This window comes from Polyodon spathula, unplaced genomic scaffold, assembly GCF_017654505.1.
Source record: "Polyodon spathula isolate WHYD16114869_AA unplaced genomic scaffold, ASM1765450v1 scaffolds_829, whole genome shotgun sequence".
Lineage (NCBI taxonomy): Eukaryota > Metazoa > Chordata > Actinopteri > Acipenseriformes > Polyodontidae > Polyodon > Polyodon spathula.
In genome coordinates this window covers 56,126-126,638 of record NW_024472316.1, presented here as the reverse complement: position 1 = coordinate 126,638, position 70,513 = coordinate 56,126, and the positions used below count along the sequence as shown (strand labels likewise).

Here is a 70,513-nt window from a genome sequence, read left to right as displayed (position 1 = left end):
ACTGTCATTAACCAATCAGCTGCTCCTCGTATTGCCTGAGAGGAAACGACCCAGGAAGTGTAACAAACCTCCTGAGAATAAGGCATGGAAACTGAGACATTCCTAATCTACTGCAGTACCAGACATCCTGTTTGTGTAGCTAATGGAATTGGAACACAGGAAAGATTTATGGAATTATGTTGTCACTTTAAGCTTCCCTGGCACAGAAACGTGGCAGCTGCATCAGAACTGCAGTGTGTCTTGGCTTTAGCTTGTGGTATATTCTTCATAAGTCTTACCAGCGCTCATGTACAGGGTCGTTGCTATACAAGATTGTCAGGGCTTGATGAACAAGTATCCTCTAATGCTAAGAGCTGAGTGCCACTAAAGCAGCTTTTTGCTTTTCCCGTTTCAGTTTCCTGTTAGTCAAACACGAGGCTACGACATTAATGTCAGACTCCTGGAGGATAACTGCAACCTTCTAAATAACAGCCCCCCTCTCTCTCACTGGATTTTCCAACAGCAAGTGCTGCATCTCATATATCTGGAGCCACTTATCCCCTTGTCAGGAATCTTGGGATGAACATGTGCCTGTGTTTCTGTGTGGGCAGGTATTACTGTCAATGTGGGGACAAGAGTTAAGAAAATGTCCCCACAAAGATAGCAACTCCTGAAAAAACGACGAGGGGACACCCCCACTTTGTAAAACACCTTTTTAAGAAGGAAATATGCCTTTTAAAAAAAAAAAAAAAAAAAAAGGCCAGAATATTTAGTTTGTTGTCGACTTTCACCCAGTGTGGAGTTTTGTCTGACTGGAGTTAGAAATAGTAAATAAAAATACAGTGAGAGTCAATGAGATAGGTAAATACAAGTATAGGAATACAAAATCTGCGTGTGTCCGTGAGTGGGTGTGTGTCTATCTCGCTGAGTGAGAGTGTGGGGATTGGTGTAAATATTCATGTTTGACCCCCAAAGTGACACAAGGTCAGATCAAAGTTCAGGAGACCCCCCCCCCTGGCAATGACTGCTGAGAGAGTCAGAGGAGTCATCGTCATCAAGGACACAAATCAACTTCATTTAAAAAAGACACCTAGCGATTATCATACCCTATACTCTACTGTGTAATCAGGGAGGCTGTAGTATGTTTAGCATCACTCAGAGGTCCCAGTTAAAGTTACAGTCTCAGATTTGAATTCATGCAAGATTCCAAAAATGAGATCTGGTCAGAAAAATACATTAAAAAAAAAAAAAATCCCTTCTGGAATATGAAAGCTATTCAATGCCAGATCTCTAACCAAGATATTTAGCAAGCAAAAGGTCAAACGGCCAACGACAGTGAACTGTTTGTTTTTACAATAGTTTCTTTAGTGTGTGGGTGGATCAGTCTGGATTATTATCAATACGCTCCAGCTCCTTTTTCAAATAATATAACGTATAAAGATAACGTTTTTACATACACGGTTTAAACGATCTCCAAAATAAGGCCATAATCGCCAAAATCAAAGCCCTGCCTTTATAAAAGTTTACCACAGTAAATCTGACGTATGGTAAACGGCCTAATAGATACGTATCAAATGGGACCAGACGTTATAAAAAGTTGTACGAATGGTACGGAGAGACACAGTGTTACGACTACGCAATGGTACTGAGAGACATAGTGTTACCTATGCTTTACCATGCCTCTCTGTGCTTCACAATGCTGATGCTTTACCATGCCTCTCTGTGCTTCACAATGCTGATGCTTTACCATGCCTCTCTGTGCTTCACAATGCTGATGCTTTTCCTCTATGCTTTACCATGCCTCTCTGTGCTTCACAATGCTGATGCACCATGCCTCTCTGTGCTTCACAATGCTTTACCATGCCTCTCTGTGCTTCACAATGCTTTACCATGCCTCTCTGTGCTTCACTCTATGCTTTACCATGCCTCTCTGTGCTTCACAATGCTGATGCTTTACCATGCCTCTCTGTGCTTCACAATGCTGATGCTTTACCATGCCTCTCTGTGCTTCACAATGCTGATGCTTTACCATGCCTCTCTGTGCTTCACAATGCTGATGCTTTACCATGCCTCTCTGTGCTTCACAATGCTGATGCTTTACCATGCCTCTCTGTGCTTCACAATGCTGATGCTTTACCATGCCTCTCTGTGCTTCACAATGCTGATGCTTTACCATGCCTCTCTGTGCTTCACTTCATGCTTTACCATGCCTCTCTGTGCTTCACAATGCTGATGCTTTACCATGCCTCTCTGTGCTTCACAATGCATGCACCATGCCTCTCTGTGCTTCACAATGCTTTACCATGCCTCTCTGTGCTTCACAATGCTGCTTTACCATGCTGCTTCACAATGCATGCTTTACCATGCCTCTCTGTGCTTCACAATGCTGATGCTTTACCATGCCTCTCTGTGCTTCACAATGCTGATGCTTTACCATGCCTCTCAATGCTTCCCTATGCTTTACCATGCCTCTCTGTGCATGCTTTACCATGCCTCTCTGTGCTTCACAATGCTTTACCATGCCTCTCTGTGCTTCACAATGCTGATGCTTTACCATGCCTCTCTGTGCTTCACAATGCTGATGCTTTACCATGCCTCTCTGTGCTTCACAATGCTGATGCTTTACCATGCCTCTCTGTGCTTCACCTAATGCTTTACCATGCCTCTCTGTGCTTCACAATGCAATGCTTTACCATGCCTCTCTGTGCTTCACAATGCTAATGCTTCACCATGCCTCTCTGTGCTTCACAATGCTGATGCTTTACCATGCCTCTCTGTGCTTCACAATGCTGATGCTTTACCATGCCTCTCTGTGCTTCACAATGCTGATGCTTTACCATGCCTCTCTGTGCTTCACAATGCTGCTTCACTATGCTTTACCATGCTTTACCTCTCTGTGCTTCACAATGCTGCTTCACAATGCTGCCTGTGCTTTACCATGCCTCTCTGTGCTTCACTCTGTGCTTCACAATGCTGATGCTTTACCATGCCTCTCTGTGCTTCACAATGCTGATGCTTTACCATGCCTCTCTGTGCTTCACAATGCTGATGCTTTACCATGCCTCTCTGTGCTTCACAATGCTGATGCTTTACCGTGCCTCTCTGTGCTTCACAATGCTAATGCTTGGCTGTGCTTTCACTGTGCTTCATGCTGCCTTGCTCTATAGTTTTATAATGGCAAGTTGTTTGATGCTCCTATACTGCCTCCCAATGGGATCGGCGACACTGATATACTACTTTGTGAACTGAGCTGAACTTCAGGCAGACCCACCCCCGGCCTCATTAGTGATTTTGTATTATGGTGTTAAAACCCCCCAATTAGCAGGAGGCTGTGAGAATCCGATTAAGGACAAGGGAGAACAGAGTCCTATTCATACCCCTTCCCCTCCCGAAATCCCGAAATAATGTATTTGCAGCAGACCCCCCATAACAGAGAGAACCAGGGGGAAGCCCCGAGATGGAGCTGGGGGGTGTGAATGAATCAAACTTAATAGAGGGGAAACCTTCATTCAGACCCTGAAGTAGTTAATTATATGAGTTAAACCCGGAGTGGAATGGCCCCTTCAGGACTGTGATTAAACAGCCCTGCTGTGTTCAGTATGTTTAACGTGATTCATGTCATATGTGTAAGCCAGTGTGTTAGCTGGAGCTAGTATCACTGAAATGCGTCTGTTTTGTGTGCAAGTGTGAGTTTCTTGTGGGGGTGTTGCTGAGATTGCCGCAGGGAGGAGGGAAGCTGTCTCTTTCCCACACAGACAATGAAATCATTATTATCTCGGCCTCAGCCGAACCGCTGTGATCCGGAGCGGCCCATGCCTCTTGGGTCGACGCCAGAAAAGCGAACGGGCCGCCCCTGCTCCTTCGCTTGAGCGCGGTATTAAACTACCCATCAGTTTACTAACGTGCAAAGTTAAAATAAATACACACATTCCTCAACAAAACAACAAAAACTAACCTCAAGAAACAACAAAGGTTTGTCTCTCGTTGTCGGGGTGTTTCTCAGTCACGTTGTTGTGTGTAATGCGAACCGGCCGGGGCAGACCTCGCCTCCCCCAGCCCTCCCCCAGCCCTCCCCCAGCCGGCAGGAACAGATGGTCTCTCTGGGCGATGATCAAACCTTTTCAGCCGCTGGTAACGGAGAGCAGAAAAGCTTTTTTTGAGTTTGAGCACCGAAGCCGCTGGTTTCCCCCGGGGCGCACATTCAGACTTCACGCAGGCACGTCGTGAGACGGCAGTTTGTCGGGCAATTCAAAATACAATAGGGTGCCGTTTATTGGGATTTTTTTAAACTCTCCTTCAAGTTGTTTTGTTCGCTTTGTTTCCCCACAACTTTCTAGTATCTGTAACGTTTCCATGCAGGCAACTCGAGTGCCCACCGCCTCTAAAAAGCAAAAAGCTTGTGATTGAGAAGATTGTAAAGAAAATTTGAATTTTTTATTTTTTTTTTAAACCGGCACATTTGAGAGAAATGAACTCGATCACTGACGGGGACATTTCCTGAGAAAACTTTTGGATTTCCTTTGGGAAACATCTGAAAATAATTTAAAACGGTGAGTTTTTAAACTATATATATATAGTAATCGATTCTACGGTGGAGCGTTGTTGCAAAACTATTCTCGATTTAAAATGTATGTATATACCGTACAGACAATGTGTGTGGCAGTGTTTTATTGTGGAAAAGTAACAGATTCTTATTATTTTAATATAAATACGGGATGTTACACAAATACAGCACTGTTATGGACATTGCATTAGCGATGTTTGTGTTAACTTTTTTTTTTTGTAGAGAACGTTATGTATTGTTTCATGTCGCGTCTTATGTTTAAATACAAATATGATTTAATAATGAACAAAAAAAACAAAAAAACACTCCTGTTAAACTGAACGCGTGAACTCTGTGTGTGTGTTTGTGTGAAGCGGCTTGTTAGAAGTGACAGGCGTCAGTCAGGCAGACGGATCATTCCTCTGTCATTGTTCCTACGCGACAGTGTTTCTTTTCGTCGATGGAGTGGAGCTGGTCTAGTGTGCAGTTTACACAGAGTGCTTCTTATGGAGCCGGAGAACGGGGCTATGGCGTGTATTTACACACGAAACTGTGTCTGTTTATCGTAGAATTACTTGATTTTTAAAGAACTCCAACAGACAGTGAAAATAAGTGAGTTTTCTAATACAGTTTGCCAGATTGCGCATATGGGTTATAGTTGTCGTATTTAATGGTTTCCATACTCGCCCTAGACAATTCTTCCAGGAAATATCAGGTTGTGGTGACCTCAACCCTTTAATCTTCGCTCAGCTGGCTAGGGATGTTTATCTTATAAGGAGACTAATAATAATCTATTGTCACCATATGATGCATATCATGTTACACAAGTCAGAGTACTAGACCGTGAGAACACATGTCTTCCTGATGCCTCCACTTCTCTATAGCACTATGCTTGCTGTGCAATAGCATTATGGTCGTTCTAGAAAGGCTGTTTGGTTTTAATTGAGTTTGAATATAATCAATGGCCTTCTAGTCTTTCAGATCTGTCTTGGTTATGCAGCAGGAAGATGCAGCTTTTAAATCTTATTGGGTTCTGTTCTGAAATGTAATTCCTTAGCGTTGTGTGCTGAAAAGAAAGATATGAGACGCTAGACTAGCTCTAGCTGCTGAATTGACCCACTGTACTGCATAGTGAAGCAATCTACCCTGCCTGGCCACTATATTAGGACTGGTGTCTAATGAAATGCTGGGTCACTGTTTGCCCTGATCACAGCCTTGACATGGAGGGTCATGCATTAATACATGCGTTTCAGTTGGTGCAGAGGATTGGAATAACAGATTGTTCAAGTTCATCCCATACATGCTCAACTGGATTGAGATGCGGGAAGATGCCTGAAGTCTCTCCTTGAACCATTTGAGCACAATTCCAGCGCGGCGGACGGGTGTGTTGTCATCGCTATGATACAGCATTGCTTAAGTAAACTACAGCATTCAGGTATACCAGGAGAACACGCCCCACACCAGGGTAGACCAGGAGAACACGCCCCACACCAGGGTATACCAGGAGAACACGCCCCACACCAGGGTATACCAGGAGAACACGCCCCACACCAGGGTATACCAGGAGAACACGCCCCACACCAGGGTATACCAGGAGAACACGCCCCACACCAGGGTATACCAGGAGAACACGCCCCACACCAGGGTATACCAGGAGAACACGCCCCACACCAGGGTATACCAGGAGAACACGCCCCACACCAGGGTATACCAGGAGAACACGCCCCACACCAGGGTACACCAGGAGAACACGCCCCACACCAGGGTATACCAGGAGAACACGCCCCGCACCAGGGTATACCAGGAGAACACGCCCCACACCAGGGTACACCAGGAGAACACGCCCCACACCAGGGTACACCAGGAGAACACGCCCCACACCAGGGTATACCAGGAGAACACGCCCCACACCAGGGTATACCAGGAGAACACGCCCCACACCAGGGTATACCAGGAGAACACGCCCCACACCAGGGTATACCAGGAGAACACGCCCCACACCAGGGTACACCAGGAGAACACGCCCCACACCAGGGTACACCAGGAGAACACGCCCCACACCAGGGCAATGCCAAACCCAGTTGGATAGATGGGTCCTAATAAAGTGGCCAGGTAGTGTATATGAATTTCTGCTTTTGAACTCTTGAGTATTAGTCCTAATCCTCATCAGCATGCAAGTGCTTTCACTCTGATTTAAGATTGAACAATGCAGCCATTGAAATATCCCTCAAATATCTAGCATTCTTCTGGATATATTTTCTCCCAGTTTCAGTTTTTGCATAAGCCTTCGCCATCCGTGCTGACGTAACACGCAGCGGCACCAAGCTGCTCAGCGAGTCTCCCATCCAGTACTGCAGCCTTTACATCACACTCTGCACAGGCGCGACTGTCGTTCCTGCCAGCAGATGCTTTGAAATGTAGCTGCGAATCATTGCAATAGTAATGTACTTGCGTACGCACGCAGTCTTCACTAACTTCCCCAAATAAAGACCTTACTGTAGCCCTCTGGATGAAATCGTCAGCACTCTTATTTACATTTAGATCTTGGATTCAGCCTTGTCCGAGTGGGATCCTAAAACATGACTCGATTTATAAATCTCTGCTCATTGAAGTCATGTGCATGAAGCTCCATTGCTTGCTTGCTTGCCTGTCAGCTCTGGCAGATTGTACTATGCTTTCTGAAGCAGTTTCAGCGCTGTACCGGTATGGACTGTTTTTAACACGGGAGATCGTTTATCACATAAAACAAGCGCTTCTCTCAAACCGAAACGAATAGCTTTTAAAACGAATGTTTAAAAATGCAAAATGCACTGCCTGGCCTTTTTATGAGGAGCAGATTGGCTCTTCCTTCTAAGAGCAGTTTTAAAAGCGAAGTGAAATCATGGTAAAGCATAGGTAAGAACTGTAAAGCCTGGAGAGATAGGACAAAGCTCTTATTAAAAACCTGGCAAGCTATGGTAAATGCATGTATACTTAGGCTGACAATGATGCACCAATCCACTGAGCCTCATTATTCTAACCACTTCAACTGTATGGTGATAACAGAGTCACTGCAGGGAATCTACAGCTTCAAGGAACAATAAGTCCTCTCTTCATGAAGCACGGTATAAAAAATGGATTCGATCCCAAGGTTTTAAGACACGTCTGATAAATGCACTAGCCTTGGCCTTGCTTTGTGTAAAATCTGACAGATTTCCTGTGTGAACATAACGGTAAATTTAAGAGAGAGTAAAAAAAGAGTAAAAAAAAAAAACAAGGCTTGAAAACATTAACATTGTGACCTATTCACACGAAAATAATTCGATCTCTTATTTATTTATTTTTTTAAATTTGCTGTTGGTTACAGTTTATGAGTTGGCTGAACTCTGCTGGATTCCACTGTGTTGCCTTGGCTAATCCAGACAATTGATCCCATTACCAGCAGCCTTGACCTGCCCTGATGGAAAAGTCTTTCTATTTTGTGACTCGTAATCGCCAGGCTGGGCGTATTGTGGATAGATTAAAATATATGCAAGGAAAGGAGGTTTACTGTATGTGAGAGCTAATCATATGCTACCAGCTGCATTCCCATATACTGCTGTAGTAATGGACAAGGTCTATAAGATGGGAATGATGCTAGAAGTGATGACAAATCCATATGGAAATTTTCAGGTTTTAAAGGATCTACCATAGGGGGTTGGCAAAATTCATATCTTATAGACCCTTAGTAATGAGGGAGGTGAATGCATTTAAAAATTAATAAAACCACACATGTAACACAACATTGCTGTTTGAACAGAAAAGAGTCTAAGCAATGAAATTGGGATCACATGATCTGATTGCAGCCATTGGAGTGATATTGACCTGCAGCACAGGAAGGGGTTAGGGTCTGTTTAATCTACAGTGTTATTTACAATGTCTCTGAATTAGTCAGTTAAGTCACTGGCAATTATTCTGCAGCAACATAAGTGCATTATTGTTCATTGATTATTATGTGATGACTCCATAATGTAGACTGTGCAGTGCGTGTGACTGTGTGTGTGTGTGTGATTTACCAGGGTCACAGTACATGTCTTAGGCTAAAGTTGATGGTTTACGGGATTAGAAGAAACAAAGAGACTTTTGTCAGGACGATTTCTTCCGAAAAGAGAACAGGGAGTGGATTTCAATGACTTCCGATCATGATAAAATCATCTTCGTGCCGCTTCAAAGCCTTTCGAAGCGAGTTCACATTGTGAACCGATAGGATAATAGAATGAACTAGCATTGGTATTGTAAGGATTTAAATGAAGTGCAGTGACCTGAATTATTAATTAGCCCTGGAGCACACTGGGATATGCATTAATTAAAAGCCACTTCTTTAATTGGACACACTGTCGTAACTCTTAACTACAACTCCAGCTGTACAGCAAACAAAATAACCCCAGAAGCCTTTTTTGCACCTCATTAGCTGCACACTGTAGGTCTCAAATGTGCAGTTTTGAAAGAAACACGTTTCGGCTCACGTTCATTTTGGAACATGATATCTGGCACTGCGTTAGTGTAGCTTGAAGCATTTGTCAAATATGTTATTTGTAGCTTTGTCATGTGTGCAAGCTGTTCTAATTTCCCTGTCTGAGAGTTCAAAATGAAATGAATTGCATCATGTTTTAAAAGTTTGAACTTGAACTAATTTCTAATGTTGACTTTTTTTTTCCACTTTTGCTACATTTTGTCAAAAGATTTACTCCTTCTATATTCTCAAGAGTTTAGGTGGGTTCTGCATTACGACATACATTAGTAATGCTTGTAAAGGTTCTTGTTTCGTGCATGAATTTCTCCCAAGCTTGTCTAAGGGTTTGTAGTTTACAGCACGTTGGGTTTCCCTTGATGGGAACCGTTTCTCCAGTTGTCATGACACTTGGTATTAACACTGTTTAGCACAAGTTCCTGAGATTATCCGATTCTGAAGATATCCTGGGGTGTCTGTCTGTCCGTTTGTCACACTTGCAGTTCTGCAGCACAGCTTATCCAAGTGCTGTGAAACTTGCTATCAACATTGCTTATCTGCTGGAGTACCAGATCCAGGTGTCTGTGTGTCACTCTTACACTGTAGCAAATATCTGGAGAGCCGCCTATCACCTTGTGATTGAACATTTCAATTCTGTAATACTGTTGACACATGCCATGGTCATCAGCTGTGTCATATGCATGGCTGTGCTTGTGAATTTGCAGCTGTGTCCTCATATGCATGGCTGTGCTTGTGAGTTTGCAGCTGTGTCCTCATATGCATGGCTGTGCTTGTGAGTTTGCAGCTCTGTCCTCATATGCATGGCTGTGCTTGTGAGTTTGCAGCTCTGTCCTAAGATGCATGGCTGTGCTTGTGAGTTTGCAGCTGTGGCTCTGGAGGTGGATGTATTTGACATGGTAGTTTTGTATTGTCAGCAGTGGCAGGGTATATACTGCATGCTGCTGGCACGCTAGTTTAACATAAAGGTACAATTGAACATGCTTGTGGGGCGGCTGGCAGCCCTGCACTGCAGTTCACAGTGGATCAGTGAGCCGGAGTGTGAGCTGGAGCAGAGGAAGGGTTTCCACGGAGTGACAGGGAAGGGGGGAGCTTGTTCAGCACTGGATCCAATTGCACGGCATCTGTGGAAAAACTGAATAAGCAAGGATGAGACTTTCAAATTCCTGAAAAGAGGGTGCGACGAGAGTCTGGGTGTAGCAGACAACATACTGATCCCTCCCTTCTGCATTCCCAGCTGGGTTGGTTTTAGTTTTCTTCCCTCTAATCTGATGGTGTGGTTTTGCTTTATATATATATATATATATATATATATATATATATATATATATATATATAGGGAAACGTCAGGACTGTTTGTAGTATTTTGTAACTAGGACAGGAGTGTTATTCATGCTCCTGTGCCCTGACATGGCCAGCCAGCGATTTTTTTTTTTCATTATTTTTATTTTCGGTTCCTGGTTCACCTCCCTCCTGACACCGTTTCCTGCAGGGGTCAAGCAAGCACGAACTGGAAGTGATCTCGGCTGCAGAGTTTCCTGTTTGCCGAGGTCAGGTGTCGCACAGCCCTCTGGGATTGCTAACGAGAGTTATCCGTTTGGTTCTGTGGTGTTCTCTGTTGGAGGGCCCCAGGTCTGCACAGAAGTCTTCAGTGCCTCGATTCTTGATGTTTTACAGCACGCTGGTGTTGTTATAGAGGTCATTTATTAGAATTCATTTTTCCTATAATCTATGCCTTTCAATAGCTGTAATTGTCCCTCTGGGGGTGGTATTATATGTGGTAGTATGTTACACTTCACATTTTGGCATGCAAATCAGAGTGATCTGCAGTTCAATTTCATCACCATGCCAGTTTCTTTTATATAGCGTCCTTCGTGTACAAGCCTGCCCGGGCACGTTACAAAAATACACAGCCAACCAAAAGAGCTCCAAACGTAGTGAAAGGCCAAGTCACAGAGATGCGCTTGGAGTTTAGATTTAAAAATACAGACTGGCTCCACATTCTGGATAAAACCTGGAAGGGAGTTCCAAAGGGAAGGAGCTCGAGAACTAAAAGCCTTCGCTCCATAGGATTTGAATGGAGTTCTTGGAATGACAAAGACGTCGCCACTGGCAGATCTGACAGTGCGAGCCGGTTTGTAGGGAGCAAGCGAAGGGGCCCTGCACACCGCGGCAGCTCCACGGAGGCACATTGTGTTTCATAACAGTAGGCAAAATACTCGAGTCCAGTAAACGCTGCGCTTCAATTTAAACACCAATTCAGCACCTATGGAAAATAAAAATCAAGTGTTTTAAAAACTATTTTAAAAGCTGTGCTTCAGTTCAATGGCAGTCATTTCAGCATCTTTAAATTATAAAATGGTTTGACTGTACTGCTCTGGCATGTGGAGCATCCTCTTGAAAACATTGAAAGAGACTTTAATTCTTCTTCTTTGAGTATTTCTATAGTCTCCAGAACACCATACCGTCCCATGCCCCTGAGAGCGGCATTGGAATGGGGCAGCAACCCAGCCCCTCTGATCAGCGGGCACGCAGCAGGGCAATACCAGCCTCACCTAGCTGCATGAGATGGCATGGTGTGGGCGTGAGAGACCAGGGAGCAACCAGACAGCTGCAATCTAATTCTACACTTCAGCTGCTGCTGGGCTGCTTCACACTGGCAGTGATGCACGCAGTCAGCCTGGCTGGAGCATTGCCTTCTGCAGTTTAACAGCATGATCCCTTTGAGTAGGCACGCAACATTCCTAATAAAGAGACCTCGGGACGTCCCACGGCGAGGGTGTGTAGGGTCAGGGAGTGGAAGGAATTCTCGTGTCAATAAGGACATAATGAAACATGGATTGATCAATCTGCTTGGAGCTTGGAAATGGATGCTTGGTTTCCGAATGTGTTAGAGGTAGCAGCGAATGATCTAGAAAAGTAACATTATGTTTTAACTTTAATAGTTTTAAAATAAAAATCACAGCAGTTTTAAAATGTAGTGCACAAACATTTGTGAAACAGTGCGTTCACCAATATAGGATCGATTTTGTTTTTTGCAAGCCCGATTCGACTGTCAGACTCTGTCAGATTAGTAATGCTTCTACCCCTGTGTACAGTCTAGCAGTTTTTAATTTGTCAAAGAAAGGTACTGTAGAACAAGATCTAATTTACAGCTCTGAATGGTTACTTTAACTGTTTAAAACACAAGACGGTTCTCTCTGAGGGCACGCTACCAATTTATTGATTTCATGAAAAATGATTTCAAATAGAAAAAGAAATTAGGGTCTGCGAGGTCTCCCGTGGTGAAGGCAGGAGCGTGCGGGGTGCAGGGGGAGTCTCGCAGGGGAGCGCTGGTTCCTGGCCCTGCCGCGTTGGCTCCTCCACTCAGACGGGTTCGAGAAACAGAATTGCAAACACTGATCTCTACCGGTTAGAAATGCATGTACAAACCTTTAGAAGCACTATTATTGCATGTCGAAATGATCAATGCAGAAATGCTTGATCTTTTGCCAAAATGTAGGAAAAAAATGAAAAAAGTACTTTAGCGGTTAGATTTTTTTGTATTTATTCTTTATTTACCAACATTAGAAATGAGTTCAAGTTCAAACTTTTAAACGGGTTTATTCTTAGAAACGAAACCGAATCAACACCCCTAATGATATCACATTCCACGTCATGTGATTGATATTCTATATGGAATGCCATCATTACTGTACGTGCTTGAGACATCTGACCCAGCGCATCGTGCTCCTCTTTCTGTCACTATTTCAAAGAGAGACACAGAGGCGGTGAGACAGCAACACAGAGGGACAGGGCGACACCCACAGAGGGGGAGTGAGCCCCTCTACAAGTGCATTCCAGCACTCTCCTTTCAAACAGGGGGGAAGCGCCCCCCTCTGTGCAGCGGCAGTACCCAGCATGCACCTCCTCACGCCAATGGGGCTGCTGCCAGCCTCTCTCCGGCTTTGTTCCTTGATAATGACTCCATTCTCGCTGTCTAGAGCTAGGAACACTAATACCCATTGTCTGTGTTCTCAGTCTCTCCACTCCAAGAGGAGGGGAGAGGGGGGGCTTTATTTAGCCCTCTTAACTCTCGCAGGGCAGAGCAGTCCACAGACTAGCATCAACTTCCGCACAGAGCTCACCGCACTACCCAACAGCAGCCTTTACTATCCAGGCACCTGGGGATGGAATCCTCTCTCTGGAGTGCTTCTGTTGCTGGATATTGTGCACTGTCACTTGAAGCAGTGTGTGTAACAGGCAGCTTCAAACACACAGAACTCAATGTTAGGGAGCCAGTTCCATCTAACATTTTAATAGCCAGGGTTTGGTTAGATAGTTATATAGTTTGGTTGGCAGCTCCCTTGGTAAAGGCCTGAGCGTGCGGTGTTCAGAGTCAGTCAGTGGAGCGCAGGGAATGTAAACAAACTGTACCATCAAGCACATCTTTTAGATAGTGCTCAGAAGGCTGAGGGCAGGTCTAGCTTAGACTAAATTGTGTCTAATTGGAAAGGCTTCACTGCAGCTTTAATGAATTAAGGAAAGTGAAGCCAAGGATGAGAGACTCCAAGAATACAGAATAGTTTCCAAACTGACTGTATCCACACGTCATCCTCAGAGAGACTAACAACCAAATCATTTCTATTCTTTCCAGTGGTGGTCGTGTGCCAAACTTTCCCATAGTCAAGAGAGAGAGAGAGAGTAAGAAAAAAAAGCAAGGCTTGTGTGTGAAACAGGCATATTGTTCTTCACTGAGGCACAAGAGGAATTCTTTTTACTTTCAATTAAAACAGGGAAATGTGTTCAAACAGAACAAGGGTAGGGAGACTTGATCCAGCCCTGCCTGTTCCATTCACTTATTATTCAATTCCGTCAATCTCACATGTTATATCTTCCTAACAGTGTTTCCTTACATCTGTAAAGTGTCCTTATTAGTAAGCAGCGTCGCCATCTAGTGCACAGCAGCGTACTGCCAGCAAAACAAAAGGAAACTTGATCCAGTGTCAGATCACAGGTTTTAAGATGTGCTTGATTAGCCCCAGTGTCTAAGTAACAAACTCAGGTGTGTCTTACTAAACTCCTGGTAAACCCAGGACTGGATCAAACTGCTATGCAGCGGGAGTCTTATTCCCATCTCTGGATTGGGCTGATCTCGCTGTAGAGCAGGGATGAATCTATTACAACACCAGTGCAACATGAATCTGTCGCAGCCAGGTCTTTCTCGTGGTGAGCCTCATAGAGTTCTACACACCCATTTTGTATTTGTATCTTACATATTTGTGACTGACTTCAATTCAATTTGCCATGCGATTTGTGCTTGATTTTAAAATCTTTTTGCATTGCCGATGCAACACGATTATCAGTTCCGTGATCAAATGTTTATGAGCATTCCACTGTCTCAATACTTGGTGTTGTTGTTTGGGGACAGATAACAGGGTTTAAACTTTAGCAAAGTTTAGAATTTAGCCAGAATTCTCAGCTGCATTCTTGCAGTTATTTATAAAAAGCCATGGAGGGTTTCTTGTGATTGGCTACAATGTTTTAAACGTGTTTAATCCTGAAGTTTAAACAGTTGGGTAATTGAACATAAACTTAACACCCCTGTATTGTATAGGCTGTGTGTTCCTCACTATTGCAGTCTTAATCACTGCAAACAGATGTGTAGCTGTAATGAAGTTCAGTGAAGCTTTGCCTTTAATCTTGAGTTCTGCAGTGAGAATGCAGTTGTGGATTGTGTTGCAATGATGATGCCGTTGTGCAGTGTGTTTGTGAGGATGGTGTTGCAGTGATGATGCAGTTGTGCAGTGTGTTTCAGTGTGGATTGTGTTTCAGTGTGGATGGTGTTGCAGTGATGATGCAGTTGTTCAGTGTGTTTCAGTGTGGATTGTGTTTCAGTGTGGATGGTGTTGCAGTGATGATGCAGTTGTGCAGTGTGTTTCAGTGTGGATTGTGTTTCAGTGTGGATGGTGTTGCAGTGATGATGCAGTTGTTCAGTGTGTTTCAGTGTGGATTGTGTTTCAGTGTGGATGGTGTTGCAGTGATGATGCAGTTGTGCAGTGTGTCTCAGTGAGGATGTTGTTTGTCAGGATTGTGTTTCAGTAACAGGATCCCGGTCAGTGTTCTGTGCAGGTGTTTTGTACATTAAGTGTACACACTGTAGACCAAGCCACACAGACTGTGTGAATCTCACAGCAATGATACAGACCTCACAGCCCGCTGTGAAAGGGGAGAGAGTGCATGGAACTAGCAAAATAAGTCTTACCGACATGTATAGCAATGACATCATTTGTTAGACTTCTCAAATACTTCCCATGCACTGTATTCCAGGCAACTTTATTGGGATCTGTCTGCCCCATGATGATGCAGTTGTTCAGTCTCAGTGAGGATTGTGCCCTGGTGATGGGGCGTGTTCTCCTGGTTTCATGGATGGTGTTGCCCTGTGTGTTCTGTGGGGCTGTGTTCTCCTGATACAGACCTCACAGCCCGGTGCATGGGGCGTGTTCTCCTGGTATACCCTGGTGTGGGGCGTGTTCTCCTGGTCTACCCTGGTGCGGGGCGTGTTCTCCTGGTATACCCTGGTGCGGGGCGTGTTCTCCTGGTATACCCTGGTGTGGGGCGTGTTCTCCTGGTATACCCTGGTGTGGGGCGTGTTCTCCTGGTATACCCTGGTGTGGGGCGTGTTCTCCTGGTATACCCTGGTGTGGGGCGTGTTCTCCTGGTATACCCTGGTGTGGGGCGTGTTCTCCTGGTATACCCTGGTGTGGGGCGTGTTCTCCTGGTATACCCTGGTGTGGGGCGTGTTCTCCTGGTATACCCTGGTGTGGGGCGTGTTCTCCTGGTCTACCCTGGTGTGGGGCGTGTTCTCCTGGTCTACCCTGGTGTGGGGCGTGTTCTCCTGGTCTACCCTGGTGTGGGGCGTGTTCTCCTGGTCTACCCTGGTGTGGGGAGTGTTCTCCTGGTCTACCCTGGCTCCCTTGGTTACTCTGGAGGGCCACACCATTAGTTTAGTTGAGCATCAAGTCCACCCAACGATGCTGAGCCCTGGTGGTGATGGCGAGAGATGCAGATGCATGTGCTTGAGTAGCGTGACTTCAGACGTCTTCCACGGCCTCCACAGTCCCCTGCTATCAACCCTGTTTGTGTTGGATGAACTTGAACCCTGTCATTCCAATCCTCTGCTTCCAGTTCCTTGTGATCCAGGCAAATTGTGGCCCAACCTGAGATTGGGTACACCTCCTGATAGTCACCAGGCAGTGTGTGTGTATATGATGTCTATTAAAAGTAATTGTAGCCAAAAAAAAAAAAAAATCCTCAAATCTTCCATTAGTTCCCAAATGTTTAGTTATTGAAGAAACCCAGGTTACAGAGACCCTGTATCTTCATTTGAAACAGACACCTGCTACTGCATGGGGTAAAGAACAGTGCAGTCACCCTCCAGGAAGTCTTCCAGACATCATGTATGCTAAAACAAGCAGGATTCTGGAGACCTATATAGTGAATGGATGCGCATGGCAGAGGAAATGTATGGAAGGTTTTTGTTGGCTGCAATTAATTTAAAATACCCCCCTCTTTGCATCCCCCAGGTCAGTGCTGTCCAGGATGATGAGGAGAGTGCTCTGATCTCCCCCCCCCCCCTGCTTGACCAGCGACCCCTCCAGCCATGACCTCAGAGCCCCTGCAGATTGACCTGGGGGTCGCGGGCGAGGGGGTGACAGAGCTGGACGTGTGTGCGCTGGAGATCCAGAGGGACTATGAGGTTATCCCTGCCATCATCTACACCATGTGCTGCCTCTTCGGAGTCATCTACTGCTTCTTCGGTGAGCTACCCGCTGCTCTTAGACACATTCCCCTAGTGAAAGCATGGGTAAGCATTGTAAAGCACAGAGAGGTAGGGTTATCACCCCTTACTCCTCATCACACTGCACTCCCACCCCAGAGTCAATACACAAGCCCTCCTCCCCTCTGCCGTTTCCCATCTCAACTTGCAAAGCTTCCCCTAGTAAAAGCTCAGCAAAGTCTAATGCAACACAGTCAAAGTGTAGGTAAGCACTGTCAAGGCTTAGGGCTTGCTTGTTATCACCTCAATTTATCTGACGAACGGGGTGTAGGATTTAAGTCTGCTAAAAGGCTGCCAAAACAAAAACGCAGCGTGTTTGACATCTCCAAAAAAATGTGAAGGGAAAACGGAAAGCGTAACCCGTTGATGTAGTTTTCACACGTCCACAGTTTAATATTGACAGCACTTCAAATAAAACTGCATACTAGGGTATCTCCACAAGCCTTTGAAGCAGTCTGTTGATCTCGTGTAGCAAATGTAGATTTCCATGAAATTCATTATATCATGGAGGTGGAGATGAGTGGGAGTGCAAGGTGCAGCTCTGTATTGGGGATGATGAGTGGGAGTGCAAGGTGCAGCTCTGTATTGGATGGTGAGTGGGAGTGCAAGGTGCAGCTCTGTATTGGATGATGAGTGGGAGTGCAAGGTGCAGCTCTGTATTGGATGATGAGTGGGAGTGCAAGGTGCAGCTCTGTATTGCAAGGTGGATGATGAGTGGGAGTGCAAGGTGCAGCTCTGTATTGGATGATGAGTGGGAGTGCAAGGTGCAGCTCTGTATTGGATGATGAGTGGGAGTGCAAGGTGCAGCTCTGTATTGGATGTGAGTGGGAGTGCAAGGTGCAGCTCTGAGTGGGAGTGCAAGGTGCAGCTCTGTATTGGATGATGAGTGGGAGTGCAAGGTGCAGCTCTGTATTGGATGATGAGTGGGAGTGCAAGGTGCAGCTCTGTATTGGATGTTGAGTGGGAGTGCAAGGTGCAGCTCTGTATTGGATGTTGAGTGGGAGTGCAAGGTGCAGCTCTGTATTGGATGTTGAGTGGGAGTGCAAGGTGCAGCTCTGTATTGGATGATGAGTGGGAGTGCAAGGTGCAGCTCTGTATTGGATGATGAGTGGGAGTGCAAGGTGCAGCTCTGTATTGGATGATGAGTGGGAGTGCAAGGTGCAGCTCTGTATTGGATGATGAGTGGGAGTGCAAGGTGCAGCTCTGTATTGGATGTGCAAGGTGAGTGGGAGTGCAAGGTGCAGCTCTGTATTGGATGTTGAGTGGGAGTGCAAGGTGCAGCTCTGAGTGGGAGTGCAAGGTGCAGCTCTGTATTGGATGATGAGTGGGAGTGCAAGGTGCAGCTCTGTATTGGATGATGAGTGGGAGTGCAAGGTGCAGCTCTGTATTGGATGGTGAGTGGGAGTGCAAGGTGCAGCTCTGTATTGGATGGTGAGTGGGAGTGCAAGGTGCAGCTCTGTATTGGATGGTGAGTGGGAGTGGAAGGTGCAGCTCTGTATTGGATGTTGAGTGGGAGTGGAAGGTGCAGCTCTGTATTGGATGATGAGTGGGAGTGCAAGGTGCAGCTCTGTATTGGGGATGCTTAGTTACCATCAAGACTTGCAGAGGTTTGTGGCGTGGTCCAGTGTGGCTAACAGAAACGAGGAAGCCAGCACGGCCTGGCGGTCTAAAGCACTGCAGGCAACTGTTAGATTCTTGGCTGCTTTGTTTTACTGCAGCATGAGCAGCATGCTTATAGTGGAGCCCCAGTCTGTTATTACAACCCGTCCCCTTTTATAGAAATCCCATCTTTACACGGCTGAGCCCTTGACTGTTATTCTACATATAAAGTGTTTTTGCTCAGATTTATTTAGACTAGAGCCACAAGAACATAGTGATTAGGACATTCTTTACAACTTTATCAGATACAATTTCTACCCCCGGGATGATTCTCCTCTTGATAATGTCAATAGTTTTTTTTTAATAATCATATCCTGCTGCTTTGGGGAGAGCGAGTTTCAGCATGTGTCTGCCAGAACCCTTTCCAGCTGTGCTGTTGAAACACAAGCGTGATTCTGCTTGCTGTAGGTCTCTGCTGCCATCTAGTGGACAATGGGTCTTCCTGCAGCATGAGCTGAATTGGCTGAAGAAGCAGGGTTTCAATATCATGTAACTGTAAGGAGTAATATACATTTACAAAGACTTCTTGTCGAAATGTTTGACAGAGAATTTTACTATTTAAATATAAATGCATTATTTTTAATGATTAAGGCAATTGCAGTGGTACCCGGTTTTGTAGGAATGAGAAATGACAGGGGGCGGGACATTTACCCACCGTCAACTCTGAGCTCAGACCCCGAGTTCATTAACTACTGACTTTACTGAAGGGGTTTTTGTGGACTGCCAGGACAGGCTTCACATTGGCTGCAAAATCCAATGGGTACTGCAGGGGATGATTCAATACTAAAGCACACACTTTACAGAATTATTATTTGTTTCATTAGCAGACGTCTTTATCCATTTACAGAGACTAGGGTGTGTGAGCTATAGGCTGCAGAGTCACTTACAGCAACATCTCACCCGAAAGACAGGGCACAAGGAGGTTCAGTGACTTGCTCAGGGTCACACAGTGAGTCAGTGGCTGAGCTGGGATTTGAACCGGGGGCCTCCTGGTTGCAAGCCATTTTCTTTAACCACTGGACCACACAAGTGCCATTAGACTAAGCAAATGTGTATGTGTTTTTAATTTACACATTTCATTTTGTCCTGGTAAAATCACGTCTTAAACCTAATTTATTTCAACACAAACCCATGACATTAAACGCACGGCTAAGTCTCTCTCTCTCTCTCTCTCTCTCTCTCTCTCTCTCTCTCTCTCTCTCTCTCTCTCTCTCTCTCTCTCTCCCTCCCTCCACAGGGTACCGCTGCTTCAAAGCCATCATGTTCCTATCGGGTCTCCTGTTCGGCTCCATCATCATCTTCCTGCTGTGCCACAAGGAGCGGGTTCTGGACACGGAGCTGAGCGTGGAGGTCAGCGCTGGCATCGGCCTGGCCATCGGGCTGCTGTGCGGCCTGGTCACCATGCTGGTGCGCAGCGTGGGGCTCTTCATGACCGGCCTGCTGCTGGGGTTGCTGCTCGCCGCTGCCGCCCTGGTGGCCATGGAGCAGGTGTACAGCCCTGGCACGGTGTGGGTGCCGGTGGGCATGCTGATGGGAGCGGGCATGCTGTTCGCAGTGCTCACCCTGCAGTGGCAGAAACTCTTCACGGTGCTCTCCACCTCTGTGTTCGGAGCTGCCATCATGGCGGTGTGCGTGGATTACTTCGTCGAGATGCTGGTGCTCGTGCAGTTTGTGTATGATCGCGTGCGCCTCGCCCCCTCCCCGCCGCTCTGCTGGTACAGCTGGGTCATCATGGCAGTGTGGCCAGCGCTCAGCATTCTGGGAATCGTAGTTCAGTGGAAGCTGACGGCTGAAGGATTCTCCCATACTGAAGGTACTCGTTTTAGTAGTTTTTTTCTTCTCTTTTTCTCAATTTTCTACTCTTGTGTTTTTGCTTGGGTTAATGCAGAATGAGGTTTCTAGAGTTGGATAATTGTGTTTGCATTAATATAATTGGTGATTTTGTTCTCTACGATCGGCCCCTGTTGTTGTCCAATGGTACACACTGTATTAGCGCAGACATGAGCTGACATCAGTGTTACATGCAGAATAACTCCAAGATACCTGATCTCTTCCTGTGCTGTAGGTCACCCCAGTGTTCTATCTCCAGTCAGCACAGGAAGTGATCAGGTTTGTTGCTGATGCACTGTGTGTGGGATTCTCTCTCTCTGTCTCAGTGATCATCTCCCGTCGTCAGAAGAGAATTCAGCTCATGAGGATCCGACAGAAAGATGCCAAGAAGCACCAGCTGGGCCCTGTGCCGGAGGCGACCTACCGCAGGAAATCCTACCCAGTGAAGAGATACACTGGGGACGTGCTGGCCCCTGTGAGTGACCACACCCCAAACCTAACCCTGACCACACACACTGACCCTGACCCTAACACATACCCCTAACCACACACACTGACCCTAACACCTACCCCTAAACACACACTGACCCTAACAACTACCCCTAACCACACACACTGACCCTGACCCTAACCACGCACACTGACCCTAACACCTACCCCTAACCACACACACTGACCCTGAACCTAACACATACCCCTGACCACACATACTGACCCTACCACACACCAAAACCTACCCCTAACCACACACACTGACCCTGACCTTAACCCTAACCACACACACTGACCCTACCACACACCAAACCTACCCCTAACCACACTGTCTCTCAGACTCTGTGTCTCTCAGACTGTCTCCTGTGTTGCAGAGTTACCTCCAGAGCCTGAGGGATCGGCAGATGGGCACGGGCACCTCCCTGAGCAGCCTGAGCACCCACACCCACACCATGGTGGACCTGGACTACGACTGCGGCTCCACCGTGCCTCTCACTGCCACCACGCCCGCGGTGCGGGTCTGAGCCCAGCTGCCAGCCTGCCGCACGCCACGCCATCAACAGACACAAAGCTCCATGCACAATCCTCCGCTAATCTCCCCGATAAACCACAAACCCGACGAGCCCCCTCTCTGGAAACGCCTTCTCTGTCATTCTTTTATTGTGTGTTCTCAGCCCTCCACCCCAGTGCAGCAGCAGCAGCGTCTGCCCCTCACATCGCTGTGCAGCTGTGAGGCTGGCAGGATCAGCTAGCTCGGCTGTCTTTCCTTGGGTTCTGCCTGGAGAATCTGTTACTTGAACTCGAGGGGTATCGAAACAGAAAGAGGCAGTTCAGCCAGTCAAGCTCAAGCCTCGATTGCTTAACCCCAGGGCTGTTTTCAGCTGGGAAACTACACCACTTCTGTATTCCTCTCCATATAAATGTGCCACCTCGTTAGCATGCTGAACAGCTGGGATTACTCTCCACTCTAGTCATCCGTTCTAGCTGATCAGGAGGTCAAGGTCCGATTGGAATCCCTTTGGATTGCTCCTGTCTGCTCTAGTTTCGAGCGGTCTTATTCAGCTCCTCTTAATTAACAAATGACTGCCCTTCTGCAGAGAACTGCTCCCCCTTGTGGAAACAAAGTAGATTGCACTCAAAATAAGAACCAGCAATCCTGGGCAATAAACTGGCAGGAGACAGTTATTTGACGACATTTTGGCGTACAAGTTTCAAATGCATTTAATTTAATTGTCAATGTAGACAACAGGTGGCGGCTGAAGCTTGCAAAGACGTTGATGACTGTGATCGTTGAGTAGACCAGCATGTTGTCATGGTAACTGGTTAAGTGGTTGTTAAGATTTACAATGAGTTTTGCCTTCATCAAGAACATTTTCTAAAACAAGATCAAGTGGATAAGAGTGAACACTCCAAGGACAACGAAGAGACTGTTTCAACTTTTTTTTTTTGTAATTTTAAATGAACTAATAAATAGTTTAAACTATTCTGAGGCCTGGGCCTAGCTTGATACCTAGCAACAATTCCTACAGTGACTGCCAACTGTCCTGGCTTTTGCCACACACAGTCGCAATTACAGCTTGTCTCCACGGCAACATGGCTTAGTCTGGTTGCCATAGGAATGTTTGTTTTAGACAAACTTGGCCTCGCAGTGACCATCTTGTTCCAGAGAATCTACTGTGTGATTGTGTCCAGGAATCTGGTTGCCATATGGACAGCAGGTTTGCCTTGTGCTTTCCTCGAACAAACGTTTTGTTTTTGTTTTGTTTTGTTTTTTTTTCTCGTCTCCTGAGTGGCCTTGTTGACCTGCTGTTGAAGCCGAAGAAGGAAGGGTTTTAGAAACCTCACCATGGAAACACAGTCAGTGCCTTAGCAACAGTTAAAAACCACTGCTTGGTGATGTCAGTCAGTGGCGTCATGCTACTTCAGAGAGTCTTCAGGGATTTGAATCATTTTTCAGACTTGACAAACTGTGTGCCATTCCAAGGACTCCCCTCCAGGTCTTATAATTGTGGGCTTACATTAAGAACAGTACAAGAGCTCCACTCCCCCCAGTTCTACCAGTTATATATAGCATTGCCTGAACAGCAGCCCTGTTGCAGGGGAAGGTCTGCATTAAGACCCAGCCTTGTCTTGTGGTTAGTTTAGCACAGCATGCTGGGATAGCTGAAGAGGCGCTTTGTAAAACAGGAGTTAGTGCTGAGCTGAGGGGACTAAAACCTTTATCACTAGAGGCGTCATGGTACACTAATGTCGCGATACGCATCACGACACGCGCGGGCTACTTGTGTGATGCATGGTGTCATGAAATTATTAAATAATGGACCATTTTGTTAAGACAAAAATGAAATGAGATAGGGCCGGCTATGAAACCCACTTCTTCTTCATTGATAAGCCCCTTGATGCTCTGCAGTGAGCTGTGTTGTGTTTGCAGTCCATTTCACAGCACGCAGAGTCACCCCAGCCTCTCGGAGGGTTATTTGCATCCCTGGTGTTTACAACTGAAGCACTTTAGTTTGGGGTCGGTTTTGTTTTTGGTGCGGAAGCCAGCGATGTTTAAAGTGTCAGGTGTTTGAAGCTCACCCCACAAAGAGCGCCTTCCGAAGCAGTGAGTCCAGGGTTGTGATTCCCCAGTCAGTGATGTCAGTAACGCTTTGCAATGTAGTTTAGATTGGTTTGTCTGGGCCCCATTTGGCAGAGGTCCTGCAATGATGTCATTGAATTGGCTCACCCTGCACCCGGGCAGTCTGCCTTAGACCTGTTACTGAAAGAGTCAGTTCAGAGACCTGTTACCCCAATCCGCTCCGTGCTGAATAAGGAGACAGTGTCTCGGGTCAGACCTGTTCTCCCCGCTGTGAGAGGGATCAGTGGAGGCACTTGCACGTACAGATTTCTCCCTGTATCTGATAGCCAGCTTGGTATTAACATCATCTTAAGATTGTGAGGATACGGGGTGGGGGGGGTCTGTCTGTCACACTTGCCTGTTTGTATCTGGTGAAGCGCTTATCCGATCATGAGGTGTGGTGACAGTGATTCCAGACTGCGCTGTGCTTGCTGCTTTTCAGCATCCTGATGGCTTTGATTTTGAATAGACAGCCGAGGCGGAGGATGGATGTTTCTGACATGCTTGTTATGTAACATACAAACATAGCCATGGCACCTTGAAATACAAACATCCATTCCCAAGAAGACACAACCCTTGGCCTGTGTTTGTCTAATGAATGAAAGGACACAGACCAAAGGTAGATTCTGATACCCTGAAGAACTGGGTAGTGCCTCCCAAGCTTCATCACAATCAGAAAAGCAGCTCTCAATATGAAAAATGTAACCGAGTAGATCAGTCTCTGTAAAGGACTTGGGCAAACAGGTGAATCAGCTTGGGAGACAGAGGGCAGCATAACTCGGTGCCCCCTCTGCTGGTCACAAAGAGAAGCACACTCTTGTCAAGTGCCTGTCCTGGAACGTCAGAGCAGCTGGTTCCTGTCTCCGCTGCTCTGATTTCAGTAGAAAGACTTGCTGTTTTATTATTATTAGATCTGCTGAAATCTCAGAGGCTGCTGCAAAGCATCAGTGATTTACACAGGAGCCTCAATGCTGTGATGTCTTTTGTACTCTTGTTACGCGCTTGATCACACCCAGCTACCATTTAAGAGTTAAATGATAAGAGTTGATTAGTTAAGTACATTTGATAGTTTCCTTCTGAGTTGTTTTTTCCTGTAAATGTAAGGTAATAGGACTCCTAGTGCTTAGCAGTGTGAGCCATTCCAGGTTTCCCTGTGATCTTAAAGATTAAAATGTAATAATTGTTTTTTTTTTTTTTTTTCGAGTGGTTGTAGACTCTAGACCCGGTATTGCGTTCTGATCGTTTTCCAGATCTGTCTCTGAGCTTGCCTGGAAAACTGCCCAGCTTTGAACAGGCTTCCTCTTTCCATGCAGATGATGAGACTGAATGCCCTTTCACCTTGACCTGCTGGCGCTCTGCAGAGTTAGCTGGTCCAGCTGAGTTGAAAGGTCACCTGAAGTAAGTGGAATGTCTGCTCAGTGCCAGGCCGAGTTAAAGACAGATGTAGAGAAAAATGAGAACTGAATACTGGGGAACCCAGAGCCAGTCAGAGTGATAGCAAAACATTTTCCATTTGTAACAGAAGGAAATGATTCACTGGATTATGTGAGAGTGGAAGGCTGCTGTTTTCCTACGTTGAAAAAGCACCAGGAATAGATTATTTGAGCCGCTTTGTTTAACTCTCAGCTAAAAAGCAGTGGCAGTCTTATAACATGAAGTGTTTGTCCTCTTAAATCTGTGAATACTCTAATCCAGTCTGAACTAACTGCACTTTTAAAGAAATGATTACACTTCCAGAAATGTGTTTTTCTTTACAAGATAAAGTTGTATAAATGTATATCCTTGTGTGTAAAACAAAACCCCTTCATTCTAACCGGACACTCTCTCCATTACTCTAACTTAGTTATTTGTGTAAAAAAAGAAAATGAATGGTTTGCCTTGTTATTAAAACTGTATAAAATAGTTTATGCCATGTTTTGACTGGCTGCAGTCAACTAGACTCGAGTGTCCTTATCGGTATGTTTATAAGAAAATAAATTATATGGAACTGTAACGGCCTCACTGGTGTTTTCATGTGAATGTGGCTTGTGTGTTTGAATCCATGCTATACATGTGTACATAACCGGTATTAAACTATTAGATAGATACATCCAGACAGACAGATACAATAGACAGTTACAGTAGATAGACAGACAGATACATTGGATAGATTTAGACATACAGTAGATGGATGGATAGACAGATGGATAGATACAGTAGATATATACACATAGACAGAGATAGATACAGTAGATAGACAGACAGACAGACAGACATACAGTAGATAGATAGGCAGGCAGACAGGTAGATAGATACAGTAGATACACACAGATAGATAGACAGACAGAGATACAGTAGAGATAGATACAGACAGATAGGATAGATACAGTAAACAGATAGACAGACAGATAGATACAGACAGATACAGTAGATAGGCAGGCAGACAGATACAGTAGATACACACAGATAGAGACAGACAGATACAGTAGAGATAGATACAGACAGATAGGATAGATACAGTAAACAGATAGACAGACAGACAGATACAGTAGATAGATAGATAGATAATATTGTAGAGAGTGCTGTATGGTGCATGCTGTCATTCACTCTTTGGCTTAATGGCCACCAGTGAAAACCAGCTTGTATCTCACAAATCACACTCTATTAGAATATATCGTTTATCAGCCAATTTCAAAGTGACATCATTTCTGTCTGGTAGACAGTTACAGATGGCTGCAGCGCCATCTATCTGCGGGTTATCTTTGTGTGGTAATTGCTATAACTACTGTTCATTCGCCTTCTCTTCAGAATAATCTCCCACACTCAAACTTTTTTTTTTTTTTTAATATATATATTTTTTATTTGTTATCAAAAATCTATAACTCCAGCCTTCCCAAAACGTTTATTTAAAAAAAATAACTGCATGGTTAACCAGTAACCATCACTCTCGCACGTCTGTGTTTGCTATTTATTTACAGGCTGTGGAAAAACAGAAACCAAAAAAATTGTATACATATAAAAAAAAAAAAAAAACTGACAAGAGAACTGCATGGATCCCAGTCTGTCGAGATCAGAGCACAGCTTCTCGTTTGAATTGATTTTAATTTAAAACCCCGAGTGGTCCTAGTAAGAAGTAGCTTGATCATTACTGTATAAAACTCCTGTACCTGTGCAGAGGAAATACAGAGAGCCATATTCCCCGAGTCTGCATCACTGTAGCATACAGTGGATTCAATGATAAACAGTTCCACTGGAAGTCTGTCTCGGTGTCTTCTGTGACCATTCACAAATGCTAAAAAACATTCTAGTGTCGGAAAACATTAGAAACGAGATTAGTCTTGTGGATTACTTTGAATACGTTTTCAAAACAGGTGAACAAAGCTATTGTTGTTTCTGTCCAATTAGTCCAACCCCCACAGCCCATCTCTACTGAACCAGTTCTGCTCATTACAAAGTAATGGGTCGAGGGGGGTACCAAAGAGAAACTCTGTGAGATGACAGTGAGAAAGGCTTCTAGTGGAAACGTCCTATTTCTAAGGCAGCCCTGTTGGGTGTTTTGAGTCGTGGACGGTTCTACTTGTGGCACTGCATCCAGCGCTCCGCCTTGCTCAGGGGGTAGCCTCGTTCCACCATCAGCTGCTTGTTGAGCCTCCAGTACTGGTCTCCCTTGAAGAAGTACACCTTGCCGTTGGTCCAGGTGAGTGCTGCGTCCAGCCCGGCGGGCGCCCTGGTGAACAGGCTGGAGATGGGCTTGGGGTACACGCTCAGGTCATTGTAGCTCATCTCGTCCCACTGCCAGTAACCATCGTCCTGCAGGGAGAGGAGTGGGTTAGGGCTTGCGGGAGCAGCCGTGCGTTTGTACAATTGGCAACTTTGGAAACGTGGACCTGTATCTCACTGTTGACCGCACTCATGGTGAACTTGGGAACTGCTTTTAATCTCAAGACCATCAGTATTCGTGTGTTTGAAATCCCCACTTATCCCAAATTGTTACAGGTGCTAATAAGAGTTAAGTAAATGGATTGTAAAGAAGTCTTTGTCAGCACTCCTTTAAAGGGGTGGCAGTGACAATGGCACTGTGGCTAATAGATTTTAACATCTTGATTAGCGCTCATTTAAAGGGGAGCTGTGGATAATGTTGCTAGAGCTAATAAGAAGTGAGCCCTGGTTAGCACTTCTTTCATGAGGCAAGCGATGATGGTTACCAGTGGTAACGAGTAAGAAAAGATAATGACTTGCACTGTAAAACTCGTTAGATCACAGAAAACTGGTCCCCATCAAAACTTGAATCTTAAGCAATAAAAAACCACCGGCCTCACCTTGAAGAAGAAGATCTTGTTGTTGCCCTGCCAGTAGAAGGCAGCGTCGATGTTGGCTGGGATTCGGGTCAGTTGTTTGGGATAGCCACTGTCCAGCTGGAAATCAGTGTAGCGCCACACCTTGTCACCTGCAAGAGACACACACACTGGAGTGAGCATCACAGTTGGCCGATTTGCGTCTTGATAATAAACTCTGATTGTGAGTGAGCCAGCTGGGCAAGCAAGGGCTTGCCCCAGAACACAGCTTGGTAGCAAACCAGTTCAACACAGGACAAGTATGAGAGTCCCTATGGCTCTAACTGTGCCAAACCCCTATTCAGCTCAGAAGGCAGGAGGCACTGAGGGAGTGAGTGGTGGGTGTACAGTTCTGGGGTGCAGGAGTGTGCTGATTCAGTGAGACCCCTCAGTGTGGCTGTAGTTCTGGGGTGCAGGAGTGTGCTGATTCAGTGAGACCCCTCAGTGTGGCTGTAGTTCTGGGGTGCAGGAGTGTGCTGATTCAGTGAGACCCCTCAGTGTGGCTGTAGTTCTGGGGTGCAGGAGTGTGCTGATTCAGTGAGACCCCTCAGTGTGGCTGTAGTTCTGGGGTGCAGGAGTGTGCTGATTCAGTGAGACCCCTCAGTGTGGCTGTAGTTCTGGGGTGCAGGAGTGTGCTGATTCAGTGAGACCCCTCAGTGTGGCTGTAGTTCTGGGGTGCAGGAGTGTGCTGATTCAGTGAGACCCCTCAGTGTGGCTGTAGTTCTGGGGTGCAGGAGTGTGCTGTGGCTGGTGCGCCCCTGCTCTTACCCTTCAGGAAGTAGGTCTTGTCGGTTTTCTGGGAGTGCACGGCTGCGTTGAGGTTTCCTGGCAGGCTCTTCCACAGCATGCTAATCTTGATGGGAGGGTTATACCCCGAGTCAGTCACTGTCCACACATAGTGACCCTTGAAGGCGTAGGTCTTTCCAAAGGGACCTGAGACAGGCAGGGAGACAGCTCTGTTAGACTGGCACTGTAGTGGTACAGTGGAGTCGGTAAACCTCGAATTGTACTGGTGATCAGGGCAGCATGCAGGAGGGTGCAGTGTACAGGGGGCTTACCCAGCATGATGGCGTCCAGGTCTGCAATGCAGGGGTCAGGCTTGTCTCCCTGCTGCTCTGGGACTACCACAGGGGGCGCGGTAGAGGCACTGGGGGGCTTTATTGGGATTCTGGGAGCTGTGGAGACCCCCTTACCTGTAACCGAGAGACACAGGAGGGGGTTAATACAAGAGAGAGAGAGAGAGACAGGGGCTCAATACAAGAGAGAGAGAGAGAGAGAGAGAGAGACACAGGGGCTCAATACAATAGAGAGAGACACAGGGGCTCAATACAAGATAGAGACACAGGGGCTCAATACAAGAGAGAATGAGACACAGGGGCTCAATACAATAGAGAGAGACACAGGGGCTCAATACAAGAGAGAATGAGACACAGGGGCTCAATACAAGAGAGAGAGACACAGGGGCTCAATACAAGAGAGAGAGAGACACAGGGGCTGAATACAAGAGAGAGAGAGACAGAGAGACTAAGGTTTGCAGTCACAGAACCACGCACACTCTTACATCATCTCCTTAAGACTGATAAAGACATACAAACATGTTACCCATAACTATAGCTGACAGGAATCAATACAAAGAATAACAGGCAATAGACAAGCTCATGTCTGAAAATGCAGCCTATTAGTAGTTCACTAAAGGTGAAACAACTTATATATAAAGGAAATATGAACTTCAACAATGAATATGAACGTCTACAGGGAATATGTCATTTTTGTCATTTGGTGAACTAACCTTTATAAAAGCGTCCTGCAGTAAAGACATAGCAAAGTGTAATAAAGCACAGTGAAGGCATGGTAAAGCACAGAGGAACACTGTAAAGGTACTCCCAGGAAATGTTGGGAAATGCAGAGCATAACTACAAGTAAATGGCACGGTAAATTGTATACAGCTAGACTGCTTCTCTTAGAGCTGTGGTGTATCCTGGGCTTGCTGCACTCACCGTACAAAGCCTGGATGCCCCGGATGTCATCGCTGTGCAGTCTGAAGCTGGGCTTGTAGCCGGTGTACACGGGGGCCATCAGAGCGCTGGCATACTGAGAGTGTCCCAGCCCCAGGGCGTGGCCGATCTCGTGGGCCGCGATGATGCGTAGGTTGACCCCGCTGCTCACCCCCTCTGTCCAATACTCGTCCTCGTCGAAGTGGACCGTCCCTGACTCGGGGATGTCGGCGTGGGCGAGGACACGGCCTGCGGAGACGCAGAGACGCTGAAACACCTTCTCCACGAGCGCAGCGCTGTCCCATCAGCAAGCGGGGCCGTTCCGCAAAGGAGAGCGGGGAGTAAAGCAAGCTCCACTGACACCCTCCCTGGAACAGCCCTGCAGAGCTGTGATCCCTGGTCTAATGAGACACACCTGAGTTTGCACCTAATCGTGCTCACAGGAAAACCTGGAATGGGTGAAGCTGCTATGCAATAGGGGTCTTATTCCCATCCCTGTTTTACCAGGCTCCCTTGGGTAGTGCAAGTGTAATTTCTATTCTCTGTGCGCAGCAATCAGGAACGTGTGCAGCGATCAGTAAACTGTGAACGCGTGTTGGTGGCAGCGTAGTTCTGGAATATTTGCTCACCTGGTCCGTCGAAGGAGACGGAGCAGTACTGTCCTTTCCTGTGGAAGGAGATCTTGATGTCCGCCCGCCCCGACAGCACCTCTCGAAAGGTCAGGGGGCTGACCTCGCTCCAGTACTCGAAAGCTGATTTGATGGCAGCGCGGGTCTCGGCCAATCCCAGATCAGGGGTGTGGTTATAGATGCGGTAGGTCAGATTATTCTTGCGCCAACGGCCTGGGAAAGAAAAATGGACATGGCTGTTCGAACAGACAATTTGAAATGGGTTCCAGCGTGCACCAGGTCACAGTGCGCCTGTCGTTTCAGAAACAAAGGGTGTGCACATTTTTCAGGTTGTGCTAGATATGGCAGGGCTGAATCCCATCCCGGTGTATTTTAGTGCGTGTCAGGAGAAGGCTCCTGGAGTGGGACCCTTCTTTAGTGGAGGAAGTGCTCAGCCGCCTGTAGGCCAGATTTCTTTTATTAGCTCTCTGGCTTCCTTTAGTATTCTAGTTCTAGAATGGGTCAGTAGTCACATGGCTGCCCTGGCAGTGCCTGCTTCTCACCCAGCAGCCGGTACTTGAAGGTCCTCTGGTTGAAGGGGTCCTCCATGCCGCAGCGTGGCTGGCTCATCATTGCCAGAGTGGCCTTGTCAATCTCCCCAGTCACAGGCAGCTGCATCGCAGCCTGGAAGACCCTGAGACAGAGGAGAGAGGAGGAGAGAGAGAGAGAGAGAGAGGAGGAAAAGGGCAGAAACTTCAATTAACCACAGACATCATTGTTAAAGTGCTTCTCCTATTGACTGACATGCTTCCAGCCAGTAACCCCACAGACAGCTCAAATAACCTGGGATGTGCAAATGCAACAGAGTCTCCGAGAATAAGGAGTGGGGGTGGAAGGGGTTACCTAACCATGTTGTTGATGCTGAATCACTGGATTCCTTCAAGAAGCGACTTGACAAAGTTTTGAGGTCAATCATCTACTGGAAACCAGATGAGCACGGACAGGCCGAGTGATCTTTCCTTATTTCTAAATGTTGTTCTGTGGTTATACTGCCTTTCACCAGCAGATGGCGTGAGAGTGTTGATTTTGTCAGCCTCACTCTAAAGCATTGGACCAGGACGGCTCAGCGAGTCTCTTACCTGAGCGCCTCCTCGATCTCTTCCGGTTGGAAGGAGTGAGACGGGTTGTCGAGGGGCTTTTGAAGATAGCCGTAGTTCTTCAAGTAATCCTGGACAGAGACACAGAGAGAGGGAGGGAGAGGGAGAGATCCATAAATCTCACCTGTTTTGTACTGTAGCTAAACAGGTCTCTAACGTGCGCTTTTGAAACCAACACAGTTTTATAGCAAACATGGATTTTCATTTTAAAACTTCTGGTACTTCTTTAGTTAAAGAATACCGTACCACTAGTAGCTGTAGGGCCAGGGATATAATTGTGCAGTTTCAATATTCATCCACTAGAAGCACTATGCTCTGAACCCAATGGTAGCCCGGGCAGTGAATCTATTCTGGCATGTTTTAAAATTCAATTACATAGTTGCTATTCTTTCAAACCTGCCCATTGAGACCTGTCTATGAATGGAAGAGCACAACATTTATCACACTGTTTTGTCAGCTACGCTTTAATGCACCAGAGTCTAATGAAAAATGAGACTGGGCTTGCGAGGCAGTTCTGCAAATCAGAGATCTGGAACAGGAAACACAAGCGTGCCGTGATTCATTCAAGAGGCTTTTCTACTGAAGCCCCCCATTGGAAAAAAAAAAGAGTCGAGGAATGTGATTTATTTCAATGAAAACGAGAAAGCAACATTCCCACCCCAGGCTTTCTACGTGTCCAAACCTGGGTCTTAATCTGAAGAGTGGGTTGCAGGGATTAGATCAAACACAGAACAGAAGGGTTTGTCTGGACCTGTGCACAAGCACGCAGCGAGAGTTTATACACAGATCCACCCAGTCCCTGCTGGACTGGGAACAGCTTGGCTGTGCAACGCTGCACACATCACTCTAAATTAACGTTAGTCTTTAATTGATTTTAAGAGTCCCTATATATCCATGCACGAAATATACACACATATATATTCTTTATTTTTTTCAGCACTAACTTTACAAAAACATGCACTCTGCAGTGTGGAGAGTGGAGTTCTCTTTCCTATACTGCTAGAGCGCTCTGCAGTGTGGAGAGTGGAGTTCTCTTTCCTATACTGCTAGAGCGCTCTGCAGTGTGGAGAGTGGAGTTCTCTTTCCTATACTGCTAGAGCGCTCTGCAGTGTGGAGAGTGGAGTTCTCTTTCCTATACTGCTAGAGCGCTCTGCAGTGTGGAGAGTGGAGTTCTCTTTCCTATACTGCTAGAGCGCTCTGCAGTGTGGAGAGTGGAGTTCTCTTTCCTATACTGCTAGAGCGCTCTGCAGTGTGGAGAGTGGAGTTCTCTTTCCTATACTGCTAGAGCGCTCTGCAGTGTTGAGAGTGGAGTTCTCTTTCCTATACTGCTAGAGCGCTCTGCAGTGTGGAGAGTGGAGTTCTCTTTCCTATACTGCTAGAGCGCTCTGCAGTGTGGAGAGTGGAGTTCTCTTTCCTATACTGCTAGAGCGCTCTGCAGTGTGGAGAGTGGAGTTCTCTTTCCTATACTGCTAGAGCGCTCTGCAGTGTTGAGAGTGGAGTTCTCTTTCCTATACTGCTAGAGCGCTCTGCAGTGTTGAGAGTGGAGTTCTCTTTCCTATACTGCTAGAGCGCTCTGCAGTGTGGAGAGTGGAGTTCTCTTTCCTATACTGCTAGAGCGCTCTGCAGTGTGGAGAGTGGAGTTCTCTTTCCTATACTGCTAGAGCGCTCTGCAGTGTGGAGAGTGGAGTTCTCTTTCCTATACTGCTAGAGCGCTCTGCAGTGTGGAGAGTGGAGTTCTCTTTCCTATACTGCTAGAGCGCTCTGCAGTGTGGAGAGTGGAGTTCTCTTTCCTATACTGCTAGAGCGCTCTGCAGTGTGGAGAGTGGAGTTCTCTTTCCTATACTGCTAGAGCGCTCTGCAGTGTGGAGAGTGGAGTTCTCTTTCCTATACTGCTAGAGCGCTCTGCAGTGTGGAGAGTGGAGTTCTCTTTCCTATACTGCTAGAGCGCTCTGCAGTGTGGAGAGTGGAGTTCTCTTTCCTATACTGCTAGAGCGCTCTGCAGTGTGGAGAGTGGAGTTCTCTTTCCTATACTGCTAGAGCGCTCTGCAGTGTGGAGAGTGGAGTTCTCTTTCCTATACTGCTAGAGCGCTCTGCAGTGTGGAGAGTGGAGTTCTCTTTCCTATACTGCTAGAGCGCTCTGCAGTGTTGAGAGTGGAGTTCTCTTTCCTATACTGCTAGAGCGCTCTGCAGTGTGGAGAGTGGAGTTCTCTTTCCTATACTGCTAGAGCGCTCTGCAGTGTGGAGAGTGGAGTTCTCTTTCCTATACTGCTAGAGCGCTCTGCAGTGTTGAGAGTGGAGTTCTCTTTCCTATACTGCTAGAGCGCTCTGCAGTGTGGAGAGTGGAGTTCTCTTTCCTATACTGCTAGAGCGCTCTGCAGTGTGGAGAGTGGAGTTCTCTTTCCTATACTGCTAGAGCGCTCTGCAGTGTGGAGAGTGGAGTTCTCTTTCCTATACTGCTAGAGCGCTCTGCAGTGTGGAGAGTGGAGTTCTCTTTCCTATACTGCTAGAGCGCTCTGCAGTGTGGAGAGTGGAGTTCTCTTTCCTATACTGCTAGAGCGCTCTGCAGTGTTGAGAGTGGAGTTCTCTTTCCTATACTGCTAGAGCGCTCTGCAGTGTGGAGAGTGGAGTTCTCTTTCCTATACTGCTAGAGCGCTCTGCAGTGTGGAGAGTGGAGTTCTCTTTCCTATACTGCTAGAGCGCTCTGCAGTGTGGAGAGTGGAGTTCTCTTTCCTATACTGCTAGAGCGCTCTGCAGTGTGGAGAGTGGAGTTCTCTTTCCTATACTGCTAGAGCGCTCTGCAGTGTTGAGAGTGGAGTTCTCTTTCCTATACTGCTAGAGCGCTCTGCAGTGTGGAGAGTGGAGTTCTCTTTCCTATACTGCTAGAGCGCTCTGCAGTGTTGAGAGTGGAGTTCTCTTTCCTATACTGCTAGAGCGCTCTGCAGTGTTGAGAGTGGAGTTCTCTTTCCTATACTGCTAGAGCGCTCTGCAGTGTTGAGAGTGGAGTTCTCTTTCCTATACTGCTAGAGCGCTCTGCAGTGTGGAGAGTGGAGTTCTCTTTCCTATACTGCTAGAGCGCTCTGCAGTGTGGAGAGTGGAGTTCTCTTTCCTATACTGCTAGAGCGCTCTGCAGTGCTGAAAGTGGAGTTCTCTATATACCGCTATCTAATCAAATTATTAACTGCACAATTCAATAGTAAACTTACCACGGCCTCGGTGTCGGAGTCGGCCCGGTCCAGCACTGCAGACAGGACTGAAAGCGCTGCGGTGGAGAGAAGCAGGGCGAGCCGCTGGTAACGCATCTTCACTGGGGTGAGAGACGAGCGTCAGTACAGGTGAGAAGCGGTAAACGTGCAGCAGGTACAACTTCTGTTTGTTTTCGCTTGTCTTTGCAGCACCCAACGGTTACTAAGAAAGTAGGCGGTGTTTAAAAAAAAATAATAATCTTTTATAAAAAAAAAAGCACGGAGTCTTTCTTGGAAACTTTTTTAAACGTCTGCAGTATTTCGGTTTCTCTCGCTGTTTTGTTTTCTGCACCTACCCATTCCCCGTCTGTCTCTCTGTCTCAGCCTCGCTGCTCTGCCGCGGTAGTTTTTATGACACCTCGCTGAGGCTCTATGAGTCACCCGCTCCCCCGGAGCAGATACCGCAGCCCGAGCTCTTGCTGAGCAAGCCCAGAGGAATTCGAGCTCCGAGCCGCGTCAAACTCAAATCCGGCCCCTGACAGATCGACCGCAAAGTGCGGTCACAACAAACACACAGGATTGGCTGCCAGTATAATCTGCGCACCCAGTGTGAGGGGGCGGTTTGCTGTTCTAGGCAATGTTTATTGTGGTAATAAATTCTAATATTATTTCCAGTCAGTTACAGAAATCGATTTTGGGGAGGAAAAGTCCCAAAACAATTCAACATCTGGCTGCCCGTGTGGGAGAGATTTCTTTTTAAAATGTTTTGCTGAGAAAAAGGAGGCTGTTATACTGTACATTCAATCGTTTTTTTTCAGCTCCAATACCGAAGACCTGCCTGAGTGAGGCCCCGAGGGGCAGACAGGCCAGGAACCCACTTCTCTCTCCCTCCCTTGCAGAGCTCAGAGGGGAAGCTCTGCTGGCAGCAGCTGTGTGTTCCAGTTGTATGTAGATCAAAGTAGAGAGGCTCTCCAGATCTCTTGGGTTCAGACTGTGGTTCCCACTAACAAACGACTACAAATAATTAAATGACAGCTTAGGAGTCCAACTCAGTCACTGCAGCCCAGAGCCGACCAGAGGCTTGACCAGAATTCTCAACTGTGTCTTTAGTTAAGGGATCTGGACAAATATAAACCTGTCGTATCTCTCTGCAAGTAAAGTGTCCGTTTAAGTCTGCAAGGTGTTCATTTGAAGAGACGCTGTACCTGCCCTGCACTCGGTAATTACCACTCTCGAATTCTCATTGTGAGACACATTGTAATCTATTCACTCTGGGCATGGAAGCACCTGTCAACCGAGCTTCTGAAATCAGCCCTGTGTCAGTCCTGCTGTCCCATGGTGTCTTACAAAACATTGGCATGCATTACATTAGGATGAGTTTCCATGTGTTATTTTCAGAAAATCTGTATACCTGCACCTCCCAGGTCATCACACCTCAGCATTGCTTTGGGGTAGGGTTACTGGCTAACTGAGCATTCCTTAACCTGGTGCAGTATAAGCTAGCCTGGTTTAAAATTGAAATGTTTGCTCAAGCATGTGTTTCTTTCAATACTGCACATTCAAGACCTATGTCACGAATAGAAGTGCACAGCTGGTGAGATTCATTATGTTAGTGCCCGTCACTGACAGTAAAGCGAAGGAGACCGCAATACAGGCTGTGTCAGTCGTCATTCCTGACCGTTGCGTGCTGTTTCTGGTCAATTTCGGTGTGTTTTGTTGCTTGTGTCTCCCTGGGGTTCAGACAATTGACAGAGCTGCCAGTATGAAGGTGCTGGTAATGACAGTGCTAGAGAGCGGAGAGTGGAGTGTTGACTAGTGCATACTGCTTCTCCCCTCCCAGTCTCTCAGCTCTAACCACTAGAGCCACAGCCTCCCAGTCCCTCTCATGGACAATAGGTTCATGGAGTTACGATTGGTGATCTCGGGTGTGACGAGGGGGGGAGGGCCCACTAGAGTCGACACTGCTTCCCTGATCTCGGTGTGACGAATGGAGGGAGGGTCAGGGAGTTACGATTGGTGATCTCGGTGTGACGAAGGGAGGGAGGGCCAGGGAGTTACGATTCGTGATCTCGGTGTGACGAAGGGAGGGAGGTCCCAGGGAGTTGCTGATTAGTGATCTCGGTGTTACGAAGGGGAGGAGTGCCAGGGAGTCGAGATTGGTACTAGAGGCCACACTGCTTCCCTCCCTCCCAGTCCCTCAGCTCTAACCACTAGAGCCACACTGCTTCCCTCCCTCCCAGTCCCTCAGACTAGAGCCACACTGCTTCCCTCCCTCCCACTCAGCTCTAACCTCAGCCACCTGCTTCCACTCCCTCCCCCTCCCTCACTGCTAACCACTAGAGCCACACTGCTTTCCCTCCCTCCTCAGCTCTAACCACTAGAGCCCACTGCTTCCCTCCCTCCCAGTCCCTCAGCTCTAACCACTAGAGCCACACTGCTTTCCCTCCCGGTCCCTCCCAGTCCCTCAGCCACACTGCTAACCACTAGTCCCCCTCAGCTCCACTAGAGCCACACTGCTTCCCTCCCTCCCAGTCCCTCAGCTCTAACCACTAGAGCCACACTGCTTCCCTCCCTCCCAGTCCCTCTAACCACTCCACACTGCCTCCCTCCCACTAGAGCCACACTGCTTCCCTCCCTCCCGGTCCCTCAACTCTAATCACTAGAGCCACACTGCTTCCCTCCCTCCCGGTCCCTCAGCTCTAACCACTAGAGCCACACTGCTTCCCTCCCTCCCAGTCTCCCAGCTCTAACCACTAGAGCCACACTGCTTCCCTCCCTCCCAGTCTCTCAGCTCTAACCACTAGAGCCACACTGCTTCCCTCCCTCCCACTCACAATCTTTTCCAGTGATGTGGATTTTGGCCCTTTCTCTTAATACCGTTGGCTTTTCGTCAATAACGTCAGCTGTGGTTCTCCCGTACAAAGATCTTCCCAGCTCTGTTATATTCTGTTGAGAGCTACAGTTCATGTTCTGACTCCGCGCTTGTCTGACGTCTTGTTTGGAGGGGATTGTGATTCAGAGTTGAGACGTGGGTCACAGTGATAGATCATAGTGCTGTGCTCTGAACCAACTCGGTGGACACTTCAGATATGTGTTACTTTTCAAATTAACAGGTGTTTGTCTTTCAAAGAATGGGAGTCAGTTAAAAATAGGAGTCATTTAAATGTTCTGTAAACTGACTAAAATAATGTACTGTTTAATATTTTACTGCCGTCTACAGTAACGTAAGGTCATGTCTCATTAATTCAATATATTGGCCACTCCCTTATTCCTGTTCACATAACTTCAAACAATATGTATCCACCCTTATACAATGTAATAAAATTGTGCTTGCTTTTTTCTTTTTGAATAGGAAATCATAAAGAATGGAAACGTGGTCTGTGATCTATTGGTAAGGTGTTGCGCCTCTATTTTCATCAGTTGTGATCAATGTTGGGATATCTGGAAACAGATCCTGGTACAAAGCAATGGAAATGATTATTTTATAAAATAGTTTGTGTGTGATATTAGATGGTCTTGACAATACCACGCTTCATCACAATTTCCATATATATGGAATTAATTCATTCGCCCCATCATAACCATACTTTAAATTCAACGAGCAACAAGACTATGAAGAAACAATGTCGTTTCTTTATTAAAAGGGCTTTATGTCACGCTCATACAAAATAATTACCCCTGCAATAAAAAAACAAGGACTTCACACCGGACACAGCCCTCAATGAAATAGACCACAGTTTCTTGTAAAACAATTCTATCACAGTCATCTCAAACGGCTGCAGATTTAACAAGCCCATTACACAGGGACAGGGTGGCCCGATCCACATTGACGTCAGCAGGGCAGAGTGCCTCTGCTGCAGAGAAACTGAGACGCTGGGCTGAGTTTTCGACACTGGCCTGGCTGGGAGCCCCATTGCAAGGGCGGGCAGCTGTGCAAAACTCAGTGTCACCACTCCTGCACAGGAAACCAAGAAGAACACGAAGCTCTGACCAATAATGAGGCTGTCAAACAAACAGATGTGTATCCTTCTTTTTCTTTTCCTTCATTTAACTAGGTAGTCACATTGAGATTAAAACCTCTTTTAAGAGTGAGACCTAGCCAAGCAGGTAGCAGCAAGTCAATCAGACAACAAGAACAAATACACAATAAAATACAATTAAGAGACAGGCAAATCACATTTAAAACAATAATCAAAATACACAAAAGTCGTCAACTATCTAAAACAATTACAACAATTTACTCTTAAATTGCAATAAAGATATCTGGGTCTGCAGCTTTACTCTCAGAAGTAATCTGTTACAGTTACAAGTTGCTTGAACACGATTGTAACTCCCTCAGGACATCCTTTGAAGACGCAGCTGTGGAACCCCCTCATTCCCTCCTCCGACTCTCTTCCAGCAGGAGGATGTGAGAAGCGCGTTCGTGCGACATGCAGGGTTTCACTTGCACTGTCGAAGCGCTTTCTGATTTCTACGTTATTTGTTTTTTTTTTAAATGTAACGAAGAGTAACCACATAATTTTTTTCACATAAAGTGTAATCCATCACCAGGTTTAGTTACCTGTCCTACAAAGGACTGAAAAACGTAATCCGATTGCAGTGACACATTGCATGTAATCTCCCCAGCCCAATCTTCATGCCACAGTAGCTGTGCTATCATTGCCTCCCTGTATTGCTCCACAGACAGCATGGACCCTGAGCAGTCACTGGTCTGCAGTGACCAGTGCTTGCTGTCATGTGGCTTGGCTGGCTGTGTTTGTGTTAAAGGAGAGTCTGTGAAGTGCATTCTGCACACTGAGCCCTGTTTCACATCGGATATAGACTGACTGTCAACTTACTGAAAAGCCTTCAAGTGATCACACAAGAAGCCTCGCCTGCTGTACACTTCCATCAATAAAAATAAGAAAAACAAAATGAACATCATTTTAATCTTTTAATTAACATCGTGTAATCAAAGAAACTGCAAAATGAGATCGCAAAAGTCTACCAGTTGTAGCACAGTATTTCATGTTAGGTTTTGAAATGTCAGTTTTTCGTTAAGGATATGGAAAGCTACAAAGCGGTGTGTAATTCAATATGTTAACGTAATATTATTCAGCAGCTTTCATTCAACTTTATGAAACAAAATTAGTTGAGTCTATCATGCAAACAAATATGTATTATTATCAACTCTGCAACCAAGCACCGTTATGTGCAGAGAATACTGCATGGGTTAGTGTGTGGTAAGATAACTGAATGCCCACCCAAGAGGTTTAACCCAGCATCTCACCCCGAGGGTAGGCATTCGATTATCATTTATCACACACGACCCCATGCAGTATTTTTTTTATAATCTCTGGTGAGCAATTGTTTCCTGCCAGAGTTCAAGCTCTGTGGTGCTTGTTGTGGGGGGCTGGCTCTACTTGCAATTATATATATATACAGTTTGGAGTAGATCGCTGTGAGGATGCAGCTCGGACAGTCATAGCTCTGCCCTGTAGTTTGTCAGTATTCCTGGGTTTTCAGTGTGTACATGCTGCGCCGTTTCTGAATCACCACTGTGCACACTGATCTGTTGATATAAGGGAACTGAGAACATACACATAAACAAACATAAACACAGGCATTTCTGAAGCTGTTGCTTTCCTGGCACGGTGAAGCACTGACCACTTTTTAGATCAGATTACACATGTTTAGTGTTTTAGAACCAAGCTACAATTCCTGGCTCTCCCAAACAGCTCAGGCGACCCCCCCCCCCCTCCCAGCGTGAGTCTGCCTGTGAGTGTTAGTGTGACAGGCTATGATGTCACCTGGCTCTTGTGTTTTGTACATGCTTGTGACATAAGCCCATGAAGTACAGGAAATTAGATTATAGGTCCACTCCAATCGTGAGAAACAGAGGATTTCCCAAAATGAAGAACAGACGGACGTCACAGCATCATTGTAACACACTGTGCAGACAGCGTAGTTTCAAGTGTCACTTTTGAATTCCTTTGTTGTTTTAGTGTTTGCAATCTTTGGCATGGTTCTGGCTCTGTTGCTCTAGCACTCAGTTATCATTAATCTGCCTTTAGCTGGCTCTGAGGTGCTTGGAGCTTGTCTGGAGAATCCTAGCAGCCAGGCACGCAGTATTTAAACAATGTGATGACCTTTGGACTCCACCAGCCCCACGTACATTTATAAATAGGACATTGTGTCCTTGGAGACCAACGAAGAGCAGCCTAGATCGACATAATCTATTTAGAAGAAGAATCAGGTGGGGCTTAATTAAAAAGGTAACATCTTAGAAGGAGTTGACAAAGTTAACCCTAATTAATACTTCAAGCACAGGCACCGGGACTAGAGGTGATAGCTGGAAGCAGAGTCAAACTTAGGACAGAGTGGTGAGGGGATGGAATGGGCTGCCTGGTCATACTGTTGATGCTGAATCACTGGGATCCTGAAGTTTGAGACCTGACAGAGTTTTGAGATCAATCAGCGCCTATGAGCTGAACCAGCATCGATGGGCCGAATGGCCTCCTCTCTCTCAGAATTGTGTAAGACTAGTTTAACCACACAATGCCAAGTAAATGAGTCTAATCAAGAGTCAGGGAATTGAGATCTGTAGGGACGAGAGCGTCAGCCTGCTTGTTAGTGTTGAGCTTGCCTGCGTCTAGCACTGTGCATGAACTCCAGTGATACTTTATTTGTCTTGGCTGCCAAGCTGCACTCACAGCCCTGTGTATCACACTGTCATCTCCAGTAAAGGGTCTGTCATTTGTTATGCTGTTGCTGTTTTGAATCACAGAATCCAGGCCAGCATGCTTCTACAATGAGCCACGGTGGAGAGGGGCTCTGATTAAAAGAGCCTCGAGTACAGAAAACTGCTACGAACACAGATTATGTAAATCAAAATGTTTCTACAATTATGAAACATGCTGGCTCTCAGATCCTCAGTAAAGCACTGAGTTCTCTATAGTAGACTGTATTGAATTAGCTGGGCTCTCAGATCCCCAGCACTGAGTTCTCTATAGCTGACTGTATTGAATTAGCTGGCTCTCAGATCCCTAGTATAGCACTGAGTTCTCTATACTAGACACTGTACTGAATTAGCTGTGGGTTTGTTTTAAACAGCACTGCAGGATATTTGTTTGCAGATCAGGATCAACACTCTGTGACTAACACAGCCTCACAAACCACAAATCTGAGTGCGATGGACTCACGGCACCTTGTGTGTTTTTTTGGTGAGCTGCAGTGATTACCAGAAGTCAGAATCACAGGGTACTGACCAGAGTGCTAAGATCGATTTCCTTACCTTGATATGCATTCCTCACTGCAGCAACTTCTCACACAGCTCAGGAGAACTGACGGTCAGATCGTCCTCCGATCCCCGAGCCAATCAACTCTACAGGAGCTCCACAGCGGAGGTGAGCTACCGCCCCCTGGAGGACAAAGTCCAGCCCAGCAGGTGTGCCCCTCATTTCTGTATAATCGTTTTTCTCTAAATCGGCCTTGCGCTGGCTTTGAGCTTGTGTGGAGAATCCGCAGTGCTGGTTCAGAACAGCTTTCCTCCCTCCATTCAAACCAATGTCGTTTTCAACTCTAGATACATTTGAAGCAGGTAGGGTTGGCAGAGTTGAAATGTCATGTTGTCGTGATCTGATTGGATGAGGAAGGCTGTTCAGGGAGGATTCTCCAGACAACCCCAAAGCAAGACTTAATACCATCAAACAGCATGATAAAAAGAAATGAAAATGACATTTGTACCTAAAACAACAGGGTGTCATTACTGATCAGTTGTTATGAATGCATGTTGGTCTGAAGTGTGTTTGAATGGTCTGTCGGATACATTACTAAAAGGAGATGCCTGCCTGTGGGATTTCCCTGCTGACCTTGAAACGGTCCTGGTTCTTCCCTCATCTCTGCAGCACAACACGCTCATATCTCACTGCTGCTGCTGGGAAATTTCTTGGCAAAGAACAGCTTTTTCCAGGAAGTCATAGATTACAGTCACAAAACATCTGGAGGATTTCGGACTTAATCCTTTGTAGTAAGGAAGGTAATGACTTAGATTCTAGTAGAATATGCAAACTTGTTAAATTTGCAGACGACACAAAAATAGGAGGCAAACACCGATGCGGCAGCAAAGGTCATTCAAAATGACCTACAAAGCATTCAGAACTGGGCAGACACATGGCAGATGACATTTAATAGAGAGAAGTGTAAGGTACTGCACGCAGGCAACTAAAAATATGCATTATAAATACCATAAGGGAGATACTGAAATTGAAGAAGGAATCTATGAAAAAGACCTAGGAGTTTATGTTGACTCAGAAATGTCTTCATCTAGACAAAGTGGGGAAGCTATAAAAAAAAGGCCAACAGGGTGCTCGGATATATTGTGAAAAGTGTTGAATTTAAATCAAGGGAAGTAATGTTAAAACTGCACAATGCATTAGTAAGACCTCATCTTGAATACTGTGTTCAGTTCTGGTCACCTCGCTATAAAAAGGATATTGCTGCTCTAGAAAGTGTGCAAAGAAGAGCGACCAGAATTATTCCGGGTTTAAAAGGCATGTCATGTGCAGACAGGCTAAAATAATTGAATCTATTCAGTCTTGAACAAAGAAGGCTATGCGGCGATCTGATTCAAGCATTCAATACCTAAAAGGTATTGACAATGTCGACCCAAGGGACTTTATCAACGTGAAAAAAGAAACAAGGACCAGGGGTCACACGTGGAGATTAGATAAAGGGGCATTCAGAACAGAAAATAGGAGGCATTTTTTTACAGGGTTATTTCAGAACAATGTGACTCGCCCGGCCATTCTGTCGTAGAATGCAAGAGAGATTCCAAAATGAGATTGTGGAATATGAAACAGCTATACAAGAAAAACTCCTCGCTCTTTGTATAAAAACGACTGTGCTATAGAGATGGGCCAGCGAGCCAGACGGATGCACTTTCTTATTCAGTTTTAAACTGTTTTCTTTCTCACGAGATAGTAGCGTCCTTCTGAAGCCAACTTCCTGTTATTTACAAGTCCACTTAATCTCACTTCAAGCGCCCTGAGCAGTTCATCAATAACCTGGCACTATAAGCATTGAAACACAGGGGATCTGGAAATATAATACTAGAGGCATTGCACTAAAAACAAACAAACAAAAAAAAATCTTTTCAATATGCAGTGTGATGACTGTACTTGTACAACACATGGTCATAATTAAAAGAGATAGTTACAAACATCACTCTCGATGCTGGGCTGTACCGCTTAGTCACAGCGTTTCAATACAGCACAGCAACTTACTTCCAATTAACCCTTCTGATCTCATGCGTTTCCCAAAGTGTGGTTAAGCAGCTGTCTGTTCGATTGATATTAACCAGTGTGATGTTAACAGGAGCTTGTCCCCATTGTCTCTCCCTGTATTCTGCTCCCAGGATGCTTCAGTGTGCTGCTGATAATACAGGCTGATTTTAAGCAGTAGCTAAACTGTTAAATTTACTGAACTTTTATTGTGGAAAACCACGCAGTTCCCATTGAAATAGCTGTTTATATAACACGAATACACAGTAAACAGCAGTGCTATTAAGAATCCAAGCCTGCTTATTTTTCAGACTGTTTCTCTAATTAGTCTCTCCGCCTGTCTGTCTGCATGCCAGCCTTCCTGTTGCTGAGCCACGCTGCAGGCCACAGTGTCCCGAAATAGCTCTGCCAGTCTGCCAGGAAGGGCCTGGGCACTACAGCAATTACATTTTTTTTAAAAATGAATGTTTAACATTATTGCTCAAAAATACTTTATTACAAGCTATTGCATAAAATATCTCTGGACTACTGACATTACTACCAGGGATTTAATTTACAATCACATCTCAACTTGTGATTATGTTCTCCCCATGCTTTGTCTGCCCGCGTAACTCAGCAGGAACCCTACTGAAGGAACCAGAGGTTTGAAAACCTTATTAGAACAAGCAGTACAATCGCTGCCCACCTTCGCTCCTGTTGAATATCTTTAGGTTCTTTGCTTGTGTTGGAATCTGCACATCTCTCAGTGACAATGCTGTGGATGCTGCTTCCTCTGTAGGTCAAACCCACTCCATTGGTCTCGCTGCAATCATGTCATGTGCCCACAGCAAGTATACAGTAGCTTTGTGTTTTACATGTTTGCAAATCCTGAATTAAAGAGCAAATTATTTGATATGCAAGTTTTTCTGTTGCTCCACTATTAACTTATTCTCTGATTCTCAGGTCACCCTTGGCCTGCTTAACCTTCTTCAGTCCTCATGAGTGCCAGTTTCTTCAAATCGTTTGATGGTCTTGGCCACAGCAGTTACAGACACTTGCAAAGTTCTTGCGATTTGTCTTCGAGATTGACCTTCATTTCTTAAAGTAATTACAGACTATCTTTTTTCTTTGCTTATCTGAGCGTATTTTGCCATTTTCTGCTCCCTTACATTCAGGAATGACAAACTTGTGCCTACGCTACCTATCTTTACAGTAATCATGGACCCTCACCTGTTAACAATAATTGGTGACAAAGGGTTAATTAGGTAACATGCTAGTTAACTCAGAACATCTAACAAAGACACTTTTATACTTAGGCCAGTGTTCTAACACCGTGTTACTAACTTACCTGGGCTTCAGACTGAAATCTCCTTGCTTTGGGTGACCATTTCATTGAAATTGACAAGAGGGTTCAAATCTGACTGCCCAGGTCACGAGTGAAATCAGTCAGCCTCCCCCCCAGGATTCAGCACCATGGACGGTCTTCATGACAGGGGCAGGGACAGCATGACGCAGGGGGTGTTCAGGGCTGGACTGAGGAGTACCAAACCCCCTCCCCCCAAAACAAACAACACATCACAAAGTCTGTCCTTGTGGAAAACTTTATTTAAAAATGGATGTACTATACAAGACCTCCTGGCAGTTTTGTTGGAGCCCACAGTTGAATCAGCTCCTATACTCCGCACAGCACAGAGAGAGGAAACTGCAGCTACAGGTCTGCCATTTTGGCTCCCGCTGAAGTCAGTTTAGTTCATGATCCTGACAATGTTTGGAGCCACAATGGAGCCAGTTTCTTCCCCTTAGTCCTTTATCTTCCTAAAGGTTAAGAAACTGGATTCCTATACAGCCACTTTGGCTCCATCGCCTGTTTTTTTAGCACAATGTAACAAATGTATTTATTTATTTTATTTTTTTTTACAGTAAAGCTTGGTTCATGACAGTGGCCTACAACAGACACTGGAAATGTGTTGGAAAGTTAGGAGATGGGCACAGCATGGTAGACAGAACCCCAACACCCCATACATGAGTGCAATAGAGAACTAAACCTGAAAAACACAAAGAACTGAAAACAGCATATACATGCTTTTAACAAGTCCCTTCCAAAAGTCACAGCCACTATTAGCAGTGTGAACCTGTCCAGTTCAAAAAACAACTCTCCCAGCACACAGGCACGTACGCACGCACGCACGCACGCACGCATGCACACGCACGCACAAACTAGCCTGTTGGGTTTCTGGTTGCATTCTGGTCGTTGCATATTTAAAAGTAGATTAAAATGAATTTTTCATAGTTTTTTGTTTTTTTTTAAACTTTCCCCTCCCCTTTTCATGGTGTTTGTAATCATTATCAGGAGTTCTTATACTTCAATACTTATACAATCTTTGTGTTAAGATGACAGTGTGTCTCGGAGCTGTTTCTGATAGGTGACAGAGTGTCCCGGAGCTGTTCTCGAGTTCTCGTTGCCTGCCCTAGTCGTCTGTAATGGAATAGAATGGAAGCAAAGTGTTTTATATTACTAAGTGCCAGCTCTATCCAGTGCACTGCAGTGTAACTGAAGGAAAACGGCAAGGTGGCTTCCAGGACATGTGGCTGAGGCAGGCAGCCAGAACAGAAGCACAGCTCCTGAACTCTGAGCACCTCCACAGACTTCTAAAAAGAGAACACGAACACCACAGCATCTGAGCAGCTACAGCCAGAAGCACTCCCAATGAATGCAAACACACTGAGCTAAAGGGGCAGCAAAAAAGAAAATGTCATTAGCACAGGAATTTCGGCATTGCTTTTCTGATATTGCATATATGTTGGAGCCGAGAATCATTCCTCTTTTTATATGTCACAGCTGTGGAGTTTTTCTACAGCCTTATTTTAAAAGGGAGTGCACGATTAGTTAGGAGCACTATACTGGCATTGTGTTTCGTTTTAAGCACACAGCAAAACCCAAAACGTATGTGTTTGAGTCACAAGAAGCCGGCTTCAGTTTCTCCCTGCAGAGAGGATGTAAACAAACAGGTAAGCCAACAACACCTGGCTTCTATTAAGTAATGATGGGAAAAAAAAATGAACCTTATTTTCCTATCAAATTGAACAGGACTGAGGGACACACGGGCACACCCAATCAGCACTCATTTTAAACAGTCAGTTCAAATGTCACCCGACTTGCCCTGACTATAGTGTGCTGTTTGCAATCGTTCGGAGTGCTTCTGTCGCTCTGATAGTTATGAGCATGTCTATCTCAATACCTACTGTCTTTCAGCTTGCTTTGGGCTTGCCTGGAGAATCCTAAGTGCCAGGACTGGGCTGCCCTCCATCAGCGAATAACACAATGTTGGAGTTACAGAGCCACTGAGAATTCTTGCAAACAGCAACAACGATCAAATAAAAGGCAAAGTGAAAATACAATAGCAACATAACCAGGGACTTTAAGAATGCAGCAGTGCTAATAAAAAGGTTTCTGTTGGTTTTAAAGCTGTAGAGAAATGATCTGCCAGAAGACAGAGGCAATCAGGGTGGGTCTAGCAGGGTTAGGCTTAGCCTGGGCCTGATCGCTCAGAGTCTATCCGGCAAGGTCTTCCTAGCTCTAAAACACAGCACTGCTTACAGGCTGGAGGATTAACTTTACAAAAAGCTAATTTCAGTCCCAGCACCCCGACAAGCAGTTCTGTGTTCTTGACCCCCTCAACTCCAGATCCACAGGGTGTACAGTGCAGTGTATAGAGTACAGTTTATAGTGTGGTATGGACCAGCCTTCAGCCCACTTCCACTGACAGACCGACTGCCTACTGAAATGTATTTTTATGAATTACACACGTTCTGCTGCTGCGGAAGACAGCTGTTTGGAAAGGGATGGGCGGATGTGCTCTCTGAGGTCCTGGGATGGAAAGGTAAGTGAACGCAGGACAGCCCTGCCTACGATTCCAGCTCTGCGATCTCGGCTTCCAGGGCTTTCCTCCGCGCCAGCTTCTCCAGCTGCTCCGGGGTCGGCTCTTTCACCTCTCCACTGTCCAGTTTCTGCTGCAGCTCCTCCACCTGCCTGAGCTTTTTCTTCAGGTTCTTGATCTTCTTGGCTTTGTCAGTGGCAGAGCTGGCATGGGCCTCCTGCTTCTGCTGCTGGGGCTTGCTGCTATTCTGCTGGGGGGCCCGGTTGCCGATCTCCAGCTTCTCCACTGCAGCGCTCAGCTCCGGCTCCTCCTCCTCCTCCTCCTTTCCCTCGCCTCCCTTGTCCTGCTGCTGTTTGCGCTTCTCTTTTCGTTTCAGGTTGCGCTTGGCTGTTTTGGAGAGCCCGGCTGTGTCTGTGCTCGCTGGCGCCCCCTGCTGTTTGGCCTGTGCCACTTCGGGATTCATCCCCGGAGGCAGGTCAGGCTTGCCCTTGAAGAACTTGACGTATTTATTCTCATAGCTTTGAGAAAAGAAAAACAACATTCAGCAAATTACAGAAAATCTACCCCACCCACTTGAACCATTAAGGGGGTCGCTGGAGGACACCCCATGAACATTCATGCAGCACTGCAGTTATCCCACAAACGATGACAGTGAAGAATAAGTGCCATGAGGAGAACAGTGGGCTGTGTCTGGCTCTCCTCATGACTGAAATGACTACAGCGCTCTATGAACTGTCCTGGAACATTCTGTTCATATAACAAGGAGAACTAGGGAAGGGAACGTATGTTTAACCCTTTGCGGTCCTTTGTCGGACCAGGTCCAACCTTACGATTTCCCCTTTCCAGTCCGACATCATCAAAAAGACGTCAAGCACAGGTCTCTAATCGTTCTTTCTCCAGAATAAGCCGAGAAAACCTTTCGTTGGCCGAGCGAGACCGAAAGAAGCCGAAAAAAAGGGGCGTATCTGAGCAATACACACAGCCCCTGCACCACAGAGATAACACGGACACAAACCAAGGAGAGAGCTGCTTCTGCATCCAGCGCTCAAAGAATATCACAGACATCTGCAGAGCTTTTTGAGATGTTACAGTAAAACAATAATGACTCGGATCGCATTATTGAGGAGTTTGGTGATAAAACGAGTGATCAGGAGAGGATTTATCAGTTCGCACGTCTATAAAGAGGTATGTGAAAAATACAGCCAACAAGGGGTGGGGCTTGCCTGGAGATACAGTACTGAGTGTGCTGTTTACACGCAGGGCCTTTTAAACCTGTTTCACTCTGAAAAAAAAAATTAAAATAGCATGTGTAAAATAAACAGGGCATTTGAAAATAAACTGGACCTGACGCGCCTGACAAGCGCTGAATAAATGGACCACTAAGGGTTAAACCTCAACAACTGAATGCAGAGCATCACCTTCCTTAGATCAAGCGGTGTTTAATTCCCTATTACTTGCGTTTGCTAACACTCTTGCCAGGCTTGCTAATTATCCCGGCATTTCTAATGGAGAGTTGAAGCTGGAATGTGTCAGAGAGGTGAAAGAGCAGGAAGACAAGGCAGAGCTTGTGCTACGTGTTGTAAACACATTTAACACATTCAACGCTACAAGTCTTTCAGGTGAATGGCGCGGAGAAAAGGGGGGGGACTCACACGGGCACCTCTTCCTGGGGCACGTATCCCTCCTTCACTTTCCGAGGCTTCCTCCAGGTCCCGTCTGGCCGCTGCGAGGCCGCGATGTACTTCCCTGGGGAAAGCAAACAGAGGCGCCACTTAAAGGGCTGTCGCCGTCCCAACCCCGAATCTACTCCATTGCGGGACTCTGCTCCAACCAGATCCTTCAGCAATGCTACAGACACAAGACCGAGACACTCCGCAGTGCTGCTCGCATTTACACACGCAGACAGCCTCACTGCTGCTCAGTACGATCAGATACTAGAACACCATGCTGTTTCTATGCTGGTGTCTTAAAACTGTGGGAAACCACGTTTGAATGGAAGAAACCCGTCTCTGGATCTGAGCGCTGTTGTGGGCGTATACCGAGAGTCGGCGTTACTGTAAAAAAAAAAAACCCTTTTTAAATCCGGTTTGTAGTAGTGCGAAGCATGATTCCACGTTTTTAACCTTAAAGAATAACATTTTAGTTCCCAGATATCAATTCAAACACGGAGCAGCACGCCTGCACCGGCGCTTTCAAACCGGGCGCCCAGCCCGCAGCTCCCGTCCCTCCCCGCACGGAGCACCGCTCTGTGTTTACAGCGAGTTATCTGGTCCTGACACGGCAGACCTTATCTTTAAAGACGATTACAAAGAGCACGAACAGCCCCAAGCTCACCAGATTCACCAGACACATACGAGGAGGCCATCTTGCAAACTGCTGCACTTCCGATGGTGGACCGGAAACCTGTTGTAACCCTAAACGTAAATATACGTGTATGAATGTTGTGTTAATGTGTGTGTGTGTGTTACACTAGTCCATTAAAAAAAAAACCCCTTTTACTGTTAACGTTACTGTCAGCACGCCTGCATGCATCTACAGTGTTATCTGCAGTGCCTGTGGTTTTATTGGCATGCTGGCTGCCCAGCCCGCTTCTCAGCTCGGATCAGCTCCCCCTCTCTCCGGCAGTACAGGAATGATTACAGCAGGGGACCCGGCGCTGTGCTCTTGCACCAACCAGCCTGCCCTGCTGTGGGTTTCCATTCATTATAAGCTTCCCGCCTGTTATTTTGACTCAAACAGCTCATATGCTTCAACAGAGATCCTACATGAACGTTTAAAATTAGCAAACTGACAAAACTTTCGTGTTTTTTTAAACCCTTGTATGATGGTAGCAATTATACGGAGTAGTTGCTATCGGGTATGGAATGGGTTACCCCGCCGTGTGGTTGATGCTGAATCACCGGGATCCTTTAAGACCCAGTTTGACAAAGTTCTGAGATCAATCAGCTGCTCGGAACCGGGCGAGCTCTGATGGGCCAGTGGGCTCCTCTTGTTGGTAAAAATAATGCCTCAATGGACATGCCCACTAAAGCACATCCTCATTTTTTTATACCCTAAATTTGTTCCTGTGTTATATGAAATTCTCATTGCAGCTTCTCAAATACAGTATTTTATTAAAACAGTTTTTTCTGTAGCCTGTCTAAAGTTCTAGTTGACCGGCGTGAGATTTTGTAATTCATTGCAGAACAGCTGGTAGCTCAGTTTTCTGGGTGTGTGAATCTTCATCTCCCTCTACTAGTGGCTACAGTGTGTCAGTTTGTGTGAGTTTATCTATGCCTCTATGAACAGCACAGGACAGAGGGAGTACACAATAGCATCAGCACACATTCTATAGCATGCTTTTATCTTTCAATGTTGAAAGCTTCTTAGATATTTATTTTTTATTGCTGTGTAAATTTTATCTTGAAGAAATATTTGTTAATCCATAGAGGCAAAATTATCTTTATTGACAGAAAAAAAATAATAATCACAAAGTCAACATACTTGTACATTCATTATTCTGCAGCCCAATCACTGTGATTCAATATTTTGATTCTCAGTTCACTTCTCTACCAGGTGCATATTGTAAATTGGAACCAGACCCAGTTGGATACTTTTAACAAGAAGAGTCTAGTTTCAATCACTAAAGAAACTCCCACCTCTGTTTAGAACGGGGGGGGGGGGTTTACAATTCAGTGTTGCAATTGCATTTCATTCACTTTCTACAACACATGTATAACTACGCAAAAATCAACAGATACACACACAAGGTTGGTACGAGTCACAGACCTTTGACAGTTTGCAGATGCAACGCCCGCAGGGCTGCAGGATTGCATTTGTCATTCTTACTCCACGCATTTCCAATCCTATGAGGGTCGCTTGTATAGTTTTGCTCATTTTAAGATTTCTTAAGAACATAAGAAAGTTTACAAACGAGAGGAGGCCATTCGGCCCATCTTGCTCGTTTGGTTGTTAGTAGCTTATTGATCCCAAAATCTCATCAAGCAGCTTCTTGAAGGATCCCAGGGTGTCAGCTTCAACAACATTACTGGGGAGCTGATTCCAGACCCTCACAATTCTCTGTGTAAAAAAGTGCCTCCTATTTTCTGTTCTGACTTTCTTACTTTGTGTCCATGTATTATTGTGAGCGGCGTCTTTAAACGAGACCCCATTCTGGAGCTATCTCACTTGTACCCCCTGGTCACTTCATCTTCACGGTGCCTTCTGGATAAAAGCAAGTTAATGAATGAAAGCCGACCAGTCAGCAGGGGAAGCAGCTCATTGGTTATTGATGGGAAAGAACACACCGAAGGGGCGGGGAAAATCTCACTGTCCGGGTATGGGGCGGTTTTTCAAAACTTTTAATCAGAATCAAAGTGATCTGAATTTTATAATCCTGTATCTTCTGATCGAGTAGGCTAGTTCTTAATTTGTTATTTTTTTCTTTTAAGAGGCCTTATTTATGATATAACCTAATTTAACAAAATAAATAAGTTTGTAATAATAATGATTAATACACACATACATGCAACTTTTGAATGATGTATATGCGTTTTTAGACCCCCTTCCTCGTCGATCGGGAGTCCAGCATCTCAGACGAGCTTTAAGGAGGCGTGTGCTTTTTGATTAAAGCTATACCACTAAATACGTATTTACCTTTTTGCTTACTTGGATACAAAACTTAAATATGTAAATAGTATACTATAACACTATTTGGATGTGCGTTTGCTAAGAGAATTCAAACAAAATATCGCTGTTCTATGATCTTTCAATCCGCCTCTGCAGTAGGATCACAATAATCCTGATATTTTGAATCAAAGTAATCCTGATCTGCTCTTTAAACTCTGAAAACCCAACTGCAACATTTAATAATCGTGATTACAAGAGCGATCGGATTACCAAAACGAAATCCGATCACAGTAATCCTAATCGCATTTCGATGTTTTGAAAAACCCAATTGCACAATATAATCCAGACCAAAAGCGGAAATCCGATTAACAAAGTTTTGAAAAGGCGGCCCCTGGTGAAATAACCCGTACAAGACAGTCCGAAGCACGGCTTCCAAACAGTTTTCTTGAACCTGAAGTTTCCTGACTTTAAAAGCACTCTGTTCTAATAATGTGTAATATATCACTGGAGTTGAGACGGCTTTTCTACCCCCAGTGGATGGATGCATTGAGAATACAAGGGCTGGACAAAAAAATATTCAAGCATGACCCCATTGCAGTGAGTAAGGTGCAGGGTGACACCGTGTGGCCAGGTGGCGCTGGTTTAACATGGCGTGTGCTTAAATGGAGACACGGGACCATTCCTTAATAGCGATTCCATGAAAGTGTGTCCTCCAAAACTGCAAATGTTTTATTTATTTATTTATTTATTTAACTAATGCAGCCCAGTCCTGTCTTGTCATGTTACTCGATACAAATGTCACTGGTTACGTGATTCCAGAAGGAGCATAATACTTCGCCACAAGGGGGCATCAAAACATTTTTTTTAATCAAATCAAGCCCACAGTAGAAAGCCCATTCTCTCTCCTTTGTGAGCACGAACACACAGTACTATTTTAATGAGTTAATGATTAACAGTGATTTGGGTACAATCTTTGCTTTAGGGATTGATAATGCATCAATGTGCACGAGAGAGAGAGGGTGGGGCAGAAAACTCCTACGAGCTACAATGTAATTCTGACCCACACCCCCAATTACAAAAATGAACAATACAAATCATAAAGACTCAAAAAGATATTCTCTTTACTTGACTGGTTTTCATCTGGACTTGTGCTCTGTGGAACTCAGTGGATGACCAAACTGCTTGGGAGGACTGCACCTGGGGTATTCCTTGAGTCTGCTGTTCTTCGTTCCGGGGTATTCCTTGAGTCTGCTGTTCTTCGTTCCGGGGTATTCCTTGAGTCTGCTGTTCTTCGTTCCGGGGTATTCCCTGAGTCTGCTGTTCTTCGTTCCGGGGTATTCCTGAGTCTGCTGTTCTTCATTCTTGGGTATTCCCTGAGTCTGCTGTTCTTCATTCTGGGGTATTCCTTGAGTGTGCTGTTCTTCGTTCTGGGGTATTCCTTGAGTCTGCTGTTCTTTGTTCTGGGGTATTCCTAGAACTACCCTTAACACCCCCCTCCCCCCTTTTTTACAGCCTGTATATCTGAAGTGCTTCATACAATTTGTCTTAATGAACCTTGATCAAGATAAAAAGCAGCTGCTGCTCACTGATCTTGGGTCAGTTATATATGGTTGCTTTGATTATACAGGCTGAACTGGCTATACAGTCAGTTTATTGTTTTAAAGCACTTATATAGACCAAGTGTTAAATTCACCCAGAGTTTGATCAGTACAGAGAGTTATCAGCAAACTATACCGACCCTCAGCTGAGCAATACAGGCCGATAGAAGGGCACTTCTGAAGTTATACAGACTTGAACTGGGCAGCCCTGCACTAAACCCCATTCAACCTTATTCATTGGTTGTCTCCCTGCTGAGTCCCCTATCTCTGTCTAGTCTTTCTTCACAGAGACTCTCACTCGGTGCCAAGCATTGCTCAACACTCCCCTCAGGTTCCAGATGGGGGCGACAGAGTCCGGCTGCATGTTGTAGCTGTTGTCCACAGCCTTGCACACAATCTCCAGCTGTTCACCCTCCTGGGGAAAGGGGGCGCTCAGCTCCCACAGCTTCCAGGCCCAAGCCTGGCCCACAGGCGGCGCATCCTCCCCGCTCCGCAGTGTGGCCACTTGCCACGTTTTGCCCCCGTCAAGAGAAACGTCCACCCTGACCACTTCCCTGCCTCCCCCGCTCCAGGCGTACCCTCTCACGGTCACCTGCTCCCCGCTCCTCTCCAGCAGCGCCCCGTCTCGTGGCTCCGTGATCGCAGACTGGATCGGGAGCTCCTGGATGGCCGGGGCTGACTTGAAGTCCACCGTGTCCCAGTCCACGGAGGGGGAGAAGCCTTTGTAATCGTTCTGCTGCCAGTGGCTCTTGCTCTCTTCGGCACTCACGATGATTTTGCCAAGCCATTTCACGTTCCTGGCTCCCACTATCCCCGGCACCACCGCCCTGAGCGGAAAGCCGTGATCCCTGGGCAGCTCCTCCCCGTTCATCTCGTAAGCCAGCAGCACGTCTCCATCGTCAGCGAGGGCCTTGCGGAGCGGGATGGAGGCCCCGTAGGGAGTCCCGGAGACATCCTTGTCCAGGCCTTCAAACTGCACGTGTTGGGCGGAACCCCCGTGGCGGTATCCCGCATGCTCCAGGACCTCGCGCAGCCGCGCCCCTCCCCACTGGGCGTTGCTGATGGCCGCGATGCCCCAGTCCAGCCCCTTCACCTGCTTGATCTTATTCATCTCCGACCGCCTGTTCCCCGCGCACTGCAGAGTGGCCGTCACAGTGTGCTTGGGGAACTTGGTCTTGAGATCTTCCAGGGTTAGGGACAGAGCCTTGGGAATGCCTTCCCCGGAAATCTCTAGCCGATACCTCTCCGGGTCCACCTCGGGGACGGGGAGATGGTTCCTCTTGAAGAAGAAGACGTTTGGCGTGAGGAAGTTCTCAGACAGGATTTCCGAGGGCGGCTCTGCATTGAAAGGCTTCAGGCTGTTGATTTTGAGAGCCGGGTGTCTGGGAGGGTCGCTGGCGTACGGGTCTGAAATTGACCCCGATCCTTTCGTCTTGTCTTCAGGGCTCAGCTCCCCCACTTTGTACTCTGCTAGGATCTCCAGCACATGCTCCTGGTTGTGAACAGCGTACATTGCCCAGAAGGGCTCAAGGGCACCCCCTGCTGCTAGCATGATCTTACTGCCCCCGGGGTGCAGCCCTACAAACTCTGTGATGTCATAAACGCTGTCCCCAAAGGTCACCCACACCCCGTCCTGCATCGTCCTGTGTTTGGTGACCTCTTCCCGGGTGAAGATAGGGTACGCTGGAGCCGCTGTATCTGGGAAGACAGCGTCCCCTCCTCTGCCTGTGGAGTCGGCCAACTGCTCCACTGAGGCTGCTTGCTCCTCCTGGCAAAACAAGACAAAGGGCGGGCTGTGATTGGAAAATAAAAAGAATCTTACCATGATACAAACTGCCTGGAGGGGTTTGGTAGGTACCGATATCACAATATAGCTTTCCTCAAAATGGAAAAAGCAGCATGAATTAAAGCACTGTTCTTGCCAACATTTCTAGAGAAGGCTTCTTTTCTAGCGATTTATCCTCTACAACGAACAGCACAGCAGGGTTTGAAACTCTCACAAGACCTGCACACAGTCTTGGGTTTCAGAGCTTCTCTAGTTGAGGTATGTTATTGACATGAGCTGGTGTCAGGAGTTTTAGGCCTCTGGGAAATACGCTCTGTATGAAGAGATCACAGCATGAGTAAGTCACAGCTTTGATTGTGTGTAGGTTTATCAATAGCAGTTGTGCGTGCAGCTATAAGTGAGGAACAGTGTATTTAACATCAAACTCCTGGCAGCTGATTGTTTAAATAATGTACTTTATCGAGGGCATTTGAGAGCAGGACTGTGTGCAGGGTTAGTCCTGCTAGTGTTTCAGCACCATGCCATTGTACAGTGCAGTGTGTGGTATTACAGCACCACTGGCTGCAGTCTTTGCAAAAACAAATAAAGCATTAAAAGGGGGTGGAAATGATCCATTCATTCATTCTGTGTTCTTTCTAGTCCTCTCCCCTCCTCACCAGTCTGTGGTACAGTCCGAATGCCAGCACCATGCCAGTCCCTGCCGCCAGCCCTGCCACCATGTGCTGCCATCGTGGATTCCTGTCTCTGCCGCCCTCGCCGCTGTGCCAGCGCACACAGCCTTTGTCCGCACAGACCTGTGGGTAAGACAGCGGGGTCCGCACCAGCAGCCTAAACAAACAGAACACCCAGTTTATAGAAAACTCTAGGCATCGGAGAGCCAGCAAACTCAACACAGTCTAGTATAGAGAACTCTGTACTGGGGATCTGAGAGCCAGCTAATTCATTACAGTCTAGTATAGAGAACTCAGTGCTGTACTGGGGATCTGAGAGCCAGCTAATTCAATACAGTCTAGTATAGAGAACTCAGCGCTGTACTGGGGATCTGAGAGCCAGCTAATTCAATACAGTCTAGTATAGAGAACTCAGTGCTGTACTGGGGATCTGAGAGCAGCTAATTCAATACAGTCTAGTATAGAGAACTCAGTGCTGTACTGGGGATCTGAGAGCAGCTAATTCAATACAGTCTAGTGATCTAGAGAACTCAGTGCTGTACTGGGGATCTGAGAGCAGCTAATTCAATACAGTCTAGTATAGAGAACTCAGTGCTGTACTGGGGATCTGAGAGCCAGCTAATTCAATACAGTCTAGTATAGAGAACTCAGTGCTGTACTGGGGATCTGAGAGCAGCTAATTCAATACAGTCTAGTATAGAGAACTCAGCGCTGTACTGGGGATCTGAGAGCAGCTAATTCAATACAGTCTAGTGTAGAGAACTCAGTTCTGTACTGGGGATCTGAGAGAAAGCTAATTCAATACAGTACTAGTGGATCTTGCAGCCAGCAAATATGGCAGTAAAAAATGATTGAGAAATGTTTTGAATGTAATTATTTATTTATTTATTTATTTATTTAAATCAAAACTATCAAAGACTTTTGGCCGTAAAATCTGAAAGCCAGAAAATTCAATTCAGTATACATGACCAAAAACGAACAAAAGACGAAAAAAAACGTCAGTGCCCGATCTCTAATCATCCATGACATGCAGGCAGCCATTTTCAAAGAAGCGGGAGTCATTGTACCATACAGAGAGATCGCTTCTCTGCTTTGAATCTGCTGACTCTTCTTCAAGTCAGTCAGGTTTGTACTTTTGTACCTGTCTGTAGCAAGCTCATTTATCCCACCCAGATTCAAATGAACGCTAAACCACAAGACTCTCATTTTTTGTCGCATTATAAAGCACTCAGTCATAAGTGGAAAAACTAAAAGAAACTACAACAAATGTTTGACTGTTGATAAGACTTGGAGTCAGAACAGGTGTTACTTTTAGATTCTTTCCAACCCGTCTCACATTCAATCTGGCAAACTTACAAACGCTCACAGACGCTTTTCAGACCTTGTACCTAATTTTGGCTCTAATTTTGTGCCTGTTAAAGCATTACCTGGTTAATTACCACCATAGAAGAATCTGGAATCTCAAAGAGAGGAATTGCTAACAGAACTTCCAGGAACAATAGTTCCCAAGGTCAAAGACATTCACTGTCTATATTTGCATAGATCCACTGTTTGGTTATTCAATCAGTTATGTCAGCTTTACGTTATCTTTGTGCACTGAAACAATTTCACTGGCTACAGTCAACCCTGACCTGCGTAAATGACATTTGTTTTACTTTCCCTTACCTTTTTATGATATTGGCAAACGTTCTGAATTGCTCACAAACTGAGGCATAAAAAAATGATAGACAAAGAGAAGGAGATGTTATCTCTTTTATTGGATGAACTAAACAATAATTAATCACAAGCTTTCAAGACCTCAAAGGTCTCTTTTTCAGGTGAAACTTTCTTCTTCCCTAACTATGGCCAGATGGCTAAGCCGTTTACCAGCCCAACACGCTGGAGTCTAGCTTTACTAATAATCAGGAGCCTGGCAAACCTGCTCGGAGCTGATCGCTCTGATCACAGCATGAATAAGACACGCTGGAGTCTAGCTTTACTAATAATCAGGAGCCTGGCAAACCTGCTCGGAGCTGATCGCTCTGATCACAGCATGAATAAGACACGCTGGAGTCTAGCTTTACTAATAATCAGGAGCCTGGCAAACCTGCTCGGAGCTGATCGCTCTGATCACAGCATGAATAAGACACGCTGGAGTCTAGCTTTACTAATAATCAGGAGCCTGGCAAACCTGCTCGGAGCTGATCGCTCTGATCACAGCATGAATAAGACACGCTGGAGTCTAGCTTTACTAATAATCAGGAGCCTGGCAAACCTGCTCGGAGCTGATCGCTCTGATCACAGCATGAATAAGACACGCTGGAGTCTAGCTTTACTAATAATCAGGAGCCTGGCAAACCTGCTCGGAGCTGATCGCTCTGATCACAGCATGAATAAGACACGCTGGAGTCTAGCTTTACTAATAATCAGGAGCCTGGCAAACCTGCTCGGAGCTGATCGCTCTGATCACAGCATGAATAAGACACGCTGGAGTCTAGCTTTACTAATAAGTTTTTAAGCAGCTCTAAGGGAGAAAACACTTATTTAACATCAGAGTCCTGTCTCCTGCTCATTTCATTAAAAATGAAAAGCACACAGCTATAACCGGAATGAGAAAGCGCAAGAGGAAATAGCCGCTGGTGTGCTTTTCAAACATTGCTAACTGCTGTCTCCTGCTCATTTCATTAAAAATGAAAAGCACACAGCTATAACCGGAACGAGAAAGCGCGCTGGTGTGCGTCTCTATAGTGCTTTACCTGGACACGCGATTCAAAATGCGTCTCTATAGTGCTTTACCTGGACACGCGATTCAAAATGCGTCTCTATAGTGCTTTACCTGGACACGCGATTCAAAATGCGTCTCTATAGTGCTTTACCTGGACACGCGATTCAAAATGCGTCTCTATAGTGCTTTACCTGGACACGCGATTCAAAATGCGTCTCTATAGTGCTTTACCTGGACACGCGATTCAAAATTAATTCCTACACACAAAGAGGAGTGGAACCGCCTCTGAAGCTACTGCTGAACAAAGGGTTTCATCTAATGGGCGTTACCTTTAGCGGTTCATTACTTTTGTCCTCCATAAAAGTGAGAACACAGCACCCCAAGCTCCAGGCATGCAGTAACTCCCCAGTCAAAAGGTAGAAGAAATCATTTTCTAAGTAGCTGACAGCTAAGCTATCTGTGACACACTTTTGAATACTTTTTTTTTTTTTAAAGAAATGATTAACCCAGGCTGGACTTTATATATTTGCTTCAGGTTACTGAACTTCCAGGCTCCCTGTATTCAGCACAGAAGCACATCAGTACAGAAGGGGTTTGCCACTAAGACTTCTGTGCAAAATCCATTCAGTTCAAATCCCGAGGCCCAGAAAGGCGATGATTTTGAAGTTTTCTTTTTTAATTCCATTAACCAGGGGATTACAACGCCACAGCGCCCGCATGCAGGATTCCACAGGATCCTCCTTTTCAAGACGGACGGGCACAGTCGCTCACTGAGTTGACTTTACTCCCCAGTACCGCTTCACAATACAAAGCCAGTGTTTTCAAACCAGCCGGATACAGATAATGTTACAGCACACATTTCTGCTTCAGTTAGGGATTTACTTTCCAGTTTAACACACAGCGGCACAATTATTGCTTTGAGATTCACCTTTTATTAGGGAGCGCCCCTAAATCTCTTGTTTAGAAAGACACAGGGTATTAATGCTTGTGACAGAGTGGCCGTCTGCCGTGTGGGTGTGTGAATTCACTGACAGGAGATCGAGACGAGATCGAGAGACAGAGGCTGAAGTTCATACACACCCCGCAGGTGAACAGGATTTATTTACATATCAACACAATGAACAGCTCATGTGACACTACCAGCAATGGCAGCGCACGGAGCACATACAACACAGTGATCTATAATCTCTGAATTAATCTCCTCTGTTCAATAATGAACTAACACTGCTGAAGAGCTTGATCATGCCAGATAGGCAGCTAGGGCGGGCATGAGACGGGCGGATTCACGATGGATTACTCGACAGATTTTTTTTTTAACCAATCCCCCCCCCAAAAAGTTACAAAACTCACAAAAAGCCCTCCATCAGAGGGCTGTTACTTTTACATGATGTGCTGCAACATTTATACAGGCGAGACTGCATGGGTACAACATGTAGGAGAACATGGCAAAGACTTGCACTACACTGTACTGTAAAAACTACAGCTGTCCTCTATATTTGACCTGCATGTCTTACGATGCAGTGTTACAAAGGGCAGATCTTCTGAGCTCAGGTGGTCCAGCGCAGCACAGAGGCCCCAGGTAGGACTTCAGTAACCAAACTGAGCCGTGCCGTGCTTGAACTGAACCAAGGCACGTGAACTGTGATCTGGGACCGCAGTATAACTACATGGTTAAGGATTTGTGCTGTGTAATAATTGACCCACATCAACCTTGAGCGTTGTAGAATTGTATAATGAAAAATAACCACTGTGTGCTCACTCAAGCTTGGACAAACCTGATATTGGTGTTTTTCTGCCGTGTCGATGAAGGTAAGTCTAGATAGAGTGAAAGAGTCTCTCCCCAGCGTTGGACACAGTGTTATTAAAGAAAGTCTGTGTTCTGAACTGGTGCTCTCACTGCACTCAGGAGATAAGGAGAGTCTCTATCACCCTGTTATCAACACCACCAGTGGAATACAACTAATGCTAATCTCTGGGTCAATAAGCTGCATGCATCATGATATAGCATGATATGTGTTTACACTAGCTTGCAATTAATGAGTTAGTGGGCTGTCCCTCGCATGACTGATAACATAAGAAAGTTTATAAAACAAGAGGAGGCCATTCACCCCATCTTGCTCGTTTGGTTGTTAGTAGCTTATTGATCCCAGAATCTCATCAAGCAGCTTCCTGAAGGATCCCAGGGTGTCGGCTTCAACAACATTACTGGCGAGTTGGTTCCAGACCCTCACAATTCTCTGTGTAAAAAAAAAAGCACCTCCTATTTTCTGTTCTGAATGCCCCTTTGTCTAATCTCCATTTGTGATCCCTGGCCCTTGTTTATTTTTTCAGGTCGAAGAAGTCCCTTGGGTCGACATTGTCAAATCAGATCGCTGAGTAGTCTTTGTTCAAGACTGAATAGATTCGATTCTTTAAGCCTGTCTGCATGTGACATGCCTTTTAAACCCAGAATAATTCTGGTCGCTCTTCTTTGCACTCTTTCTAGAGCAGCAATATCCTTTTAGCAGCGAGGTGACCAGAACTGAACACAGTATTCTAGACGAGGTCTTACTAACGCACTGTAAAGTTTTATCTCTAGGAGTCCATTACTTACAGACCACAGCACAGATTACTAGTTTTACAACATATGACTACAACTACTACTAGCTGATTAAGTAGACTGTCAAGTTACATTTTTGTTGAACTGGTCTTTTTGTCTGCTTCCACTGGTGGAGAGTCCTTGGGTTCATATAGAAACGAGGTGGAGAGCCCCCCCCCATATATATAAAGCTACCTGTTATTCAGAGTGGCTCTATTATCCCAATCACTGGTCTCTAAAAAAGGGCAGATTTACTGAGCTCAAGTTGAAGGAGGTGCTATGCATCTTCAGTAAGAGAATCAACGGGTGTTCGATCTAAGCTAAGGCACATACTGTGTGTGATACTGGTTTCACCCGAGGCTGTGGTCCAGTATAACTGCATGGCTATAATGACACGTTTAGCATTAAAAGCATCAGGGTGTGGATGGTTTGGTTTTATGCTGCATAATACGTGGTTGGCTATCTGAGCTCCAATTGGCTACAACGACCTTGATTGTAGTAGAACCCTAAACAATCAGCTGTAGTCACAGTCAAGTGAATGCGAGTGGCTACCATCTCCAAAATACTAGAGTATGGATAAACGTGGTAAAACGTGAACCCGCCCCCGTACTGTACCTCTGTGTCCTGTAGAGGCAGCGCCCTGCCGGCCCGAGAGCATGCTTCAGAAACAGCATCCCTGCCAGTCTGTCAGGAAGAGAGAAAGACACAAGCTGAGAGCTGCCACCAAGGGTCCCCATCCTGTAAATGACGGAGTTAGGGCTAGGCCACCACAAGAACAGCCTTTTCAGTTAAACGTTCACTACAATAAAGTTTTTATTTTCTGTCCGTGTTTAAACGTTCCTTGCAGCCCTAGACTTACAGCAGATGTAGCCGTCTCTCAGAACAACGGCAAGTATGTTCTTCCCTGTTTTATACGTTTAGAAATGTTTGACATAAGTACATAAGAAAATATATCATCTTAACTGTCAAGTCACTCCTTAAAGGGTCAAGACTGTTTCTAACCCAGCCCTCAGCACTCTGCGTACAGCACTGTCTGGTGTTCTCAGTTCTGTTAAGGCACAGCCTTCAGGTTATTTTAAACTCCTTTTAAGACTTCAGTCAAGCCCCCCCACACCCCCCAGTTGTTCTTTGTTCTAAATCTTTTCAGAATCAGTGAACCAGGGGACACTTTTGCTGCTACAGCTAGCAAGCAGAAACAACGAATCTAGAATTACAGGGAACCCACACAATAGGAACTTAAAACAGGTCAGAAAGAAAACAGCCCATCACAACGCACAGGAACAAAAGGGGAGTTTGTGTTGCAAAGGCTTGGGTCTAACCAGAAGAGCAGCTTTTTAAAAAGGACAAAGCGTCCTGCCTACAGACAAGCCGGTTTACTATCGGAGCACTCTATCAGCCATTTATCAGCGTTATTAATGGATCTTTTTTTATAGCGCTGATAAAGAATGTCATAAATAGAGTAGCAGCTTGGCACATGGAGGACAGATTGTTCTAGGGCTGGGGTTTCCATAGCTATGCTGGGCTGGAGTCCCACACATACCTGACCTGGGACTGCTGGGGGCAGAGCTGAGATCAGGCTGGTTTTGAAACCTGCAGTGGAGCTGCTGTATGACCCTGTGGGTCTCCAGGACCTCACTGAAAATGACTTTGGATTACAGACATGCTTTAGAAGGAGCTGTCTGCCTGACTGGATTTAACATGACCCTGACGGCAATGACAGAGGAGCACGACAGAGACTCCACACATCTCTTGTGGTCATGTTTGGGATGATCTTGAATGACAGATTTGTCATCACGATCCTCTGCCCACCAACTGAGTGACATTTCAATGACTGCACGGGCTCCAGTCCCTCGAGATCAGAGCACACACTGGCTCACGCAGGTGTTAGACGCAGGTCCTAATAAAGCGGCCAGGGCTTTCGCAATGTGGGCTGCAGCTACTGAAGCTTGGATAAGCAATATAGGGTAGCTGGAAGAGTTAGGATCTCATTGCGGATTACTGTAGGGTGTCTCAAGCCGGGGCTCCACTTGCCATTGACTGGAACTTGACTTGAAAGCAATTTTGATGGTGAATTTCTTTACATAGCGTATTCATTTACATAATCCTATTGTTATTCATTACTGAAACGGCATGCATACAGTTGATCTGTGACTTGTCATATCAGTGCCTGAAATGTGCATTGCGAGGTCATTCAGAGGGTTCACGTACAGACAAGTAAACACAGCACGACTGGTCTTTCAGGACACCTGACCAAAATGAAACCAAATAAATCCTCAATAATATTATTTGTTTGGTTAATGAAATTTAAGATTCGGCTTTCTCTGCCTTTTAAGAAATCACTATTTTCAGTTTTGAGCCGTTTTTATTCTGTACTCTAGATGTCTAAAACGAATTGCCAAGAAGAGTGTAAAATATAGGGCTCTGTTTCTAGGCAACGCATACGAACATTTCAGGCTTCCTCTGATGTTTTGTAAATACACAGATATTCTTGTTTTACTCTTCTGATGGTCTGTTTGCCTTAGGGGCTCTGCAGTAATCTACAGGGTTAACACAGCCTCTCAGAAACACACACACACGATGGTGTGATGTTATGTCTGGGAGAATTTACAGAAATGCTTGAAAGCTTCAAAATCTGTTTCTTATTAGTTCTTTTACTGCCTGCACCTGGTACCTGTTCACTTCCTGTGTTGTAGGTCAACATACGAGTGAAGCACAGGGTGCGATTATGTACCATTAAGGAGCAACAACTTTTAATCTTTATTGCATTTGAAATGTCTGCAACACCCAGATTAATGTACAAATAACAAGGACACAAACAAAAGCTAATCAACCAACACCAGTGATAACATTGTCTGCAGTAATAACAGGTAGGAACATAGATTTGAAATCCTGTTCCTCCTTTGGACAATACTACAGAACTGCAATCTACCCAGCACAGCCTAGCACATGTTTCTAGTGAAAGCCATTCCACAGGCAATGGACTGTTTCCAAGATCTGGCCATTCGTAAAACCACACGGGTGGGTCTGTGGCTTTGGAAGCAAACCAAATAAGGTGTGCAGCTATTCATTACGTTTAGTTCCTATTTAGTTAATGCTTTTTTTTTTTGTGTGTGTGTAATTTTCAAATTGTGTGAATAAAAGCCCAGATCACAATTGCAGTCCTCAAAGTCCAGATCATCTAGTCTTGGTTCCACCTGCTCCAAGGCCCTGTCCGCACTATGCCTTTAAACCGGTTTAAAAGAGCTAAATTCGGTTAGTGCCTGCGATACCCAGCGTTTAATGCCGGACTCGAGACCGCCTCACAGGGCAGTCCTGAGTCCGGTTCCAAGTCAGGTTTCATCAGGTAGTGCGGTTTGTCAGAAGTGTGGATGCTGTAATAACCAAACACGATTTTTGGTGTATCCTCCAATATCCCAGAATGCTTTCTGATTTGTTTTGGTGCGTGGACATTACAAATACAGCACTCAGAACAGGCGCCTGAAGGAGTTGAGAATGACTATCAATACTGCTCTACTATGTACAAGTTCTGGGGCTTGTTGTAATATGGTGGATCATGGAGTGCCATGATCATCCCACTCATCCCCACTGCTCTATCCACACTGCTCTATCTCATCCCCACTGCTCTACATCATCCCCACTGCTCTATCTCATCCCCACTGCTCTATCCACACCGCTCTACATCATCCCCACTGCTCTACATCATCCCCACTGCTCTACATCATCCCCACTGCTCTACATCATCCCCACCGCTCTACATCATCCCCACTGCTCTATCCACACTGCTCTACATCATCCCCACTGCTCTATCCCCACTGCTCTACATCATCCCCACTGCTCTATCCACACCGCTCTACATCATCCCACTGCTCTACTGCTCTCATCATCCACACTGCTCTACATCATCCCCACTGCTCTATCCACACCGCTCTACATCATCCCCACTGCTCTACATCATCCCCACTGCTCATCCATCCCCACTGCTCTACATCATCCCCACTGCTCTACATCATCCCCACTGCTCTATCCCACACCGCTCTACATCATCCCCACTGCTCTACATCATCCCCACTGCTCATCCCCACTGCTCATCCCCACTGCTCTACATCATCCCCACTGCTCTCTACACTGCTCTCATCCCCACTGCTCTACATCATCCCCACTGCTCTACATCATCCCCACTGCTCTATCCCCACCGCTCTACATCATCCCCACCGCTCTACATCATCCCCACTGCTCTACATCATCCCCACCGCTCTACATCATCCCCATCCACACCGCTCTACATCATCCCCACTGCTCTACATCATCCCCACTGCTCTATCCACACCGCTCTACATCATCCCCACTGCTCTACATCATCCCCACTGCTCTATCCACACCGCTCTACATCATCCCCACTGCTCTATATCATCCCCACTGCTCTACATCATCCCCACTGCTCTACCTCATCCCCACTGCTCATCATCCCCACTGCTCTACATCATCCCCACTGCTCTACATCATCCCCACTGCTCTCCACACCGCTCTCATCCCCACTGCTCTACATCATCCCCACTGCTCTACATCATCCCCACTGCTCTACATCATCCCCACTGCTCTACATCATCCCCACTGCTCTACATCATCCCCACTGCTCTACATCATCCCCACTGCTCTACATCATCCCCACTGCTCTATCCCCACTGCTCTACATCATCCCCACTGCTCTATCCACACTGCTCTACATCATCCCCACCGCTCCCACTCATCCCCACTGCTCTACATCATCCCCACTGCTCTACATCATCCCCACTGCTCTACATCATCCCCACTGCTCTATCCACACCGCTCTACATCATCCCCACTGCTCTACATCATCCCCACTGCTCTACATCATCCCCACTGCTCTACATCATCCCCACTGCTCTATCCACACTGCTCTCTATCATCCCCACTGCTCTACCCACACTGCTCTATCCACACCACTCTATCTCATCAAGACCCTTAGCAGGTAACACTGCCCGCATCCACAGGCTTGATAACAATGAGACCATGCAAAGCTTAATCAGTCAAGCACACAGTTCAAGCCAAACCCCAAAGTAAGGAGGCAGGTTACAATGGTAACCTGAAGAACGTGCGAATGAATATCCATTGTTTGAACCACACCACCACCCCTACCTTTAAAAAAAAACAAACAAACAAAAACAAAACAAACAAACTAGTTGCAATCAGAGTCAATCGTGTTCCTGTAAATTCTTAATTCAAATTCCTTCGAAAGAACTGGAATTGCAAAACAGGAACTGCCCCTGACCGTGGTTACTGTGGTTCCCCAAAAATACAAAGCCGAATCTGCGCTTGCATTGTGATCCCCAGCGCTGCTGAATGGACTGGCTCAATGCCACCGTCGTGTTTCTCTTCTGGTAATGTAGAAACACAGTCTGTACAATGGATTCCGATCACTCTTTGATGCGGCATCACTTTACCCAGGAAATAAATTACCAGTCGGAGTCTCCCACATAAAGCTGGCTGCTCATTTTGTTTCCCATCTTGGCAATAGTTTCCTTCACTCGTGAAAATGTAACTTGCACTAAATTATAAACCCTGACTCGACTACACCCGCTGGCCACTTCTGAAATAAGCATTCTGAACTGCAAAGCTCTGCAGTACAATATAAAAACAACACTGCAGTGTACAAGACACAATAACTGCACACTGAGCGACAGCTAAACACACAACGAAGAAGGCAAATGCACAAAGCAACGAGACCCAACATTCAGGACAGCTTTTAACTTCAGCACTTGTCGTGCATCTGTGTAACTAGAGCAGTCTCAAATGTCGCTAAGTGTAGGAAGCAGACGCTGATATGGCCGTGTCGAATCTGCCTTCACTGTTTGCAAGGCGCTGTGCAATTCAATTTCTAATTGTCCAATGTGTGTATTTTATTTGATGCTACACTGTATTTACAACTGCGTTACAAGTGACAACAAAGTCATCACAAACTAAACATATGCTTTGCTGTTTTAAAAGTTATTTTTAAAACCCGAGGTCACCCGGATGCCTTCTGATTAGTGCATATATATTTTGGGAAATGCAGAAGAATTGCATGACAGTGTTTTCGAATATGAATATGTGTATAATGATCACGATCGATGCTTACTCACCCTATGCCCTCCCGGCTGCTTCTCTGCTCCAGAGTTTTCTGCTCCCCTCAGCTCAGCTCTACGCATGCTTGATATAGGAGCAAGCAGAAAACGCGGCGTGTCAATCATACTCCTCGCAAAATTAACCCTGTCCTCGCCACTCGCGACATTTGCACACAACTGCGATACATTTACATAGAAATTAAACGACATCGCAATTGCACGAAGCGCAAAGTACTGCATATGCATTTGTAAAGGCTTTTATTTGTTCAGTGTCCATTTTAAAGGCATTGTTCGTATAGGTTGGCCAATATAAATGGAACGGCATGTAATATTTAATATATGTATCTATGTATGCAGTCTATTAAAGAATATATATATATATATATATATATATATATATATATATATATATATATATATATATATATATATATATATATATATATAATGTAATGTATTGTATTATCTTTGAAATTAATATTATAAAGAAATACAAGTTTAACAGCTCTCGGTCGTAGTCGCTCTCAAATGCAATTATTTACTGTATTTGTTTTTCTCTCGTTTGAATTTGCTCTTACTGCCGATGTTATTGTATTTTATAACTGCTCTTATCTGTAATGCGATATTTTGTCACAATTGTAAATCGCCCTGGATAAGGGCGTCTGCTAAGAAATAAATAAAAACATAAAAACATGATAACTTCAACAAATTGACGAGTTATTCCCCTCGTATTGCATGATCAACCCCTTCCTTTGTTTGGTTTCTTCGGGTCCTGTTTTATTTTCATTCATTAGAGGCACGGAGATTTTAAAAGCACGTCTGTTTCATGGTTTCTAGTGACTTCCTGTGCTGCAGGTTACCTGCCCTGTCTGCAGCCGGTCCATTGCAGCGAGGCGGAGCTGCGCAGCGCTGGAAGATATTTAATTACCACTACAGCCTTTGAAATGCACCCATACTCCAAAAATAAAGCATCAAACAGCCAAAAGCGGGCTGAAATAAGAAGGGCTGGGCGGCAGTGATACAATTGCTAGTGCTAATAAGAGACTAGAAACAACTCCTGAACTCACAATAATTTACAACGGTTTGCCATGCTTTTAATATGCGTTACCACACACATCTGCGATCTACAATGCTTACCTATGCTTTACTCCACTTTGCTAAGCCTTTGCAATGGGGAACTTTTATAAGGCAACTGGAGTGTGCAAAACAAAACAATACTCTTATACGGAAAGTAACAGAGTACAGGGAAACTGCTTAATAGTATCGCTGGCTAATTCAGTCAGAGTATATCAGAAAACACATTTTGCTATTCACTCAGTTTTTGCTGCACTTAAAGTAATTGCAGCTAACCGAATTATCCCATCCACTGTCCATGCCATGCAAACGCATTCACGCTACAGGTCCTGCGTGCGAAAGAAATCTCTGTTTTAGCAATTTACATTTAAAAACAAATTAAAGAAATATCTGTCTGCACGCCTTGCCTCATGGTCACCTGGTGCGTGAAATTGCATAATTATATGCCTTATTTCCTGTCAGCAACCAATCAGCTGCTTCCCCTGTTGATTGACGTGCTTTGCAGACAGTAATATGCTTGAAAAACTGGTGCAATGACCCAGGAAGTGCAAGTGTAACCGCATTTCCTGGCAGACAAGGCAAGCAAACTGAGAACTTCCTTTTTCCCCCTAACTTAAAACCAATAGCATTGATATTTTTCATGCATTGATGTTAAACTACGGGCAGCAGCGTCCTGCTCCAGAGAATGCATTGCCAGCGCTTCCCATCGCAGGGTTGTTGGTTGCTTTCGTTTGTAATTCCAGCATGATCTGTTACTATGTTCACGTGTTTGGAAATGATTCTTTAGTATTTTGCTTATCCTGGATACAATTAAACCGTTTTAAACTGTATAATACTCTTTGACTCCTTGTTTAAAATCATGCCACATACAAGTTGAGGGACTAGTTAGCTAATGGACTTTTTTTTAGGCAAGACAGGCTAATCAATCCACTTGAATATCATTTTCGTTTGATCTTATGTAGAACTGAATTACTGCAAATATCCAGACATTAGAAACGGTGCGTTTTAGTTTGTTCAAAACATTTACTAATGAAGGAATGGAACAGAATAACAGAATCAACCAACGATCATTGGGGGTGCAGTTTTACAATATGAAGAACTTGTGAAAGAAAGGACAGAATGTTCCATCACACCCTTAGGTTGAGTCAGATGACCGGGGACAGAGGAAGGGTAGATGGAGAAGTGCTATGTTTGCTTAACCATAAAATGCTTGCTTAATCTTAACTGGTTTCTGAAATGAATACAACAAATGTAATGGAGGGGGGTGGGTTAGGGTTAGGCGTGCCAAATCCTGATGGGAGCAAGGGAGTTTATGTAGAAACTATATAACCCATGTGCATGCTTTACCCCGGTAGAATATTTTGATGACCACTGCAATAAACCTTTGATGCAACAATCGGTGTGATTGATTGTCTCTGATCATCGCTGCACTTCATTTTGCGACCCTACGCTAAGATCTGCAGCGCCATCTTGTGGTTTTGTTAAAAAATATCTTCACACGAATTCCCCTGTTCGGTATTGTGGGCGGGGCTGGAAGCTTTATGCATTATTAATGAGTTGGGCGGGGTTTATA

The 70,513-nt window shown here is 45.6% G+C and overlaps 4 protein-coding genes across 5 annotated transcripts; 1 reads left to right on the top strand and 3 right to left on the bottom strand.

Annotated features, from left to right (window-relative positions):
- The first annotated feature begins 4,055 nt into the window (after positions 1-4,055).
- LOC121309055 (transmembrane protein 198-like) lies at positions 4,056-25,421 on the top strand. The gene is made up of 5 exons (XM_041241922.1): positions 4,056-4,529; positions 16,574-16,807; positions 19,724-20,299; positions 20,643-20,791; positions 21,183-25,421. Exons 2-5 carry the CDS (start codon positions 16,651-16,653, stop codon positions 21,330-21,332), a joined length of 1,032 nt encoding a protein of 343 aa, XP_041097856.1. The 5' UTR covers positions 4,056-4,529; positions 16,574-16,650; the 3' UTR covers positions 21,333-25,421.
- An 815-nt stretch (positions 25,422-26,236) lies between these two features.
- mmp19 (matrix metallopeptidase 19) lies at positions 26,237-35,199 on the bottom strand. Its single transcript, XM_041241923.1, has 9 exons — positions 34,704-35,199; positions 31,483-31,571; positions 30,907-31,037; positions 30,365-30,577; positions 29,739-29,984; positions 28,800-28,934; positions 28,510-28,674; positions 27,727-27,854; positions 26,237-27,217 (listed from the first exon to the last, which is right to left on the bottom strand). Exons 1-9 carry the CDS (start codon positions 34,797-34,799, stop codon positions 26,981-26,983), a joined length of 1,440 nt encoding a protein of 479 aa, XP_041097857.1. The 5' UTR covers positions 34,800-35,199; the 3' UTR covers positions 26,237-26,980.
- A 10,307-nt stretch (positions 35,200-45,506) lies between these two features.
- pym1 (PYM homolog 1, exon junction complex associated factor) lies at positions 45,507-50,404 on the bottom strand. The gene is made up of 3 exons (XM_041241920.1): positions 50,134-50,404; positions 49,452-49,545; positions 45,507-48,317 (listed from the first exon to the last, which is right to left on the bottom strand). The coding sequence occupies exons 1-3, from the start codon at positions 50,162-50,164 to the stop codon at positions 47,828-47,830; spliced, it is 615 nt and encodes a 204-aa protein (XP_041097854.1). The 5' UTR covers positions 50,165-50,404; the 3' UTR covers positions 45,507-47,827.
- Positions 50,405-53,506: 3,102 nt separating this feature from the next.
- On the bottom strand, positions 53,507-68,031 carry suox (sulfite oxidase). Of its 2 annotated transcripts, XM_041241917.1 has the most exons (4): positions 67,885-68,031; positions 62,360-62,428; positions 56,448-56,619; positions 53,507-55,773 (listed from the first exon to the last, which is right to left on the bottom strand). In XM_041241917.1, the coding sequence occupies exons 2-4, from the start codon at positions 62,416-62,418 to the stop codon at positions 54,277-54,279; spliced, it is 1,728 nt and encodes a 575-aa protein (XP_041097851.1). In that variant the 5' UTR covers positions 62,419-62,428; positions 67,885-68,031; the 3' UTR covers positions 53,507-54,276. The 2 variants fall into 2 exon arrangements, with proteins under 2 accessions (XP_041097851.1, XP_041097853.1); XM_041241919.1 differs by lacking the exons at positions 62,360-62,428; positions 67,885-68,031 and adding an exon at positions 59,496-59,571.
- Positions 68,032-70,513: the final 2,482 nt, after the last annotated feature.

Bases quoted from the DNA above. Each gene is read 5' to 3' on its own strand.
- suox (XM_041241917.1), bottom strand. From the start codon at position 62,418: ATGCTGTTTCTGAAGCATGCTCTCGGGCCGGCAGGGCGCTGCCTCTAC. The intron at 56,620-62,359 runs GTACAGTACGGG...CTGTTTGTTTAG, and splicing joins TGCCTCTACAGGACACAGAG to GCTGCTGGTGCGGACCCCGC. The intron at 55,774-56,447 runs GTGAGGAGGGGA...TTGTTTTGCCAG, and splicing joins TCGGACTGTACCACAGACTG to GAGGAGCAAGCAGCCTCAGT.
- mmp19 (XM_041241923.1), bottom strand. From the start codon at position 34,799: ATGCGTTACCAGCGGCTCGCCCTGCTTCTCTCCACCGCAGCGCTTTCA. The intron at 31,572-34,703 runs GTAAGTTTACTA...GTCTCTGTCCAG, and splicing joins ACTCCGACACCGAGGCCGTG to GATTACTTGAAGAACTACGG. The intron at 28,675-28,799 runs GTAAGCCCCCTG...TGCCTGTCTCAG, and splicing joins CCTGGACGCCATCATGCTGG to GTCCCTTTGGAAAGACCTAC.
- LOC121309055 (XM_041241922.1), top strand. From the start codon at position 16,651: ATGACCTCAGAGCCCCTGCAGATTGACCTGGGGGTCGCGGGCGAGGGG. The intron at 16,808-19,723 runs GTGAGCTACCCG...CTCCCTCCACAG, and splicing joins AGTCATCTACTGCTTCTTCG to GGTACCGCTGCTTCAAAGCC. The intron at 20,300-20,642 runs GTACTCGTTTTA...TCTCTGTCTCAG, and splicing joins AGGATTCTCCCATACTGAAG to TGATCATCTCCCGTCGTCAG.
- pym1 (XM_041241920.1), bottom strand. From the start codon at position 50,164: ATGGCCTCCTCGTATGTGTCTGGTGAATCTG. The intron at 49,546-50,133 runs GTGAGCTTGGGG...TGCTTTCCCCAG, and splicing joins GTATGTGTCTGGTGAATCTG to GGAAGTACATCGCGGCCTCG. The intron at 48,318-49,451 runs GTGAGTCCCCCC...CTTTTCTCAAAG, and splicing joins CCCCAGGAAGAGGTGCCCGT to CTATGAGAATAAATACGTCA.